Source organism: Acipenser ruthenus, chromosome 52, assembly GCF_902713425.1.
Source record: "Acipenser ruthenus chromosome 52, fAciRut3.2 maternal haplotype, whole genome shotgun sequence".
NCBI lineage: Eukaryota > Metazoa > Chordata > Actinopteri > Acipenseriformes > Acipenseridae > Acipenser > Acipenser ruthenus.
This window is the reverse complement of record NC_081240.1, coordinates 2,494,786-2,566,617: the sequence shown is the minus strand read 5'-3', so window position 1 is coordinate 2,566,617 and position 71,832 is coordinate 2,494,786. Positions and strand designations below refer to the sequence as shown.

The window sequence follows — 71,832 nt, the reverse complement described above, 5'->3', positions numbered from 1 at the left end:
CAACACTGCACTTGCACCAATCAGCTAATACATCTCAGTAATAACTACTTAAAATGATGCAATGTTTGATCACCATTAATAATAAAAATATTAAGCAAATATAATTTCCTGACCAGTATTCAAACGACATCTTGCAAACAAATAATTATACAAATCTCACTGTAATGCTATTAAAACAGCATGTTATTCATTTTAATTCCATTAAAACTAGAAAATGTTCTGACAATTACTGCGCAGCAAGCATTCAAGTTAACTAACGCAAGCTCTTCTGTTGTAGAAGCATCTTACTAAGCGCCTGATTCAAAGTGTAGCACGATGTCTAAATATGCATGTTCTAGCTCCAGTGTGTTTAAATGTAAATGAAAAGTTTCTAAATTAAATACATGGCATGACAGCAAACAGAGGGGGAAATAAACTTAAGTGCATATCCACCGTGCCATCTTTGAGAGGCGTGCCGCAGGTACATTTCTTACTGTTGCCAAACAGGTTTTTTTTAAGCCTAAATAAAAGATCTAGGCTCGGTTTCTTCGGCCAACTTCCTGTGACTGAACACTTACTGGTGGCCGCATTGCTAATTTTCCTAACAATACTTAGTTTATCATATGCAAAATATAGACATATGCACTTAAGTTTTTTTCCTGTATTTCTATAATAAAACCAAAGTGTTTCTCATTTTAAAACATACAGCAGCCCCGCTCAGCTTTCCAAGACTTTCTACAATAAACTGGAGACAAACATCTGGTGCTTTGGAAGATTTAAAAAAAAAAAAAAAAAAAAAAATGTTATTGCTCTGACAACAGGTCAAACGTAACAGGTAATCAGTCATATAACATAATACAATACCTAAGCTAAAGTACATTACTAACGTATTTAAGTTAAATTAATACAAAAACTACTTTCACTTTCATGTTCCAATCAAATGCTGCACAATTCCCAGCTAAATCTTACACAATTAAAGCAATTTCCAATACTATTTATCCTAAAATAATATGTAAAACTGTAATATTCCACAATAGGCTGTGAAGGGTTTAATGTAGCTCCACTGAATTAACTATAAAGCAGAGGATGTCAAACTTAAAATTATACACTTTTCACGTGTGTATTTAAGTAGACATTGCTTTTTTCATTTCTTTTTTTCATCCCTGCCATTATAGTTTCTTCGCAATAAACAAAGTGGTAAATGACACATTTTCATGAAGTAATAGCTTTTTTTTAAAGCTGTGCATGCAAGTGAAAACTGTCAAATTTAACTTAAATAAACTCTTCAAAAAATATACAGTATGTGGAAAAGGGAGCGTTGTACAAAGAAAAAAAAACACCATTTTGGTTTTCGTTTATTACTCTCCTCATAACAGAAAATAGGATCACAACAAAACAAAACGTTGATCACTATATGTAGCATGTACCTTGTTAGTTTGGCCGGTGTCTGGAAGGCGTGAAGCACTTTCAAGTGATGTGCATTACCTGCAGCTGTATCCCTCGATTCTGACTCGCTTGCCAAATCTGAAGCATCACTTTGTTGTTGTTGGTTTTTATGTTAATCCCACACTTCACTTGCCATTTTAGACACAGACGTGGATTTTTGGCTTCGTATTAATGTACAGCAATGTTTGTAAGAATATTCAGATAGTTTCACCGCACTGAAGAAAATAATATTACTTCCAATGTTTTCATATTGCACGAAGCCTTCTCTCACTGCTCAACCAATGAGGCACTAAAACTAAGCAAATGGGCAGAGATTTGTGACGCATGCCAAAGTGATAGCTCATTAGAAATAAAGCTTGGCCAATCAGCTGACTTGTTCTTGTATTAGGCTGCCAAAAAACACTTGTTAGGGGAATCATATACCCTGTAGATTACGGTGATTTTATAATCTTGCGTATCAGCAATTTCAGCTTTTGTAATGAAGGACAGCTGACGCTTGATGGGCCAAAAGAAAGGCTCTCGCTGGCTGGATTTGGCCTGCGGGCTGCCTATTGAAGAACCCTGCCCTAGCCCATAAGCCCTGGTGTAAAAATAATAATAAATTGCATTAACTCCTCTGGGGTAACTTCGTTCCAACCGCCTTGACTATTACCTAGTAGCTAGGTTTTTCTACAACTATATGCCATCCCTGAGCATTTCTAAATTTGCAGATATCAGTGATGATAACCTGCATGAAAAAGAGGAGGAACAAATCTATTTTGCGGGGAAACCCTGGTGGATCGAAGAGCGCAGGTAACCATGGGGATGTCAACTCCTACAGGACGACTATGTCTGAAAGGGAGCAGTCTCGGTGCCTCGTGGTCTGCGTCTTCATATGTGGAGAAACCTGGCTCTGTGTCACTCTCTTCATCAACAAAGTGGACTGGAGCAGGTTCCACAGAAGCATCAGGTGTGGAGGCAGTAGTGTGGGCAAGTGTGTAGCACGCGGGTGTATAGCGAGAGGGTGCAGACCTGTCTGATGACCAGTGATTCGGTGCGTTGCAATGATGTGTACTGCGGCGTTTGATGGGCGAGGAGTGTGCATGGTCTGCATCTGTGGTGACCATACTATAAAAGAAAGACAAACAATTAGGAATACATTAAATCATTTACTTGACAGTGGAAGTGCTGGGCTGGGGCTCATATGGAACAGCTTCTTCCTCTTCATCTCTACCCTCTTCCATCATCAGCTCCTCATCCAGCTGGTCCTCCTCCAGTGGATCCATCCCCTCGTGGTCTTCAGGAACTCCATCAGTTTCTTGTAGCTTCTTCCAGCCGTATTTCAAACCTGCAAACTCAATACCTACACAAGAAAATGCATGCACATGGATTAGGGAGTGGTTAACATGTAGAAAACAGAAAGTACTGATTAGAGGAGAAACCTCAAAATGGAGCGAGGTAACCAGTGGAGTACCACAGGGATCAGTATTAGGTCCTCTGCTATTCCTAATCTACATTAATGATTTAGATTCTGGTATAGTAAGCAAACTTGTTAAATTTCCAGACGACACAAAAATAGGAGGAGTGGCAAACACTGTTGCAGCAGCAAAGGTCATTCAAAATGATCTAGACAGCATTCAGAACTGGGCAGACACATGGCAAATGGCATTTAATAGAGAAAAGTGTAAGGTACTGCACGCAGGCAATAAAAATGTCCATTACAAATATAATATGGGAGATACTGAAATTGAAGAAGGAATCTATGAAAAAGACCTAGGCATTTATGTTGACTCAGAAATGTCTTCATCTAGACAATGTGTGGAAGCTATAAAAAAGGCCAACAAGATGCTCGGATATATTGTGAAAAGTGTTGAATTTAAATCAAGGGAAGTAATGTTAAAACTTTACAATGCATTAGTAAGACCTCATCTAGAATACTGTGTTCACTTCTGGTCACCTTGTTACAAAAAGGATATTGCTGCTCTAGAAAGAGTGCAAAGAAAAGCAAGCAGAATTATCCCGGGTTTAAAAGGCATGTCATATGCAGACAGGCTAAAATAATTGAATCTATTCAGTCCTGAACAAAGAAGACTACGCAGTGATCTGATTCAAGCATTCAAAATTGTAAAAGGTGTTGACAATGTCGACCCAGGGGACTTTTTCAACCTGAAAAAAGAAACAAGGACCAGGGGTCACAAATGGAGATTAGATAAAGGGGCATTCAGAACAGGAAATAGGAGGCACTTTTTTACACAGAGAATTGTGAGGGTCTGGAACCAACTCCCCAGTAATGTTGTTGAAGCTGACACCCTGGGATCCTTCAAGAAGCTGCTTGGTGAGATTCTGGGATCAATAAGCTACTAACAACCAAACAAGCAAGATGGGCCGAATGGCCTCCTCTCATTTGTAAACTTTCTTATGTTCTAAATTAGGACACTTATTTCATTTTTGACATATAACTATATGTACTGTATATTACCAGACTTTCAATAATTTGGTATCATGGAGAAAATAATATTTATATACAAGAGTTATAGAAGTCAACAAGTCAAAAGCAGCAGAGAAAAGAATGTCTATAGGAAAATGAATGATATGGTGGTAAAGCAGTGGTATCATGGAGAAAATACCGCTGCTAACACATGTAAGGGGTGTTTTATTGGATGTTATTGTTATTTTTTAATCAATGTCAGACTTATCACATCTTTTGAATGACTTTCTGTTTTTATGACATTTTAAACCGTTTAAAGGCAAAACCTCAACAAAACATTATAGAATACTAGTGTGTACACTGAGCAAAAAAAAAAAAAGTGGAGGGGCAAAATATATAGTTTGCTATGGGGTGTCGTGTAAAATAAAACCATTAATATTTTTTTCCAGATTTAACTTAAATCTTGTATTTTTTCCCCAGATTTCTAAATGTTGTGAAAATAAATACATTTTTTTAAGTGTATACATTCAGATATAATTTATAAATCTAGTTACAAGATTTAACATTTAGCTAAATATTTAACAAAATCTTAAATCTCTTAACAAGATTTAACATTTAGCTAAATATTTAACAAAATCTTAAATCTCTTAACAAGATTTAACATTTAGCTAAATATTTAACTGACCAGCTAAATCTGGAGTTTGTATGCAAATGACCTCCTCCCACTTCGTGCTTCCCGCTTCAATTAGCATAACAAGAGCCAATCAAATTGCGTGAAAGCACAAAGCGGGGAGGGGTCATTTGCATACAAACTCCAGTTTTAGCTGGTCAGTTAAATATTTAGCTAAATGTTAAATTTTGTTGAGATTTAAGATTTAGTTAAATGTTTAGCTAAATGTTAAATCTTGTAACTAGATTTATAAATTATATCTGAATGTACACATTTAAAAATATATATATATATTTATTTATTTTCACAACATTTATAAATCTGGGGAAAAAATATAAGATTTAGGTTAAATCTGGGAAAAAATACAAGATTTATGTCAATTCTGGAAATAAAGACATTTTTTACACATGGCACCCCATTGTTTGCCTCCCCTGTGCCCTCTTGAGTTAGGTGCCTATGGTCTCAATCAAGTTCAACAGCAGAAAAAAAATTCAAAGGTCAGAACAATCAAGTGTATGTGAAAACATTTGACAGTTTTCCACGATGAAAAATATATCCCCCCCCCCCCCCCCCATTTTTTTTGGGCAATTTTACACAATTCATTCGAATGGACCTGAGAGCGGCCATTTTGACGGAATTCCAAATGTTCACCCTAGCATTAGATCCGATTTTAATTGTATATTAAGAGTTATTTAAAGAGCCATAGTTGAATTGCTCTACCTAAACTAAAATGTATTTCATGGTAAGAAGGATTTGTTCAATTATTTTTCGATGTACCTTTTGCTATTTTATAAAATCAAACATCAGTTTCATTGTTTAAGATGTTATAGTTTACTTGGTAAAACTGTGCAGAATTACATTCTCAGCAAAGCCAAACAGGAAAAAAGACCAAAATGAGTAATCAAATCAATATACAAGAGAGGAAGTAACTTCTCTTGTCTAGTTGGCTGACATATTAATATGCAATAAGCTAGATCAGCCAACATTCTGTTACTAGCGAAGTTACTCACTTCTCAAGCTAAATTAAAGCCCTAACACAAAAACAAATGTGTGATAACCACTCCAAATTATTGCAAACAGGGGACAGCACAAAAATAAAAGAAAATATATTTGAACTAAAATTATTCTGTCAGCATACCTAAACAGAGGTGTGTTAGGTGTGACAGGATATCACTCAATGCCCCATCAGAAATGTCACTGTGTCACTGTGTTTCTACACAGAAGCAGCTGGGAGAGACACAGACAGAAATACAACAGAGAATCCAGGAGAGACTGAAAGAAGTGGAGGATCTGAAACAGGCTGTGGAGTCACTGAAAGTGGGTATTGACAAGAGGGTGTTGTTGTTGTTGTTATTGTTGTTTGCAAAATAATTGGAACACGTGTAATTTACAGATAACCCCAAATATACTGTATAACACTGTAACAGAGGAGAACTGGACTGACTGTCTGGCACATCCGTATTACTGCAGGTAGAGGGCAGCAGTCTCGTGGGATCCACCTGTCGGTCATGGCGATGACACGAAGAGGTGGGGAAGAGGGTGTGTGTGCTTTCCCTCTCTCTGAGTGGCTGAGGGGCGGGCTTTGGGAGACTGCACGGCCCATAAGAACTGCGCTTGGTTGTGCACTGGGGTGGCCGTGTTCGGAGAAATACAGTGTCGCTAGCAGAAGAGGCCAGAGTGAAACAAGGAGCAGGCGAGCCTGGCTGAGGGGGCAGCCTTGCATAAAAACTAATTTACAAAGCAATATAAATAAATACGTACCCGAGGGGACGTGTGTAGATATACGGGGAACCCTGGCCAACCCCAGTGTATAGGAACAACTGAGTGTAGGACGGAGACCTGTGCTGACCGGCTTAGCGGCAGTGGGGGCACTGCATAAGCAGAACTTTTGTTTGTAGTTTTATTACTGTGTTTTATTTTCCCTTTTTCTTTCACCTTCTGTTTTCATTATTATTTTTGAGCACTTGAAGGTGTACAGAATGGTATACCTGTGTTGATAACCCCATGGTCCTGTTTAACTGTCTGCAGTATACAGTCCACGGACAACAGCACCCTCTGCAGGCAAAACTAAATAAAAATAAATAAGCAAATAAATAAATCCGGGTACCTGTGCGGTGTTTGCAAATAAAATCTTCTGTCTCCCATGTCAGTGAATACCCCCACCCTTCCACAAACACTGTTTTAGATCAGACTGAAGACACAAACTACAGTAACTTTATTTTATGTTTGTCTTTAGTGTAATCCAACATCCATAAGAGAATATTTCAAAACTGATGAATGGACTTGTGCAAATCTACAGAGGTTTACAGAATATCACTACATGTTTTGACATTAGTTGCAAAGATGTCTCCTCTACTGTGTTCTTTCAATCAGAGATCTGCACGGAGAGAAATGCAGGAAAGTGAGAAGATCTTTTCTGAGCTGATCCGATACATTGAGAAAATCCACACTGAGGTCATTGAGCTGATTGGAGCTAACAAGAAGGTTGCAGTGAATGAAGCTGAAGGACGCATGAAGAAACTGGAGCACGAGATTGCTGAGCTAAGGAGGAGAAACGCTGAGCTGAAACAGCTTTCAGAGACAGAGGATCACATCCATTTTCTACAGGTAACATCACTACCTCTCCAATTGAATGAATCCTTGCTTTTCCCCAGGAATGTTTTGAACCCCATTCTGTTTCACTGAAAACTAATTTCCTCCACTTTCCTGTTTCTCTGTGTAGAATTTCCAGTCTCTCTGTGCCCCTCTTGAAGCTGGAAACTTACCCAGCATTACTGTCAATACAGACATCTCTTTTGGGGCTGTGAGGAAAGCTGTATCTGAACTTAAAAGCCATATTGAGGACTTCTGTAAGGGGGAATTAGTCAAAATAAACAAAACAGGTTGGTGTGAAATAGATTCTTTTGGTAGAGATTTCTCAAATAGACCATGGCTTGAGGAGGGACAGGACTTGCAAGACATTAAAAAAGACCTCTTGTAGATTGTTGACTATATGAATATTGCAGATGCTTTATTTAAAATGATTTCCCCAGGTTGAAATGCCCTGCCTCATTTACATCCCGAGTGACATCCCGAGTGATGACAGCAGGAAGGAAGAGAGTTTCTAAAGACGTTACATGAGAAAACAACACAATAGCATTTAAATAGAGACAGATGAATTTAAACATTAAACAACACATTCATTCAATATAGGATGCTAACTTATAGTCCAGCACTTTCTTATTAAAGATTTACAGTAAAGCACAGTTTTCTGTATTTTATTTAGTGAATGAAACAGCAGTTTATACCCTGGGGTCTAGGAGCAGTGACAGGTGTTTAAAAGGTAAGGCTTTTCTACCAGTAAACATTTCACCTACAGAAATATTCTCAATTTTTAGAAGGACCTGGCTGGAGATGTATTAGATTAGTTCTTGTGTGAAAGATTCCTGATGAGGGTGGAGTAAGCTGGGTCCTTTGCTACACTGATAAACTGAACAGATGCACTTTGTGTTTAAATATTAAGAGCATGGCAGATTGCTGTTTGGAGTCATGTGTGAGTGTTGTGTATTAATCCGCATGTTTCAATTCTATTTTGCTCTCTTTTTTCTGCCCAGTGAATGAAGTTGCAGTTTACAGTCTGCAGGCTCCAGAGCCAAGGAACAGAGCTGAGTTTTTAAAATGTAAGTCTGTTTTCACTGAAGCACTTGATTGAAAGATGTGTCACTCCATTGTGAGAAGAGCTAACACTACAGAACAGGGAGGGGTGGAGCTTGAGGGCAGCAATTATTCTTATTTATTAGTAATTGTGACCCCATCAATCTACACTCCTCTCCCATAAGTATTGGTGCAGATGAATACATGCAGAATGATTGGGGGTGGTGCATTTGTTGCCTGTTTTCCCCACTCAGACCTTTCTCTCCCTAAATATCTTGGTTTCCCTGAGTAGATAATCACCCCATCTTTTAATACATGTACAATACGTGTAAAATCAGTTTTTTGGGAAAATGAAAAGCTATCCCTCACAGTCATCCTGTGCTGGTAGTAAATGTATATTGCAGAATCACTGCACTTGTGGGATGGATTGCTCATTAAAATATTAGGCAGCATTTGAAGAGTGGACAATATTCTTTTCAAGATATTTAGTAAGCAAGAGGTATGAGTGGGTAAATTAGCAACAAATGCCCCACCCCCAGTGGATCTGGATTAATAAATCTGTCCCAATACTTGGAGGGGAGTGTGTAATATTTTACATTGAGTAGTATCATTACTTTGTGCATTGATTACCAGCTGCAAAATGAATACACACAGACTCCCCCCAAAATAATGCAAATTATCATTTGTATTATTATATTGTATTATCAAATTAGCCTCTTCTGTTTTCAAGTTCTTGCCTTATATGAGAAACAGCCATTATAAAAATAACCTATAAGCTGTAATATCTATCTATATCTTTCTTTTTGTTGGTTCTTCCATTCAAACCTAGTGGAGATTCTCAATGATTCGACTTTTCTAACCATCTCTCATCTAACCATCCTCTTCTCTTCAATCAGATTCCTGTCAGCTCACACTGGACCCCAACACAGCGAATAGAAAGCTCTTCCTGTCTGAAGGGAACAGAAAGGTTACACGGAGGAGTGAGACCCAGCCATATCCCGATCACCCAGAGAGATTTGACAGCAAGGCCCAAGTGCTATGCAGAGAGTGTTTGTCTGGGACTCGCTGTTATTGGGAGATTGAGTGGAATAAGGAATGGGTTTCTATAGGAGTCACATATAAAGGAATCAGCAGGAAAGGAGATCGTTCCTGTCTCTTTGGATACAATGACAAGTCCTGGAGTTTGCACTGCTCTGGTTCCAGATACTCTGCCTGGCACAATAGCAATGAAAGTTTAGTAGCTGCCCCCCACTCCCCCAGAATAGGAGTGTATCTGGACTTTAATGCCGGTACTCTGTCATTTTATGGCGTCTCTGACACAATGACCCTCCTGCACAGATTCCAAACCACATTCACTGAGCCTCTCTATCCTGGGTTTAGACTTCACTGGCATTCTGATTCCACTGTAGCAATCTGCCAGCTGAACTAGACTGTTTTGTGTTTTAAGAAAACCTTTGTATTGAACCTTTGTATTGTCTGTCCTCTCCACTCTTCGGGTGCAGGGAATGTTCAATCTGACATTGTCTGTGTGGATCCATTGTGTAAAATCAAGCAGTCAATCTGGAAGATCAATACAGTGTGTTGTTATCTCCACAAGCCCTCTTTCTGTATCTCTCCTCCTCTTCTCTCCTCTCTTTCTTTCTTTCTAGAGTTGTAAACATAATTGGACATTATGGGTGTTGGGCAACCATGGATGCAGTCAGAGGGCATAGTTTACGAAAGGTCACTACATTTGGAGTTAGCGCTCATGTAAAGTAGTGAGCCTAACCTGTGTGATAAATCTAAATATAGTGCCCCATTTATTAACAGCGAATGCATTAATTTATGTGGACAGTATTTGGCTCATTTATATAACATACCATGCATGCTACATGGATTGTGAGCGATAATTTAATGTGCATGATAATGTCAGAGACTTACCCATGACCACTGTCATATCAAAAGCCCTAGCAGTCCAGGCGTATCTTTTGATCAGTAGCTTATTGTGAAGGTGGTGGTGGCTTACATTGATAAAAAATGAGCGATCAACAGACACAGCACTCAGCAGCAGGACAGGCAGAGGTGGCATAATGTGAAACTGCACTGCACACCTTTTAATTTGAACATGTATTCATTGTCTGATGTAAAGAAAAAGCCTGTTTCCTTTCTCCTTTAATGCATATACAATAAAAGTTGTGTTGTGAAATGGCATATTTATATTTTTGTTCTGCGTACTCAAGAAATATTGATTGATCAGTTTTCTTCTTTGTCGGCATTGCCACACTGCAGAGCAGGCTCCATGGATCGGGGTGACAATGCTATATGAGTACAGTCAATAGCACATGTCCTGTAAATCTGACCTTTCTAGGAAATTTAATATAATTCCCTTTGAGCTTTAGCAGGCCTTTTTTGTGTAAATATCAGTTTATTAAATAGGTTGCAGATAAAGCTGAATGACATTGACATTGTTTAAGATAAATAGTTAATGCTCTAAAGCAGGGGTGTTGTTATAATAATGTGATAACAACAAACATAGGGCCTGCGGGGCAATTTTTGGCAGCCCGCCCATTACTTTATAAAATTGCATTATAAAACAACCCGCCTCTTTAATATAACACGCATTTGCATTCTGCATTGTATGAGTGGCATTCCCATTAAGCCAATCACAGCTCACAGAGGTAGTAAAATAGCCAATCAAATAGCACACAGGATCAATTTCCTCACGCACATAATTTTGATTAGAACAGCAAAGTGAACTCTTGTTTAAACTACTTATTTTACTTTGTGTAAAATTTTAAATCCGTAGTGAAAAAGTAATTGGAGACGCGGTGATCTGATTCAAGCATTCAAAATCCTAAAAGGTATAGACAATGTCGACCCAGGGGACTTTTTTGACCTGAAAAAAGAAGCAAGGACCAGGGGTCACAAATGGAGATTAGATAAAGGGGCATTCAGAATAGAAAATAGGAGGCACTTTTTTACACACAGAATTGTGAGGGTCTGGAACCAACTGCCCAGTAATGTTGTTGAAGCCGACACCCTGGGATCCTTCAAGAAGCTGCTTGATGAGATTCTGGGATCAATAAGCTACTAACAACCAAACAAGCAAGATGGGCTGAATGGCCTCCTCTCATTTGTAAACTTTCTTATGTTCTTATGTTCTTATGTCACGGAAGTGAAAGGTGGAGGCAGAACACAGAAGATTCCAAATCGTTAGCCAGATGATTATTTTTTCACTGAATAATTTGACAACAAAACAACATGTTTGATTTGCAGTTCAAGGGTTCAGTTATGAAAGATTATACCACAGAACGTCACTATGATACACTGCACAAAGCAACATATTTTGAGTTTACTGGAAATTAAAGCTATGGAGTCTCAACGAAAGGAAATAACTTTTTTCAACTTCAAGAAACCATGGAAAGTGCAGAATTACCTTGGAAGAAACTAACTGGTGGGATTACAACAGAGGGTGCACCATATATGACTGAGCAAAAGAGTGGATTGGCTAACAGCAGAGTGCTGGAAAAATTAAAGAAAGAAATGGAGCACATAATGAGCACTGTTATCAAGTATGAGAGAAAATAAGTTAAATACTGAGATTTAGCATTATAAACTCTGACATCTTTTTTTCTGTCTGAGATTTCCATTTAAAGTAAAATACTCTTCTATTCCTCCATTATATTTAGGGCTTCTGTTTTGGGGGGTTTATTAATTGTATTTTGTGGTGCTTATTTTTAGCTATTTTCGAGTTTTATGTAAATCGTTTTTTATCAAAATATGTATAGTAGTAACGCGACAGTACTTGCACACTTAAGTTGTCCCTTCTTCCCACAATGAAATCCTTCTGGTCACGGGCACATTCTTCTGGGTTTTTTGTGTGTAGGCATTTTTGTACATTTCGCCACAATTCTGTTTTAAATCCTCTGTATCTTAACTGTAATACAGCTTGAAATGCCGCTAACAAGCCTCCATCCTGATTGTAATCTCATTTTAAATCTCGCAAGCGGAGTCTCCGATAGAAATGTAGGAATGTGCTGCCACTCAGTAGCTGGGACGGGTTTAAAGTATTCAGAATGAATCAATGATAGATACAAGTCAGGAAGGCGGGACATTGCCCAGGAGCACTGGGAAATGTATTTATTATTATTTTTGTAGTAGTTTTTATTTTTGAATTGGAAAAGGGTAAAGTCAAAATGAATTGCTTAACCATTTTCACAGTTTTTCCAGTATTGTCTGGTGCTTATTGGCTATCAACCGATTTCATTTTTTTTGTATCAGGGGTGTTTTATTGGGTTTTATTGGTTAAAACCTAAAATCAGAAGCCCTAATTATATTACATTTGTGATATTGAGTTTTTTTGTCAGTGTTCTAGGAAAGCTGCTTCTAGTTAATGTGTTTTGTGTAAAGTAGTATATTGGCTTACATACAGTTTATATAGACATTTTCACGTACATTACGATGTATATAGATGCATATATTTTTTTTATGGTACGCCCCACCAAGTGAACAGTCTTAAATGGCCCTTGCTGCCAGATTTTGCCATTCAAAGAAATTTTCATAACCAAGTAATTCAGCAAGATGTATTTATTTTGGTTAGTGAATCAGTGAATCAAATAAACAAATCTGTTGAATTGATTCACTAAACTGAATGAATCAAATGAATCGAGTCAGTAAAAAGAATCAAACTGCACATCACTAGTTTTCAGGCCAGAAAAATAGGTTTAAATAGCTCGTCTATCAGTGGTTAAAGCCTGATATCCAAACAAATGAATTATCGCTCCCTTTAATGTGCACACTACAATTATCGTCCTTTAGCAAATGCAGTGTGAATGAAGCTCACCTCATTATTCAGAGTGGGGTGCCTCATTTAAATACATTATCATGCATCACCATACAAATCACATATTCATTCTGATTACCATAGTATGGCACAATAAAATGAGTGCACCATAATATGCCCACTATTTCGTGAGATAATGAATAAAATTGCAATAGTAAATACATAAATCATTAACGCGCACAGTAATTGCAATTATCGTGCACCATAAAGTTTAGCACCATTTCGTAAATGAGGCCCAGAGTCTGCAATGTGTTAAAATTGTTCTGATGGTCCCTTCCTCAATGCCTATCAGCTTATTTTGTTGGTGTCTGTGTCTGTTTTCCATAATGGCCCACATATAAAGAGAGCCCTGCCACTGGAGTAAACCTCAGCTGCAGTGTGCATTCTCTATCAGAGTCCAGCATCATCTGACAACCTACTGGAACTGAAACTCACTTGCAACAGGCACCTCTGATATATTACACAATACATGGGTCTGGAGCACAACTGAATCAGTGGTGTGTGGGTCTTCACTATGATGTCATGGCGTGATGTCATCATGCAGCACTCCCCCTCGCTGTGAAGTCACACAGGTGCTCACGGCTCTCAGGACAGTGTCCAACCTCCTGTCCAGAGCAGAGAGGTGTGGTTCAGACAGAACTGGAGAGAGGGGGTCCCGGGACAGTGACTCCCGGAGAACATCGCTCAGCCTGTACTCTTCTTGAGAGAGCAGCTGGAGACGCAGGTATGTGGAGCGCTTGATCCTGAGAGGCAAGGAGCAGGAAGAGATGCTCAGTAGACTGTAGAGAGTGCTCAACTAGAGCTGGTGATGTCATTTCCTGAATACAGGCAAGTTCTCTTTAAACCAATGAAGTGAGTGTTTCCTTCAAGCTGTCACTCATTCTGAACTGGACTTCACACACAATAACAGTGTGTTACTGAACAACAACAAAAAAGGACTAACAAGAAAAAAAACTTTTATCAGGGCCACTCTGACCTAGAGTGGGTGAAAACCAGCTTGTATATCTTTGACAGCACCTGAATAAGACTCCCATTACAGAGTAGTCTGATTCATTCCTGGTTTTACTATGAGTCTAATAAGACACACCTGGGCTTGTTACCCTTACACACTGGGGCTAGCAATAGGAGTCTTATTTCCATCCCTGCGCTCAGTTCATAATGAAATAGGCATGGGCTTCTCGAACCCGGTCCTCGGGACCCCAGTGTCTTCTGGTTTTCATTCCGACTGAATGAATTACTTAACTAAACCCTTAATCGAATTAATAATTTGCTTAATTAGACCTTTTTAATTGTTTTCGGCTCCTAAAAAGCTGCAGATTTCAAGTTACTTTTACAATTTTATAGTTAACTTAAAATCTGTTTAAAACAATTAGAAAGGGTCTAATTAAGCAAATGATTACACTGAAGACACTGGGGTCCCGAGGACCTGGTTTGGGAAACCTTATCTAATATCTCCTACAAATCACACTGACAAAGAATTTGCCAAAGCGTTTGTCCGCTTGACTGTACTCTGATCCAGCTGTTCTATTTTCCCTCTTATCCAAAGCACTGGTGAGCTCCACTGTTGTGGATGATCTACCTGCAGCACTGCCTGAGCGGAGCCAGGATAGAGATCTCATCATGGGAGTGTCGTCCAAACCTGCACAGGCAAACAGAGCAGGTGTTAAGAGTGCCACGGCATAGCGTTGAATTCCCAATCTAATTCAATAATGAAACATAATATATATCCTTATACAATTTTACCATCGTTTTGCCCCATGCAGTTTTCCCCCCATGCTTTTCCTATGGTTACACTCTGCATATATCATAGCTTACCCTGGTTTGCCATGTTATTTTTTTAACATACTTTACCTTCCCTCCCTCTCTTTGCTTCACAATGCTTCCTTATTCTTTAGCTTTCACTGTGCTTCATTACACCTTGCTGTGCTTTTACTAAGGGACACTTTTAAAAGGGTTAGTTACCATGTTTTTTTTTAATATGCTTTACCAGACCTCTCTGTGCTTTACAATGCTTCCCTATGCTTCGCCAGACCTCTCTGTGCTTTACAATGCTTCCCTATGCTTTACCAGACCTCTCTGTGCTTTACAATGCTTCCCTATGCTTTACCAGACCTCTCTGTGCTTTACAATGCTTCCCTATGCTTTACCAGACCTCTCTGTGCTTCACAATGCTTCCCTATGCTTTACCAGACCTCTCTGTGCTTTACAATGCTTCCCTATGCTTCGCCAGACCTCTCTGTGCTTTACAATGCTTCCCTATGCTTTGCCAGACCTCTCTGTGCTTTACAATGCTTCCCTATGCTTTACCAGACCTCTCTGTGCTTTACAATGCTTCCCTATGCTTTACCAGACCTCTCTGTGCTTTACAATGCTTCCCTATGATTTAGATTTCACTGTGATTCATTACACTTTGCTGTGCTTTTACTATGGGACACTTTTATAAGGGTTAGCTGTTTCATTATGACAGATAATGTTTAATATAGATATATTTTACTTGCATGTAATCTGATAGTTTGAAAATATTTGTTTGCATGTAATTGGTAGTTAGCCTAAGTGAGTGTGACAGAAAGAATGAACCTTGGTTACAAATCTCCCTGTGAGGGTGCTGTAAAGGGAACAGTGTGTCCCGGGACTAGATGGTTTGGCAATTCATTCCAGGGAAAGTTGGAAGTCGGCCATCTAGAAAGGGGGCAGAGTCATCGCCCCAGACGAGAGGCGATGTGGCAATCGCAGATTGGAGGAAAAGCGATTGCACTCGCAATCCCAGGTGGGGGACACTGCTGTTGTACCCTTGAGCAAGGTACTTTACTCCAGTAAAAACCCAACTGTATAAATGGGGAATTGTATGTAAGAATAATGTGATATCTGTATAATGTGATTCTTGTAACATTGTCTTGTAACAATTGTAAGTCGCCCTGGATAAGGGCGTCTGCTAAGAAATAAATAATAATAATAATAAATAATAACCAAGGGGGCATGGCTGACAGTATAAAAGGGGATGTGACGAAGCTAACTGTCCCTTTGTTATGGTTACCAATGAACTGCTGAAGGACTGTGAGTGTTTGTACTGTTTTCGTCTGTCGAGTAATTGTCTTGTTTGTTATTATTAGAGAAGTAAACTATCCAGGAGCTGTTGCTTGAAGCCAGCACCAAACCTGGACTGCACTTCACCTCTGTTCACTGTTAACTGTATTTCACCACTCACACAAAGAGCACTCACTCTGGACTTGTGACCGTGTTTGTTATACGTGTTATTATTATTTCGGGACTGAACCCCGTGGTTTTAACTGAGCACTACACATAGTTGTGTATTGCCAGTTATTATTATTTACAGTTGTCAAGTGACTTTGGATTATAAATAAACCATCATTTCGCCAGAAACTCTGTTGTCTGTCATTGTATTGAGCACTGCATCACCTCTACACCTGCGCACTGCAAACCACTTTGCCGCAGTGAGTTATTTAAGATTTAAACTGAGTTTTGAATTGCTGCTTGTGGTGTTGTATGGGTTATGAGGGGTCACACACAGCTCATTTTAATTTGAACGTTTCATAGAAACGGGAGGCAGGGATACCTAAAAATGAAGGGTTTTCTTTTTAATCAGTGGTGCTGAGGATGGGTTAAAAAGCGTCCAGTGCTTTTCAATCAAATAAAGGGGGGAGATGTGTGAATGAATTTCAAGATGTATTTGTCTATTTGATTCAATCAAACGATTGATTAGTTGTGTTTTTTGACTCAGTATAACAAAGTAACATGTAAAATGTGGGTAAAGAAAGAGGCTTGTTACCAGCAGGTTTCCGGTTCAATCTCAGCTCAGCCACTGCCTCACTGTGATTGACTCTGAGCAAGTCACATAACTTCCTTGTGCTCCGTCCTTCGGCGTAAAACCAAGGTCCTATTGTAAGTGACTCTGCAGCAGCAGTTGTTGATGATTCTTAGTTCACCCCCTAGTTTCTGTAAGTTGCTTTGAATAAAAGCATCTGCTAAATGAGTAATTAATAATAATGTAAGCACCTTAAAATGTGAGATGTGATTTTAGAAATTACCACTTGGGGGGGTGTGTCTGTAATTCCCGTACCATGCAGTTGTGATTTTGTACAACAATTATACATATACTACCTACCAGCCACAACCTGAACGAACCACGATTGACTTTCTCTTAGGGGGTGATGGAAGGAGGGAGAAAGCAGTTCAGTCTCCATGCCTCAAGCCTGCCCTGGACTGGAGGGAGCCCCCTTTGTCTTAGTGGGATGAGGGAGGGAGGGAGCAGTTCAGTCTCCATGCCTCAAGCCTGCCCTGGACTGGAGAAAGACCCATTTCTCTTAGTGGGGAGAGGGAGAGAGTGAGCAGTTTAGGCTCTATGACTCAAACCTGCCCTGGACTGGAGGGAGCCCCATTTCTCTTAGTGGGGAGAGGGAGGGAGTGAGCAGTTCAGGCTCTATGACTCAAACCTGCCCTGGACTGGAAGGAGCCCCATTTCTCTTAGTGGGGTGAGAGAGGGAGGGAGCAGTTCAGTCCGTGCCCAATACGCTGGGCTCTATATTTGAGGTGTACTCACCCCCTGCCATTATCCAAGTGAATCAGAAACGTGTTGTTGCCAAACCTCTCAAAGGTTTCATAGTGATGACGGTCTAGGTTACCTGTGTGACAAGAGGAGGGAGTTCATTACAGAACACTTTTCTCATTCAATTCATGGAACAGGAAAGCTTTTTTTTTCTATGGATGGATTACTGAAGTAATAAACGAAGGTTTGTACCCATGAGGAAGTCCAGTATGCACAGGTCAATCAGGTCCAGCAGTCTGGTGCCCTTGTTGTAGGGGGGAGTCTGTTTGACCGTCGCACAGTAGTCTGGGTTTGTCTCCCACCTGGAAGAGGAATGTGCGCTGGTGAAATGGATCTCCCGGATCCCTTACATGCATTCAGAATGGAAGTTCCATTATCTCAATACCCACCTTGAATATCATCCCCAGTGCTACTCCTAACACAACGTCCTTTCCCTAAATCTCCTCTCTACACTGTCTGGAGCTTCTTGTTGTAGGATCTCCCTTCCCCTCCCTCATCTCGCTCCTCTCCTCTGTCTCTCTTCCCCTCCAGCACCTTATCCCCTCTCCGTCCTTTCTCATTGTGTTTTAGGACCCTTTCTCCCCTCCCCCGATTCTGTCAGTTCAAGCTCAAGTCACTCCTTTCCTCTCTTTCTCTCCCCTATCCTCTCCTCTCCTCTTCTCTCTCCTCCCTCCTCTTTCCCCTCCCCACCTCCCCGCCCTCTGCCTTCTCCCTCTCCCCTCTCCATCATCTCTTGTGCTTGTAGTAGGATCTCCCCTCCCCTCCTCTCCCCTCCTCTCACTGTGCTGTCTTGCTCCTGCTATAGGATCTCCTCCAGGGGCTCCTCCAGCTCCTCCTCTTGGCCAGGCTAGGGTCGGGTAGGAAGGCAGCCATCGAGCCCTCGAGCTGGTGGGGCCGGCCGCACACAGCGTGCTCCGTGGAGCAGTAATACGAGCACTCGCCGTAGAAACACACATTGCTCGCTGACACACAGAGACACAGAGAGAGATGAGAGAGAGAGAGAGAGTCACTCACCATAGAAACACACGCTGCTCGTTGACACACAGAGACACACAGAGAAAGAGAGAGTGGCTCACCATAGAAACACACATTGCTCGCTGACACACAGAGACACAGAGAGAGAGAGGGAGTCACTCGCCATAGGAACACACGCTGCTCGTTGACACACAGAGACACAGAGAGAGAGAGAGAGAGAGTCACTCACCATAGAAACACACATTGCTCGCTGACACGCAGAGACACACAGACACAGAGAGAGAGAAAGAGAGTCACTCACCATAAAAACACACGTTGCTCGTTGACACACAGAGACACACAGAGACACAGAGAGAGAGAGAGAGTCACTCGCCATAGAAACACACGTTGCTCGCTGACACACAGACACACAGAGAGATGAGGGTCACTCACCATAGAAACACATGCTGCTCGTTGACACACAGAGACACAGAGAGAGAGAGAGAGAGAGTCACTCACCATAGAAACACACATTGCTCGCTGACACACAGAGACACACAGAGATGAAAGAGAGAGTCACTCGCCATAGAAACACACGCTGCTAGTTGACACACAGAGACACAGAGAGAAAGAGAGAGTCAATCGCCATAGAAACACACGCTGCTCGTTGACACACAGAGACACACAGAGAGACAGAGAGAGAGATAGAGATAGAGTGAGAGACAGAGACAGACCCAGAGTTTAATTTTACATTCCTCCCTCTATTTAATTATTCCTTTTCATTTATTAACTTTTATTGATGTTCCTAATGCTTATATTGTACTTTGTAAATGCTTTTGCAATAACAAGAATGCTGCCATGCCAATAAAGCAAATTTGAATTTGAAAGAGACAGAGTAAGAGAGAGAGAGACAGAGACAGGGACAGTGAGAGAGAGACCCGTGTAAAAGTTTACCATGGTATTCTTGCAGTTTCCCCCCATGCTTTTCCTGTGGTTATACTTTACATATAGTTGACCCTATTTTGCCATGTTTATCAATATGCTTTACAATACCACTGTGCTTTGCTTACCTATGCTTTAGCTTTCACTCTGCTTTATTACAGGACACTTTTTAAGGGTTAGTTTACCATGGTTTGTTTTTTTAATATTCTTTACCGTACCTCTCTGTGCTCTGCAGTGCTTACCTATGCTTTAGCTTTTGCTGTGCTTCATTACACCTATCTTGTAAGATAATTAATTTTAAAGATGGTCAGCACTACTTTAAAGGGAGGGACCAGTGATACTGTTAATAAAGCTAATAAGAGGTGAGGAATGGATTTTAAAGATGGTCAGTGCTTCTTTAAAGGGACGGTCAGTGATACTGTTAATAAAGCTAATAAGAGGTAAGAGAATGGTTTTTAAAGATAGTCAGCGCTCCTTTAAAGAGATGGACCAGTGATACTGTTAATAAAGCTAATAAGAGGTAAGAGAATGGATTTTAAAGATGGTCAGCGCTTCTTTAAAGGGAGGGCCAGTGATACAGTTAATAAAGCTAATAAGAGGTGAGAGAATGGATTTTAAAGATGGTCAGCTCTTCTTTAAAGGGAGGGCCAGTGATACTGTTAATGAAGCTCATAAGAGGTAAGAGAATGGTTTTTAAAGATAGTCAGCGCTCCTTTAAAGGAATGGACCAGCGATACTGTAAATAAAGCTAATAAGAGGTGAGGAATGGATTTTAAAGATGGTCAGCGCTTCTTTAAAGGGAGGGCCAGTGATACTGTTAATAAAGCTAATAAGAGGTGAGAGAATGGATTTTAAAGATGGTCAGCACTCCTGCAGAAGTGCAGTTGCAATGGAAGTTAAAGCCATGGCTAGCAGGTGAAGGTGTAGAGTACAGTGTTTCACTAACTGCCCAGTCCTGTAGTTCTGGCTTGTCTTCCTCTCACCTGGTGATCTATAGAAAGTCCGGGCTAGTTTCCGGTCTGTTGTAATTTCCCAGATTTCCGATGTGACGTTGATCAAGCGGCCCACAGCTGGCGGGATCCTCCGGAAATCCAAAATCCTGCCCCAAGAGAGACGGAGCTCATCACATTGACTTTCCATTCAATTCAATGGGTTGAGATGCCGATTCATTACTGTGGCGCCCTATAGGAAGTATCCTGATCCCTGTGGTTGAAACTTTCTTTTAAAAACGGCATCATAAAATGTGCATGAAGTTCACCACCTAGCCATGTTAATATACTGGTACGGTATGAAGAGTGGTTACTGTAGTGGGCATCACTGTACTGTAGCTCTCGTTCAAGCGTGCCACAGTAATTGACATGAGCTAATGTAAATTGGTCCCCGAACTGAAAAGTTGCCCCCCCTCCCCACCCCAAATTTGAACTTTTATTTAGGTCAAAAAAGTGCGACTTGAATTTGAAAAAATCCGGCTATGTGTGATTTAGAGGTGAGTTAAAAAAACTTGCCCTGTTTTAAAGTGTCCTGAGATTACCACCATTTTCTCTGAAGTCCCCACCCCTTTCTCTGAAGTCCCCACCCTTTAATCTGAAGTCCCCACCCCTTTCTCTGAAGTCCCCATCCTTTAATCTGAAGTCCCCACCCCTTTCTCTGAAGTCCCCACCCATTTCCCTGATGTCCCCTCCCCTTTCTCTGATGTCACCACCCCGTTTCAGTCCCCTGGTTGCAGCTACGTCTCTAGTGTAGATTTGCCACCTCATTGCACTTCTCGGCCAGTGTATTAAGGAGAGAGTGGCAAGCTGAGGTGAGCTGTTTACCTGTCCAGGTGAAAGGCAGCGATCTCAGCGTTGTGTCTCTCAAAATCAGAGAAGTAGAAAAAGTCAGGCGAGGTTTCCTGGTCACGCGCTTGCCTGCCAATCAAAAGACAGGAAGGGAAATATCAGGAAATGCCTTTAAGAAGTATTCATCGGCAGTGTAAGATCTGGTACTTTTAATTATTTTAGTGTTTTAATACACTTTGAATAATCATTTGAATAGTCTTTCTTGCTGAGACGCATTTAATGTATGTAACGTGCTGAGACCTTTCTAAGATTGACTGTACTCAAGATAGGCTGGCAGCTACTCAAAGTAATGTTAGGGTACATTGAATGCTATGGAAATGTGAATCAGGAGGAGATAATTGCTATCTATTCTCTTTGCCTCGTATGGATTAATATAGTGTTGCTACTGGAGAGCAGCAGTGTGGAGTAGTGGTTAGGGCTCTGGACTTCTGACTGGAGGGTCGTGGGTTCAATCCCTTGTGGGGGACACTGCTGCTGTACCCTTGAGCAAGGTACTTTACCTAGATTGCTCCAGTAAAAACCCAACTGTATAAATGGGTAATTGTATGTAAAAATAATGTGATATCTTGTAACAATTGTAAGTCGCCCTGGATAAGGGCGTCTGCTAAGAAATAAATAAATAATAATAATAATATTAGAAGTTAAGTAATGCAACTTGTATTGTTGACTGCGATTGTATTGGTGTCTGATTATCCTAATACATTCCGGGTGTATTTTTAAAACACATTGGTGAGGACTGATCTAACAGCAGGTATTCAAGAAATCCATTCATTACAGAGTAAGTAGCGGGGTTCTGAAAAATATAGCGTTACACGTCCCCACGTGTTGCTACAACTGTTTAAATAATGGACCGGTCATTTATATTTTCATTTTACACTTATAGCTTTAAAGTTTATTTCAAAGCTTTTTTCAAAATGTCAGCTCTAGTGCACTGATAGTGTAAGGATTATTACCCACATTGTCAAACAGGTAACACAGCATGAACGATTAATGATGTGGTACGGAATAGAAAAGCCAGAGCACGTGTTATGTTTTTTTTTTTTTTTTAATTGCTCTTCCTGCAGTGATTTATAAATTAACCAAAACGTTTGTCTATTTGACTTTCTCATAAGTTTGTGAGTTTGGGAAATGACTGAATTTCCTTGTAACTTATTATTATAAAATATTTAGGATGTGTAATTAAGAAATTCAATTTTAAGAAGTTGTTAGGTATTAAATAAATTGAATAAAATGTGTTAATTACTCAACGCAAAACAATGCGGTCCCTTGAATTCCCTTGTTTACACAATTATTGAGTTTCAATCAATAATAATCTGACAGTGTTATGATAAAACTCACTAAAACTCATTTAGATTTTATAAATGATTGTTTGTCTTACCTTTCTTTTCTGCTTTTGATATGCAATAGTATTTTTGAAACTTTCTTTAGTTTCCTTAGAAATGTGTCATCTCTGCAGTGCATTGTGGGATTGCAGTCCTGCCAAAGATGTTATCTCTGATTAAACTCAACAAAGAACTACATCTCCTAGTTTCCACTGTCATTATCACTGGTGCTATGTTCTGTTCTAAAGCTGAATGATGTGTCAGTACCAGTGTTTAGCAACTCATTTTCATTGTCAGTTTATGGACTTGGTACAGGAGTAAAAATGTCAGTGCCTTGGATGAGAGGAAAATTCACTTCCAATCGGCTTTTAAAACACTGCGAAAGTTAATTGCCATCGATTGGTGCTCAGTTGTAATGGCGAGGGAAGGACTGCTCTTCTTGTTTTGAAATGAACATGTTAATGAATGGATTTATTTAATCCCTGCTGATAAATATTTCCTAAAGGTAAATACCAGGCACTCCCCTATTTTATAGCACTAGACCCTAATATCAATGTGATACCTGGAATGTATTTGCATCACATGGCAATGGCGTCCCATTCATATCAGCTAAACTGTTGAATTATTCGTATTTATTATATAACAAATCCAGTATAGGGTGTAGTCTAAGATATAAGCGGATTTTGACCCACTCAAGGTCAGAGTGGCCCTGTAGACAGGACAGTGTCACCAGCCAGGAAGAGAGACACAGAAGCTGCAGGTGAAACACTAATACCCATGTTTACTTGCCAAATAATCAAAAGTAACAAGGACAGAAACATTAAACAAAACAAAAGACACAAGCGCCAAAACAAAAGGTTTACACAAAACTCACAAATGTAAACAAACACAGAAATGGACATGCTGTAAATACAGCATATCATGAAACACACTCCATCGAACACAGCCCTCCCACCTATATCACCAACATCAACTCTAATCCCTCTAATTAACACCCTTGAATACCTATTTTACACACCCGTGGCTGGAACCTAATTAATCACTTAAACATTTATTCACTTGTCGGCTCCAGCCACATTCCCACGTGTTTTGACAGGAAGAAACTTACCCCCCTCCCTGCCAACCCAATATTCCCCACACCAACACACACACACACGTGCACCACAGGCCCTTATAAAAGTTTTTGTCTGAACAGTTAGTCCAGTTCAGAAAGATTGACAGCTTGAAGGAAACACTTACTTCATTGGTTTAAAGAGAGCTTGTCCGTAGTTTGGAAATGACATCACCAGCTTCAGTTGAGTCCCGCCCGGCTTCTGAACTGAAATGCAAAACAGCAAATTAAATTTCAATTTCAACTGATTTTATGTATATAGCGCCTTTATCTAACCACTGAGCTACTCAAACCCACTGCCTTCCACACTGCAGCCCAGTGCTTTCTTTATCTAACCACTGAGCTCCTCAAACCCCACTGCCTTCCACACTGCAGCCCAGCGCTTTCTTTATCTAACCACTGAGCTCCTCAAACCCGCTGCCTTCCACACTGCAGACCAGCGCTTTCTTTATCTAACCACTGAGCTACTCAAACCCACTGCCTTCCACACTGCAGCCCAGTGCTTTCTTTATCTAACCACTGAGCTCCTTAAACCCCACTGCCTTCCCCACTGCAGCCCAGCGCTTTCTTTATCTGACCACTGAGCTCCTCAAACCCCACTGCCTTCCACACTACAGCCCAGCGCTTTCTTTATCTAACCACTGAGCTCCTCAAACCCCACTGCTTTCCACACTGCAGCCCAGCGCTTTCTTTATCTAACCACTGAGCTCCTCAAACCCCACTGCCTTCCACACTGCAGCCCAGCGCTTTCTTTATCTAACCACTGAGCTCCTCAAACCCGCTGCCTTCCACACTGCAGACCAGCGCTTTCTTTATCTAACCACTGAGCTCCTCAAACCCCACTGCCTTCCACACTACAGCCCAGCGCTTTCTTTATCTAACCACTAAGCTCCTCAAACTCCGCTGCCTTCCACACTGCAGCCCAGCGCTTTCTTTATCTAACCACTGAGCTCCTCAAACCCCACTGCTTTCCACACTGCAGTACAGCATTCTCTTTCTTTGTTTCTTTCTTCCTTTCAAGACGGCTAACCAATGCTTTTAAAATTGATCATCTTTCCTCTTATCTATTCTGTTCTAAAGCTGAATGTGTCAGTACCAGTGTTAACCACCAGAGAGCAGTGTCGTCAATGGAATGAAACTGCTCTCATTATTATGAACAAATAAAACAAAAGGACAGTTGTAATTGTAATCAGAATTGCTGCCAGTTCTGTTGTCATTTCAACGCTTGTCTTCTTTCTATTCCTTAAGGATATTATCTTCAAGTATTGCTCATCCTTGTTAGACAGCTTTTTGGGTCTTCCAGTCCTGGGTTTATCAATTACAGATTATGTTTCTCTGTACTTGTTGATTATGCTTCGGATACCACACATTGAAAATAGTGATGCGAGCTATTTCACTCAATGTTTTTCCTTCTTTATGCAAGCCAAGGTTGTTATAATAGTAGAAAACACTAGTGGAGGCTTTGAGTAAATTGTTGATTCTCATAATGCAGCAGAGTAGAAAAATGCAACATGTTTAAGACTTTTGCACAGCAGTGTACTCTGTGTGTGTGTGTGTGTGTGTGTGAGTGTGCAGCTCTGTACTCTGTGTGTGTGTGCGTGTGTGTGTGTGCAGCTCTGTGCTCTGTGTGTGTGTGTGTGAGTCTGAGTCTGAGTGTGCAGCTCTGTGCTCTGTGTGTGTGTGTGTGTGTGTGTGAGAGAGAGAGTGTGAGTGTGTAGCTCTGTGCTCTGTACTCTGTGTTTGTGTGTCTGTGTGTGTGTGTGTGTGTGTGTGAGTGTGCAGCTCTGTGTGTGTGTGTCAGTGTGAGTTTGCAGCTCTGTGCTCTGTGTGTGTGTGTGTGTGTGTGAGTGTGCAGCTCTGTGATCTGTGTGTGTGTGTGAGTCTGAGTCTGAGTGTGCAGCTCTGTGCTCTGTGTGATCCCTGCTGTCACAGCGAGTCTCACCGGCGCTCTTGATCTTGTGTGTAGCGAGTTGCTCCAGCAGCAGCTCCAGGGCTGGCTCGTGTCGGGGGTACAGCTCATAGCGGTTTATCCCCAGGTGAAAGCGCAGCCAGGGGGGGTACGACTCCACACTGCTGTTCCACTGAGAGGGGGGAAAGCCCCCATCCTCATCACTCACCCTGGAGGATGGGGTGGAAGAGAAATACAAGACACAGAAGATTCTCAGAGCTCACGGAATTCCCAACATTATCAAAGCTTTCTGCACCAAGCCATCTTTATTATTGTTTTAATTAAGAGCATGAGAACGTAAGAAAAGTTTTGGAATGACAAAAGGCCCACATCTTTCTCCCCTACTGATTTAAAAGCACAGAATCTAGTCAGTGTTTTAGATCCAACTACTTCATCTGGTAGGCTATTCCATGCATTTATAACTAATAATTTAGTTATAAACTTTACTCAGCTTCCAGTTATGCCCTCTTGTTCTTCTCTCTGTGCTAAATTTGCAGTGGTGTCTTGGACTTCATCTAGATTTTAAAGACTTCAATCAAGTCCCCTCGTTTTGGTTACTGATTAGCCAAAAGGTGTGCCTCCTTTAATGAGTTTCTTCTAGTTTTCAGTACCGCTGATGTAGGCATCGGCCAAAACTACTTTCTTTCTTAATTTTTATGTTAATAACACTGATGAAGACGTTAGTCGAAACGTTTGTCTGTTTGCTTTCAATAAATATTTAAACTATTCTCAGGAGATAATGAACCACTTAATCCCCTGGTTTATTGGTACTTGAACAGTTTATTTGAGTACATTCTCGATTGTCTCTTTGGCATAGTAATGTAATGACACAATTCCTGAATGCTAATTTGACTCGGGTGAGTTGTTAGGTGTCCAAACTTGGTCTTTGTTCCAGTCCTGAACCAATTAAACCTCCATACAGAACCTAAAGGAGTTCATTATCTCATGTTAGGTGTTAAATCTGGGGCTTGCATAAAACACCTTAAGTATTCAGTTTAAACATAACACTTAAGGATACCTGTTCCCTTAACTAGAGTATTGACTTAAATGTGCAAAGCTGGTTTTGCTACACCGTTAAACTCAAGGAACAGGAGGGGAAAACTAAGGGGAATTTAATTTAGTGTTTTATGCAACTGGTCACTTTGGCCCTCCAGTGATTGGACACCCCTGTAGCATCAGTACTCACCATTCTTGACTTCCACTGTCTTTCGTGTTCAATTCAGCTCCAGACCTCACTCGAAAGAGCCAGTCTTCCTCTCTCAGTTCAGGCCTCTCTCTGTTGTAGAGTGGGTGTCTGAAAAGGGCCTCCATCTTAGATGTAGCAAGTTTGGCGGGGCCGGCGGACATCTTGTGTGTGGCAGCACGGGTGGCGGCCATGTTGGATGGGGCGCTTTCCAAAGAGGATCTGTTTGAAGAGCCGCTGAAGTCCTGCAGGGCTCTGACCAGCACTGGAGAGTGGCCCCCTCTCGATTTCGGGCCCGCTGAATTGTGGGGGCCCTGCCTAGGGCAGGCTGCTCTGTCTCGGGGCTCGAAGACGGGGTTTAGAGAGATGAGGAGGTGGAGGAGGAGAGAGAGGGAGAGGAGAGCCAGGAAGAGGGGCCTGAACTTGTGGCGCAGGGAAAGCTGCATGAAGCGTAACTTCATCGCACTGCAAATGAAAATAACATGCAATCGATATGAAAGATATCCAGAGTATTGTCATTTTAGACTGTAATATCCTAGTATGTGTTTTCTCTGTTATTCTTCAGGGATGGAAATAAGACTCCTGTTGCATAGCAGTCTGCCCATTCAAGGCTTTACTACGGTCTTATTATTATTATTATTATTATTATTATTATTATTATTATTATTATTATTATTGTTATTATTATTTATTTCTTAGCAGACGCCTTTATCCAGGGCAACTTACAATTGTTACAAGATATCACATTATTTTTTACATGCAATTACATTATTTTTACATACAATTCCCCATTTATACAGTTGGGTTTTTACTGGAGCAATCTAGGTAAAGTGTCCTCCACCTGGGATTGAACCCACGACCCTCCGGTCAAGAGTCTTATTTCCATCCCTGATTCTACGTGGTTGTTTCTGCTTACTAACTATTCCAGAAGCTGCATTTCTAAAGCAAGGTTATTTGAAAAGTTATTGCCCCCTGTGATTTCTAACAGAGATTTGTCATTTTTCACAGAGAAAGCAGAAGTGGAGCCAGTGATTGAAAATATGGAATAGTGGGTTGATAGCCTAGTTGATAAGTCAGGGGTGTCCAAGCAATCCCGGTCCTGGAGGCCCATTCCACTCCAGGTTTAACAGGTGACGTTCTACAGTGAAGTACTTCAGGGTGTGGATGGAGAGTTAATTGATTCCATTTAGAACAGTGTTGGAACAATGACCAGGAGTAGAAGAGCCAGCGTTGGACACCCCTGATCTAAGCAGAAAGAGCATAGAGAAATATGCAAAGTACACATGCTATGATACTAAACATGAAATTAAGGTAGCACTTGCATGAAGCGTCTCTAATTGCTGTATATTTAGTTCCTTAGTAAAAACATGCATGCTTACATATCATTACAATATTATTATGCATAGTTACAATGGACTCAGTGCAGGGTTTCCCAACCCTGGTCCTGGGGACCCCAGTGTCTTCTGATTTTCATTTCAACTGAGCTCACAATTACTCAACTAGACCCTTAATTGAACTGATAATTTGCTTAATTAGACCTTTTAAATTGTTTTCAGCTCTGAAACAGCTGCAGATTTCAAGTTAGCTGTAACATGTTATAAATAACTTGAACTGCAACTGTTTAAGAGCTGAAAACAATTATAAAGGTCTAATTAAGCAAATTATAGGTTAAATGAAGGGTCTAGTTAAGTAATTGAGAGCTCAGCTGCAATGAAAACCAGCAGACACATGGAGTCCCCTGGACCAGGGTTGGGAACCACTGACTTAATGTGTAAAAATGCTTGCATGATATAACCCTAACCCTAACTCTAACCCTAACCCCCCTATCCATAACGCTATCCCTAACCCTAACCCTAAGTCTTTTCTGATACAACTGTGTACTTACATATATCATGCAAAAAGTAAGTACATAGTAACTATGCATAATAACATTGTAATGATGTGTAAGTACACATGTATTTACTAAGTAATTAGAGACATTAATGCAAAATGTTACCAACATTAAATATTCAAAAAATGTACTTTAACTTTTATTATGTAAAATAATGAATATCAAATGATGTAAAATTAAAATATTCTCAAAACAACATGATCTTCTCCCAACAGCCCTCAATTCAGCAGGATTCCCCCCTTCTGTGGGGTAACTAATCTAAAAGCACAGAATCTAGTCTTTTTTTTTTAATGTTCCCAGTGTTTTAACAACTTCACCTGGTATGCTCTTCCATGCATTTATAACTGTGTAAAAAACTGCTTTCCATCTTCTGTTCTAAACGCTACTCAGCTTCCATTTCTGCCCTCTTGTTCTGCTCTCTGAGCTAAACTAGTGTCTTGGACTTTATCTAGACCATTTATGATTTTAAAAACAATCAAGTCCCCGCTTTCTCTTTTTTTTCTAGTTTGAAGAGATTTCATTATTTTTAACCTGTCCTCGTAGCTCATGTCATTAAGTCCTGGGATCAGCCTAGTTTCCTTTCTCTGTACCTTCTCAAGTACAATACAATACAGCTTGCAAGCAGCACTCTTCATGCAGAGAATCCCACTGCGCTTTACAATAAAAATCCTGCTCAACAATAAGCAAATCTGCTTTAAAATTGAATTTAAAAGGTCTGACTGTGTCAGCATTGCTGATATGACTCGGGAGTTCCAAAGGTAGGGAGCAGAGCAACTAAAGATCCGTGCCTTTAGATACAGGTTCGTACAGCTGTTCTGTGACAAAGCAGGTAAAGACAGTAACTACAGCACAGTCTGATCATCACAGTATTCACGTAACAACTGCAAGAGGCTGTAAACTCCTGTACAGTTTACACAGGTGTAAATGTTTACAAGCAATTGTAACAATTACAAAAAAGTATATTAACAGTGTTACCTGGTTGTTCTCTTCACTCTCTCCTGAGAAGTTCTCTCTGGGTTGATTCCTCCCAGCTCTGCGACCACAGACACTAAGCCAGCTTCTTTATCTCAGTTTTCCTGTATTTTGTTTTGTACAGAGCGGTTTTTCTTATCATCATGTAAACAAAGCCCACTGTTTCCATGCCAGGTCAGTATGAACACTGGTGGGAGGTTTGTTAAACAAAGCAAACAGAATCACCTGAGATATGTAGCACATACTCTAGTTTGTGCAAATGCTTGTGATCCCTGAATGTCTTGTATGTGTCTAAGTGTTCCATGGTTACCTCTAAGCAAGTTGAGAGTGTATTTAATCCCCACATAGTCTGTGCTGTGTCTTACAAAGAGAGCCAGAGAAAGTACACTCTCAGCTTGATTAGAGGTAGCCACTGAACATTTAAAAAAGTAAGTTATTAAATCTAATAACAAAAATAATAAAAGTATTAACAACTTAATCAGTTTATATACAGCTCTGGATACAAGTTTTGCCTATAGAATGACCTAATTTTTCTTCATAAAGTGGAATGAAACCTGCTGAATAATGTCACATTTACATATTGAATTACACACCACTTTGTAGTTTTCCATATACTTAAAAAAACACTGACAAAATTCAAACATGAAATAGTGTACTGCTACTATGGCTTCTGGTAGAGTTTTTCAATATAATTTTGTAGTTTCTTTGATTACATGATGTTAAATAAATGATCAAAATTATGTTCATAGAGTTTTATTTTCTTATTATGTCTCAATCCTAAAATTCTAGGTGATGATAAACTTTTAGGCACAGCTGTAGAATCTGTTTTTGGTTTAAACATTTTGAATGCTGTGTCTTTGACACTGAGTGTGGGATCTACACTCTCTGTGATATTGCAAGTATAGCTGATGCCAGTAGGTTCCAATAGGGGTGTGACTTATAATAGGTATTACATGACAAGAACACCATTGCCTTTGCTGTCATCTGGTGATCAAACAGCACAGTACAGTTTGGATAAAGGGTGAACTTTAAAAGTCTGTTTCAAAGCTCTTTTCAAAATGTCTGCTCTAGTACACTGATAGTGTAAGGATTATTGCCCACATTGTCAAACAGGTAACACAGTTCTTCCTGCAGTGATTTAGAAGACAGATCTCAAACCCGAGTGCACTGGAGTGGACATTTTGAAAGTACACAATTGCATCAGAAAAGGGTTAGGGATAGGGGTAGGTTTCGATTTAGGGTTAGGGTTAAGTTTACAGTTATGGTTGGGGTTAGGGTTAGGGTCAGGGTTATGGTTTGGGTTAGGGGTAGGGATAGGGATAGGGTAAGGGTTATATTATGCAAAAATATGTACACATTAAGTACATTGTAACTATGCATAACAACATTATAATTATGTGTAAGTACACATGTATTTGCTAAGTAACTGCTATGTAAATACACAATAATTAGAGACACATAATGTAAAGTGTTGCCCAGATTTCATCTGCTCAGAAGACCATTACCTGCTTGCACACTCGATCACTTATATAATATCTAGATAAGCCTTAGAACTGAATCCCACACTGTAAAACTAAATGCTTAAGAATTCAGTCTTATGGACCACATTAATACACGCCTTGGCATTGGTTTAGCCGGTAAGGGGTTAACAGTGTGATCCACTAATCTTGTGCTTATTCAATTGCATAATCTGCTATTCCCAAATGTTAGAGGAAAACATTCTGCCTTGATAAATATGAATTAGTGTTCCCTGCCAAAGCGACTGTGTTCTTTCCATCTGTGTTTGTGTTGGGAAAATAAACTGCAGTGTGCCACAAATAGGCTGAAACAGGACTCTCTGAAGTGTGATTACTGTGCTGTGCAAGAGAGAGAGAGAGAAAGAGAGAAAGAAAAAAGAAAGAAGCGTCCCTATGCTTCACCACACCTCTCTGTGCTTTACAATGCTTCCCTATGCTTTACCAGACCTCTCTGTGCTTTACAATGCTTCCCTATGCTTTACCAGACCTCTCTGTGCTTTACAATACTTCCCTATGCTTTACCAGACATCTCTGTGCTTTACAATGCTTCCCTATGCTTTACCACACCTCTTTACCACACCTCTCTATGCTTTACCAGACCTCTCTGTGCTTTACAATACTTCCCTATGCTTTACCAGACATCTCTGTGCTTTACAATGCTTCCCTATGCTTTACCAGACCTCTCTGTGCTTTACAATGCTTCCCTATGCTTTACCAGACCTCTCTGTGCTTTACAATGCTTCCCTATGCTTTACCAGACCTCTCTGTGCTTTACAATGCTTCCCTATGCTTAACCATGCTTTCACTGTGCTTTATTACAGCGATTACCTAAGCAACAGCTCAGAACTGGAGATCAGTGGGCGTTCTCTGATCCCAGTGTTGGGTGTTGCAGAGGTGGGGAAACATTCGAATTGTGCATTTCAATTTGGGTAAAAAATTGAGGGTTAATAATTGATTTCTCAAAAATAAAAAGTGTACCTTGTACCTTGAACTGAGAACTCTGAAGCTTGAGGTTCCAACTAAAATCTTGATCATGAACCAGAAAAGATTCCTACATCGGATTAGAGTTTTAGAGTTTCGGATTCGACAGTCCTATGGTGGATGAATCAGTCACGTGGTGTACACCCTTTTGACAGTGTTGTGGCAGGTGAATTAGTCCCAGTTTGTTTCTACACCCTATTGACAGTCCTATGGTGGATGAATCAGTCACATGGTGTACACCCTATTGACAGCGGTATGGCAAGTGTTTTTAATTTGATGCCCATGCCTGTGTAGATAATACACACAGATTTATCTTCTCGAACTCCCTCTCTTTCACACACATAGACGTGTTCTATTATAAATCCCCTCCACACTCACGCACACACATTGCGCATCATCCTTCTGCTTCTCTCCCCCCCAGTGCACTGGTTGCCTAGCAACCACCTCCGACAGCGATGGGACTGGCTGCTTATCAGCTCTCTCCCAGCAACCCCTCCTCCTGCTGTTACCTTGGCTTTGCTGTTGTTTTCTTTAAAGAGGAAAGCATCCAATAAAACCTGATTTTCTTTCTTTTTAAACTGCTCCCATACTCTCCAACAAGCCCGATACTTAACAGCACGCTGTGACACTTGATTGAGAGGCGAGACATCTCATTGAAGGTTGTGAATTAAGTGTGCAAGGACAGTCTTTGGTAGAATCAGATGCAGTACAGTTAAAATGCTGAACAAACTGACATGAAGCAGCCATTGATGGAAATTGCTTGCTGTTCATTCTGTGTGTGTTAAAGTATCTAATCAAATAATTCCATGCATTTTGCCTGTTTTGCACTTAGCTACACAGGACTCAAATGTGCAGTTTTGAAAGAAACACGTGTTATAGCAAACATGGATTCTTATTTTAAAACATGGTATCTGGTACTACACTAGGTTAAAGAAATCTTTGTTTGCAAGCCGTCCTTTCCAGGAAGTGTATTACTGCTTACTTCCTTGGTCGTTCACGGAAGTAGGACCCAGAACCAAAACTCAGCACCCTACATCGCTACACAAGCCACAGCATGTGTTGATTTGCATCAAATCAAGCGACTTGGAATTGGTAACTGATCTCATTGCTTCATTTCTGTGAATAACTAGTGGCCTCATTCTTGTATATTATTATTTGTTTATTTAGCAGATGCCTTTATCCACGGCGACTTACAGAGACTAGGGTGTGTGAACTATGCATCAGCTGCAGAGTCACTTACAACCCGAAAGACGGAGCACAAGGAGGTTAAGTGACTTGCTCAGGGTCACTCAATGAGCCAGTGGCTGAGCCGGGATTTGAACCGGGGACCTCCTGGTTACAAGCCCTTTTCTTTAACCACTGGACCACACAGCCTCCTATAAGGATAATGATTTTGCTGTAAAAGTTGGACTTTTTAAAATCCTGTTGTGTGCTGCTCCATACAGAGAAATACATACATAAATAATTTTGTTTCCTTACATAATTGTTAGAGAATCATCTGTCAATTCAAAATCATTAAAATGCACACACATAAAAGAAAAGGGAGATCAGTGATAAAGACAAAAGTGATAACAATTTGATCGTCAAACCTTGGTAAGCAATGCTCTTTCAAAGCAGTGTTGCTACTGAAATTGACAGATGGCTGAATGCAGAAACATTGTAACATCGTTATTGTTGTTCAAACCGTCACATTTTCTTAGTTTTATATATATATATATATATATATATATATATATATATATATTACCGACCCTTTCTGCAAATATGTATTACACAAGCAACTTAACAAATCCAATTAAATAAGTTACTAATTATCGTTGAATTTATTTCTATTAGTATTTCTAACTGTAGCGCTGGTGTTTAATGTGTATCATATATGAGGAGTGAGTCCGGGAGGCTATGGGGTGCTGTGAAATGATCCACATGAGAATTGTGGGAGGCCACGACATCAGATCCACGCATAGTGAGAGAGGGGGGAGCATTTGAACACCACTGCACCCTGTAGCTGCCTTTGAAGCCTGTTCTTCTGCGCCACTGACCAGTTTGAATATTTCATATTCTACATTTAATCTGCAGAGAGAGAATACAGAGACATCCTCTTCTAATCCCACTGCATCACCCTGAAGAAACCCCAGTTAGCAGAACACAGCATTACCAGCACACTGCACAATGGATTGGGAGAAGTACAACACAGCCTCTTCACACTGTCGTTTAGATTATCAGTTCATTCACTTTGTGCCCACAGGGCCAGCACAGGTACATCTCAATAGTGCAGCACCAACTAACACAAAGAGAGGCCTAAGTAGACCATAACAATACAATTATAAAATGTTGCTGCCCAATACTTGTGTTGCCATTTGTGCAGTGCCACTGTCTGTCTGTCTGCCATTGAAGATCATTTAGGGTATAGTTAGCACACTGTGGTCCCATTCTCAGTCTCACCATTGTAGCTGCCCTATACTTGTGCTACAATTGTCCCTTAGTGTAATACAGAACCATTGCAGTGCCGCTGTCTGTCTGTCTGCCATTGAAGATCAGTTAGGGTGTAGTTAGCACACTGTGGTCCCATTCTACTTGTGCTTCCATTGCCTCTGTAGTGTCACCGTCTGTCTGCATTGCCATCGCAGCTCATTTGGGCAGGGCAGTTAGCATACCGTGGTACTATTCTATCAATTGTGTTACAATTGTCATTGTCAGTCTGCATTCCCAAAGGTCAGAGATTCTGGTACTAAAAAGCTTCTGATGAGTGAGTCCCTTGCATCTGTTGGTCTTGGCAGAATGCGTGTCTGCGTTACAGCTTGTGTCAGTGTTATCTGTGAGCAGGGCAGTTTGTCCTGACACTGTGTGTGTGTGTGTACTTGTGTGTAAACATGCATCGAGCCAAAAGACTAATAAGCATCATTGTGTTATATCACTGTACAAGAATAGGGGGTCATTATAACCTAGATAATATCATTACACAACTCAACAAAGCTGCTCACTACACCAGAAAATCCATAGTTTTATCAAACACGTTGGCACCAGAAAATATTCAGGCAGTTCACCTTTGTTCAACTAGTCTTCATTTTGCATTACAAAAGTGCTACCAAAGGTCTAACTTTATTAGTAAGTATATGTAATTTTATGTAAAGTTACATATGTTAGCTAATAATAATAATAATAATAATTATGATTATTATTATTATTATTATTATTATTAATTAGTCATTTAGCAGACTCTTTTATCCAAAGCGTCTTACAGAGACTAGGGGGTTAGTTATGCATCAACAACTGCTGCTGCAGAGTCACATTAAATAGGACCTCATTTGGATGGAGCACAAGGAGCTCAAGTGACTTGCTCAGGGTCACACACAGTGAGTCAGTGGCTGAGCCCGTATTTGACCCTCCTGGTATCAAGCCCTTTTCTTGAACCGCTGGACTACTGTTTAACAATTACTTGAGCTGCTATTCAGCTCTAGTTACTTGCCATGTAATGTAGGCTTCAGCAGCATGTTAGTTAGTGTCACCACTATCTAAAGCCCTGACTCCTGGACACTTCTTGTATGTTATATCCATGGCAGGCAAGTGGAACTGCAGACCAGCTCCTAAACTGAGGTTGAAGAGTTAGAATACACTTCAAAAGCACAGTATCTGAGTAAATCGCAAAAAAAAAAAAAAAAACATAAAATGATTATAAACAAATACAAAGGTAATGGAACAACACAAAAATAAGAAAATGTCATTTGACTTACAATTCAATCATTTTTGCCAATATCTGTAAACATCAACAGCTGCACACACAACACACAAGAGACTTGATTCACAGTAGCTTCACTAGGTGGTGCAGGATCTTACTGTTAAACAATAATGCTAGCTTGTCTAGCCTGCGTATAAAGTACAGCCATTGCCAAAAGTCTTGCATCACCTACAATTTTAGGCTTGAGACGCAATTAAAAATAAATATGAACATAATTTATATATTTTATTTAACATCAAAGAAACTATAAAATTATATCACAAAAGCCATATTGGAATTATATCAAAAGCCATAGCAGCAGTACAGTATTTCATGTTCGATTTTGTCAGTTTCACGAAAAGTATATGGAAAACTACAAAGCGGTGTGCAATTCAATATGTTAACGTAATGTTATTCAGCAAGTTGCATTCGACTTTATTAAGTAAAATTAGTTAATATAGGGTGATGCAAAACCTTTGGCCACAGCTGAACATGTCTATGGATTGCAAACAGAACTGAATCATCAGAATCATCTCGAACATCATAAAAATAATTCCACACTAACTTTTCTATCAGATGGTGGCTGTACAAAATCAACCTGATGTGTGTTTTTTTTTAAATAAGTTTATTAAAAGATACATGAAATACATAAATCATGTTTATTAATACATTTATATTGCGAACAGCAATATACAAAATCATTTAATTTATTTACAAAGCATTTTTTTGTAATTTAAAACAAAAAAATAACCGTTAAAATTCAAGTAAAAATCCATACAAAACAATTAAAAGGAAAAAAGCTAAAGCATGCTAAATATATATATATATAAAATGAAATTTTACAAGGTAAATTCTCTTTGCATGGTGGTGCGTGGCTGCACATCTGTTACTGTAGATAGGTAAAGTCTGGGTTGCTTCAAGGATTGAAACTGGCCCTGAATGAAATGTTTGTTTAAAAAAAAATAACAGTCTGTGAGCATTGTCTTTCAAAGAAACAATCCCAAATCACATTGGACTAACATACCGTTTCCTTGTCGCGTTGAAAAAAATCATACAGGGTTAGATTTAGGTTCCTGCTCCCAGTCCAGGGTTTCAGAACGCAATTGAATTTATTATTATTATTATTATTATTATTATTTGGTCATTTAGCAGATGCTTTTATCCATAGCGACTTAGAGAGACTTGGGGGTAAACCATGCATCACAACTGCTGCTGCAGTGCCACAAAGAGGATCACAAGGAGGTTAAGTGACTTGCTCAGGGTCAGACACAACGGCTGAGCTGGGATTGAACTGGGAACCTCCTGCTAACAAGCTACTGGACTACCAAGCCTCCAATGCATTAGACTAGACAGACCTGATCAATCTTATTGAACAAATCTTTTCACCTTGCTTTTCTTGCTTAATAAACAATCTACAGACATGCTGTGATGATAGGTGTAATCGGTTCAGAGTACCTTTAGCAAGGGCCTGATTGATCAAATCCTTGCAACTACCTACCTGGTCATTTGAATAACATAGCTAAACCCGATGCAGGACTCCTGTGAGTTTATAATCCTGTAATAAAATAATGCAATAGCAGACACAAATACACTACCAGAACCTGAAATACTGAGATACTGGGCGGACTGCATTCCGGAGATTTTATGTGCAAGGTTATGGACGGTCTCTCATACACAAAGTATACAATTAAAACAAACAATAAAAAACATGCAAACAAATCCCATAATATAGAAGAATAGTCCAGAGCAGAGATATCCAACATTTCAGTCTAAAAGTCATACTAGTGATCAGAAAGACCAGGAAGCTAAACTCCCTTACAAATAATTATACACAGCTCATAACCCCTGTTGACATTTTTGGTAATGCTGTTTGTTTTTATAGTGCATTGCATGGGCCAAAGCAAAGGTGAAGTGAAACAGATTTTTTATTTTTTTTTCTTCACTTCTGCATTGAGATTTATAATCAACCTGGGTTACTACGTTCATTGTGATTTATATAGTTTGTTTGGTCTTGACTTCCATATCATCACGAAGACTCTGGTGTATAATTGTTTATAAGGCTATCCCTGACAACATCCCAAATCATCTTAATAAATTGCCAATGAACTCTGGTAGTATTTATAATCTTAGATCTCAGACTAAGTTTCTATGCAGTTGAGACATGTTTTTGTTTTGGGCGAAGCCCCTAAATTGCTTTGTATAATTTGATTAACTTGTTTGTCTTCATTTTGTAAATTATATATATAAATATAAATTTTGTATTACATGCAACCTTCTTGACCAGTTCTCCCATGAAAAAGAGATTTTAATCTCAATGGGATTTTCCTGGTTAAATAAAGGTCACCATTGTTGCTCCTGCAAACAAAACATCATTCACAGTATATAAATTACGCAAGAGAGCAAAGAAAAGTTCAGCTGAGGTGGTGCTGCCAGCATTTTGATGTTTTTTTTGTTCTTTGCTTCGAACTCAGTAAGACAATAAGGCATTTTAGCATTACATTTTAACTAAAAAAAACAATGCAAGGTAAAACTTATAAGAAAGGGGCTGATTTGATCAACCCATTTCCCAGAAGGATGAGTCAGATTTTACAGAACTGAGGAGTCGCTATGGATTGTATCAACTACCTATAAAACAGGATTCTCCCTAAAAGTTAGTGGTTGATACAATCCAGTTTTGTCAACAGACAAACGTTTTGGCTAGTGTCTTCATTAGTGTTGACTACAATAGACAAAATTAACATGCATACCCCCCCCCCCCTCTCTAAAAACACATATTCTGAAGCTTTTAACCATCAGTTGGATATCCCTGGTCTAAATCATCTTACCTGTACAAACCTACTTTCACCCTATAGTGTCCAAAGTTTATAAGTTAGCCCTATGAGTTGATCCAACAAAAGGTTGGAAAAAAGTTTTTTTCTACACAAGTCTGGACCAATAAAAAAATGACTTTTTTTGCAGCTTTTTTTTACATTAATAAAACAGTAAAAATGTGTCATTTTAGTGCAGTTGAAATTGACAGAGAGAGATGATATTCAATTCAGTTCTCCCTAAACCCCTCTCCTTACAAGAGAGACACAGAGAGAGATGCTCCAATGCAAAGTTTGCACCATTTTTTATTTTCCTTTAAAGGAATAACAGCTTTTGTAAGTTCTAGTCTAGCACTTCCAAAATTTGAAACCAGACTTTGTTGGCTTGCCTGCCTGAGGCAGATTTAGCTGCAGGCAGGCCCACAATATTTTCCATCTGCTCCATTGTGAACTAAACAGCCATCCTCCTGCTGCTACCTTCAGCAGTAGGGGGTTATCGACGCCATATGTTAGCTCAGGGAACCAAAACACAAATGTGAACAGCAGCAACTTTCATACAGGGCAAAGCACCGTATAATCAGGTTTGGTGATCTTTCTGGTTTCTATAAAATAGTTTGGAAAGCGTTCCTGTGTTTTTCATTCTCAAGTCTCTTTGTTGATCCTGCCACAACATATTTTCAAATCAATTACTCTATTCCATAAAAGGAGAAAAGTAACAGAGCACGTTTCACAAAACAACTCACTGATATAATTAAATGTCTCTATAAGTGTTTGCAGCTAATAAAAGAATCCTGTGAATCTTACCTGTTGTGTACTTCTATTCGTTATAGAGGTCTCAAATTTGCAGTTTTGAAAAATATTACATTATATTAAACATGAAAATCTATTGGGGTAAAAAAATCTATTTTTGCAAGCAATGCTTTCAGATATTGTTGCATGTTCTTGTTCACCTGGAGGGTTAATAACCAGCCAGCAGCTTCCCCTACCGGCTGACACTGCTGAGGTAACCCAGGTAGTGCTCCAGATTTCTTGAGAGCAAAGCCTGGAAACTATTTCAGAGGAGACGAAAAACCGAGGTCCTGTTGTAATAAAAGCATATGCTAATTGACTAATTAATAGTACATAAAAAGGAAAATACATGTTACACTATGTGTTTCTTTCAAACCTGCATGCTTGAGACTTACAGCTCTGGCCAAAAGTGTTGCATCCCCCTACAGAATTAACTAATTTTGCTTTATAAAGTCGAATGAAACCTGCTGAATAATGTTACGTTAACACATTGAATTACACACCGCTTTGTAGTTTTGTGAAATTTTGAAATCTAACATGAAATACTAATGTACTACTATTATGGCTTCCAGGAGACTTTCGCGATATCATTTTATAGTTTCTTTGATTACATGATGTTAAATAAAAGATACAAAATGATGCTCATATATATTTTTTAAATGATGTCTCAATCCCAAAATTCGAGGTGATGCAAAACTTTTGGCCATACCTGTATGTAGCCAATGGAAACCAAACAAACCAGGTAAGATATATAATTATGTGATTAGCTACAAGCACTTTAAAGCCATTTTGTAATGTGAATGTTTCTCAGGAGTAAACGCTTCATTTCCTACAGTTTAACTTTAGAACAATAAAGTAGTGTGAGCTTAGCATGGATCTACAGCTCATGAATAAACCTGATCCAGAGAGAGAGAGATTGCGAGTCCCTGTGCTTTGCTGAGTGTGGCTCTGCTAGGAGCACTTCCACACGCACACGGCCAGGCTCCCTCCGAAGAACATGTAGAGCAGGTTCTTCACCTCGTGGGTCACCTCAAACCCGAAGCCCTCCCCAATCACTACGTGCCACGAAGAGCCGAACTTCTTATCCATGGACTCCTTGATCATCTTAGCGGCGTTCTGAGGAGACACCCACACACAGAGTTTACAATACAGAGGACAGACTCCTTCAAAGTTTACAATACAGAGGACAAACACAGACATACACAGACAGGATCCTTCAGAGTTTACAATACTAACTACATTATTTCAGCAAACATAAAGACAGACAGACAGACAGAGAGAGACACACCACACCACACAACACAGACAGGCTCCTTCACAGTTTACAATACAGAGGCTAACAAAATACTTTCAGCAAATCCTAATCTTTAGAAAGCTAGCAGCTCCGAATTCAAATGTACAAGAGTGAAAAAAATTATACGTTTCCGGCAACTCTGATAAGTGACTGGGCTTTTTTAAAAGCACTAAGCATCCTAGGTTATACAAGAAAAAACAACACCCCAATAATATTCAATATTCGAGCAACGGCACTTGGAACTACTCAGAACACTGACTGCAGATATTATAAAAAGGGAAGGGGGGGTATATAAGGTACTGAGATAAAGAAGGGAGAGGGACAGATAGGGGAAGAAAAGAAAGCTACTGACCTCATTGTTTGTGGCGTATTTCTCACAAGCAGTGACACAGAGCTCCATAGTCTCTACTCTCATCTCCTCTGGCATGTCTGTGTGCTGCAAGAGGAGCACGGGGCATTACACTTCAAGCATCAAATCACTGTTTTGCAGGCTGGGACACTTTTATACCACCAATGCATGAGGCTTGGGGGTCCAGGGGTTAAAGAAAAGGGCTTGATACCAGGAGGTTCAAATCCCGGCTCAGTCACGGACTCACTGTGTGTGACCCTGAGCAAGTCACTTAACCTCCTTGTGCTCCGTCCTTCAGATGAGATGTATAGGTTACCATGGATTACCATGTTTTACAATGCTTACCTGTTCTTTACCAAGCTTTCATTATGCTTTCATTATGCTATTCTTACCCGGACGAGAGGGAAGCTGTGCACTCTCTTGTAGTCGGCCTCCTCCTTCTTGCTTTCTGCTGGTTCAGCCATTTTAAAGCTTTCTGTGGAAACAATAAATATAAATGAATATAATGATGTGTCTGTATCTATTGTTTAATCAATTGCTCAATGACTGGATTAATCGATATCTATATTATTATGAATTAGTCATTTAGTAGACACTTTTATTCAAAGCGACTTAAAGAGACTAGGGGGTGAACTATGAATCATCAACAACTGCTGCTGCTGCTGCAGAGTCACTTACAATAGGATCTCGGTTTTACGTTTCATCCGAAGGACGGAGCACAAGGAGATTATGTGAATTGTACAGGGTCACACACAGTGACTCAGTGGCTGAGCCGGGATTTAAACCTGGTATCAGCCCTTCTCTTTTACCACTGGACCACCAAACCTACCTACTATAAAACTGTTCTCCAATTAGCTACACCTGATGAAGTCACGCTATGTGTCAAACCGCATTGTGTTTGAATCAAAATGAAGCAAATAAAAAGTAAGAAGATTTTGCTGCACAACATCAGTGGTCATGTCTTAAAGAATATAGAAGAGGTTTTTTCAGTGTGCGACCTGTGCCGATTCCACAAATATCAACAATTAAAAGATATGCATGGATGGCTAGCTTACCATTACTAGAACTGTTTTGTTACTTTAAGGAGACATTCTTAGTGTAGAAATGTGTATGTATTTTTATATATACAGGCATTACCATTTCAATTACTAGAGATTATCCCTTTAAAATCAACAACAATAGTTACCCATGTGACCCTTAAACTTGACATTTCTATCACAGTGTTCTATATAAAGTATGCAGATTTTATTTTTAGTCAAGTGAAATGCATTTATCCTGCCAGTTTAAAAGAACTCAAACAACAGGGACAGAAATAAGACTCCCGCTGTAATAGGGTAGTTACTAAAGTATATTTTTATCATTTGAGAAATATAGCCAAACTTAGATCAATTATTTCCGTATCTAATGCCGAGAGACTAATGCATGCCTTTGTTTCATCTAGAATTGATAATTGTAATGCATTTTTTTCTGGTATCCCAAAACGTGTGGTGTCTCGCTTACAGCTCATCCAGAACACTGCCGCTAGAATTTTGACTAAAACCAGGAAAAGTGAACATATTACCCCTGTTTTGACCTCTTTACACTGGCTCCTGTGCAGTATAGAATTGATTTTTAGATTTTGCTGTTAACTTACAAAGCCCTGAATGGATTAGCACCCAGCAGGAGTTACTGACCCTGTATCTTCCAAACCGCACTCTGAGCAACACGGGAGGCAGGGCTTTTTCTTGTAGAGCTCCTAAATTATGGGATGCTCTGCCTTCGTTTGTCAGGGAAACTGGGACCATTACAATTTTCAAGTCAAGACTTATATTATTATGTGTATACTGTTATTTAAATCTGTTATTTAAATGGTCTGATTGTGGCAGTTGTATGTGTGACATGCTATACAAATGTATTGTGGTTGGTTCTTTTTTCTGCTATGTACTGTACAGTGCTTTGCGATACTTTTGTATAAAAAGCGCTATATAAATGCAATAAACAAATCAAATTAATACAATAGCAGTTTGATCCATTCCTGGTTATGAGTTTAATAAGACTTTTTACCTACACACACTGTTAATCAAGCTCGTAGTAAAACCTGGAATGGATGAAACTGCTTTGCAATAGGAGTCTTATTTCGGTGTACTTCTCCAATGCCAAACGATATGAATGGAATTTAAACCCCAAGTCGAGCCATTATACAGTACAATATGAGCGAATATCGATTTATTTTATACTTACACACTTACTACACTGTTTGCGGTTCTGATAAGTTTGATGCTAATACTAATACTATTAGTGCAACAGCTTTAAGAGACGTGCTTCGAGTAAAAACTGGTCGGGTAATTTTTGGTCGTATTTATTTATGTGTGAAACGCAGCTAACCCATTAAAATCAAATTGTCACCATTATACACAACCGTCTTACCTGTGTATATACGTAGCTGAATACCCAATTAATTCAAACATAAATTTAAAGCAATGCAATGTATTTAATGTAAAGACCAACCATTGCTTTACATCACTTGACCGAACTAAATCAATGCATTGTCAAAAGCACAACACTTACAAAAGGCATCACATGCATCTAAAATGTTTGGTGACGTTAAAATATATAACGTGTACATTATTTCGGTTCTATTGAATGTACTGTACCTGCTCTCGCTGTTTGGAGAAGTTTGTTTAGGAGTCTCGTCTCCGTTCGGGTAGCCCTGGTTGTCAGGGAGACATTCCGCCCCTAGCAACTACTAGCGCCCGGAACTGCCCATCTACTCCCAAGCCTGATTGGCCCAGACGAGAACAGCTTAAGCAATTGAATCATATGATTGGATGAAACTGCTATCATTCTATTTAAAGCAAGGCTGGTTACGCCCTGGGAGGAAGAAGGTCCTTGGGTTGTATTTTAATTGATAAAAAGCAAGCGCCTGAGCAAATTAACTCGTTATGTTTGCTGTTAAAAATATAAATATCTTTCAATATGCTTTTTAAATGATAATTTAATGAAACACACTCACGAGTATGTAAAATACCAGGTTTAAGAGTGTAATAGCGCTGGAATCAAATCCACATAGACAGGCAAAAGACGCGGCATTCCTCCTTGGGAAAAGAGGGGCGTGTCAATCAATGTTATTCAAGTCTGCAGTTTAAGTCTTATTAACTTTTTCTGCAGTATAATTTGGAAAGGTAAGATGGTAAAGAGAAAGTTATGACAGTTTGAATTGGGACCCCAACTGAAAACTGAGGAAAAGGTAACTCGCAAACAATAAATAAATTAAACGTGTATGTATAGCCTATGTATTTTCTGTACAATTATAATAAGGCATTGGGTTAGCAGATTTCCAGATTGAAAAACCGTTTTTTTTTTCTTCAATTCATTGAAGCTGGTAGCAACTGAAGCAGTTAAAATAGATATATAATACCACAAACATAATTTAGAAATTAAACATTGGGTCAATATCTTATAACAATTGTAAGTCGCCCTGGATAAGGGCGTCTGCTAAGAAATAAATAAATAAATAAATAAATAATATAGGAGGCTTGGTGGTCCAGTGGTTAAAGAAAGGGGCTTGTTACCAGGAGGATCCCAGTTACAAAAAGGATGTTGCTGCTCTAGAAAGAGTGCAAAGAAGAGCAACCAGAATTATCCCGGGTTGAAAAGGCATGTCGTATGCAGACAGGCTAAAAGAATTGAATCTATTCAGTCTTGAACAAAGAAGACTACGCGGTGATCTGATTCAAGCATTCAAAATCCTAAAAGGTATAGACAATGTCGGCCCAGGGGACTTTTTTTTTTACCTAAAAAAAAGAAACAAGGACCAGGGGTCACAAATGGAGATTAGATAAAGGGGCATTCGAGAACAGAAAATAGGAGGCACTTTTTTACACAGAGAATTATGAGGGTCTGGAACCAACTCCCCAGTAATGCTGTTGAAGCTGACACCTTGGGATCCTTCAAGAAGCTGCTTGATGAGATTTTGGGATCAATAAGCTACTAACAATCAAACAAGCAAGATGGGCTGAATGGCCTCCTCTCGTTTGTAAACTTTCTTATGTTCTTATGTTCACTGTGTGTGACCCTGGGCAAGTCACTTAACCTCCATATGCTCTGTCCTTCGGCTGAGACGTACAGTAGCGGTTCTATTGTAAGTGACTCTGCAGCAGAGACGTCTGCTAAATGACCTCTATATATATATATATATATATATATATATATATATATATATATATATATATATATATATAATATGTGTGTGTGTGTGTATATATATATATATATGTGTATATATATATATATATATATATATATATATATATATATATATATATATATATATATATATATATGTATGTATACAGTGCCTTACATAAGTATTCACCCCCCTTGGACTTTTCCACATTTTGTAGTGTTACAACCAGGAATTTAAATGGATTTAATTAGGTTTTTTTGTCACTGATCTACACAAAAATGTCCATAATGTCGAAGTGGGGAAAAAAATCTACATATTTTTCAAAATTATTTACAAATAAAAAACTGAAAAGTCTTGATTGCATAAGCATTCACCCCCTTTGCTGTGACACCCCTAAATAAGCTCTGGTGCAACCAATTGCCTTCAGAAGTCACATAATTAGTTGAATGGAGTCCACCTGTGTGCAATTAAAGTGTCACATGATCTCAGATTAAATACACCTGTTTCTGGAAGGCCCCAGAGTTTGTTAGAGAGCATATCTAAACAAACAGCATCATGAAGACCAAGTAGGTATCAAAACAAGTCCGGGATAAAGTTCTGGAGAAGCACCAATCAGGGTTGGGTTATAAAAAAATATCCCAAACTTTGAACATCCCTCGGAGCACCGTTAAATCCATTATTAAAAAATGGAAAGAATATGGCACAACCGCGACTCTGCCTGGAGAAGGCCGTCCACCAAAACTCAGTCCAGTACAGCACAGATTTAACCTAGCAATTGTTGATCACAATGAAATAGGAGGGTTATTTTGCTAGTGCTCTGGTAAGCACTTCTTTAAAGGGGGGCAGTGATCAAGTTGCCTGTGCTTATAAGAAACATGAATTAAAAGAAAATAGAACAAAAAATGCAGCAGAAAGAGGCCTGCAAGTTTAAAGACTGTATTAGGAAGCTGATCAATTTGAGGCAGTATTAAGATGTTTGGATAATTCAAATAAACCAATGTAGGAATTGAAAATAAAATAATTATTAAATTATCCATGTCGCTTTCATTCCTTCCATGCATCTCTCTCTCTCAGACAGCTGGCTCCCACACAGGCTGCAACAGGCACATAATCTGGGTCACTCTCTGCTGACGGGATTAATGACAACCAATCAGCCAGACAGAGACAGCACAGCACAACAGCACAGTCATAGTTCTATCCATCCAACTGACACACAACACAACAGGTGTGCTATTGACAGTTCTTGTGATTGAAGGAGCTCATTACCCATAAAATAACCCCTATGAAAACTCAAAGTCTGTAAAGACTGTTTGTTTTAAATAGAAAACTGGACTCTGAAACGTCATTTAAAGTGCTGTGTAGATGTTAGTTTACATATCTATAACATTACATACTTGCTGACAAAAAGTTAAAAGAACACAATGTACTTACCCGAGTATGGAACCATAGCTGTGGGAGCTTGGAGATATCCTGGTGTGTAGCTGAAAAATCAAAATAAACCAAAAAGAAAAGTTATTATTTTGATATCAAAGAACAAAAGGCCCATTGTTTAAATAAACAGGAACAACGATAAGCTTAGTGAGGTAAAGCTAAAAGTAAAAATGTATTTATTTATTGGTCAAGTTGTAAGGGAGGTTTGTGCAATGGGGGCGGCATTCTTGGGTAGGGCGCGACTGGGAGTCCCAGATTATTAAAGGTCCAGGCAAGCACACCTTCAGAAATAGAGGGGGACATTTTTATCTTGGGAAAATACAAAAGGGAAAATGTGTTTTTTTTAACTTTGCTATCGGAATAAATAGCTTTTGGATATGTTTGTTTGTAAAATGTATTATACAAAGTAAGTCTAATGAAAACTGTTTATTCCAAAAGATTACAATTATTAGTTTAGATTGTTCCAGGGGGGGAGGAGCCTAGCTGGGTAGACTCCAATAAATGCCTCCTGGGAGTTCATTTGAGAGAGACTCGGTAGCTCTGATCTAAGAGAAGGGTGTTCAGTTATTGCACCACTAGTCAGTAGAACATTGCTGGTATCCTGTTCATGTTTTTAATTTATTTTGCAGTATATAGTTTTGTTTTGGTTTCTCCATTTTGGCATCTCATTAATAAATTGCTGTTCTTCACTGCAACATACAGTCTGTTGTTCTGCTTGCCTCAGCAGTCCTTTTGACCTCTGGTCATATGGCTCTCCTTTACAGTGCTATAGCAAGTGAATCAGTCCCATGGTGTACTGTTGACAGTGCTGTAGCAGGTGAATCAGCCCCATGGTGTACAGGGTGTTGATAGTGCTATGGAAGGTGAATCAGTCTTGTGGTGTATACCCTATTGACAGTGCTATGGCAGGTGAATTAGTCCCATGGTGTGCTATTGACAGTGCTGTGGAAGGTGAATCAGTCCCATAGTGCTATAATTCTTTGGTCAAGTCCTGTATATTATGCTTACATAATGTTGAACACTAAACATACAAACAGCATTGTAGCTGCACTTTCAAAGGCTTAAAGGATTAGTCCGTCCCAATATTGTTGATCAGTGAAGTACATTAATGCACAATATTAATATGTTAAAGCCTCATATGTGATTAGAAACAAACCCATTGCATTTGACAATAATGGAGGAGGATAAATACTCTGAGGAAGAAGAACAACACATGATTTCAATTGACCTCTTCGGGTTAAACATCTGGATGCCTAGGCTCCAATCCTTCTAGCCCCAGACATTTAGTCGAATCCACAACACAAACTCCACAATCCTGCTTAGGAGAGCTGAAGGTCTTCCGATCCCCAAGCCATTCCTTTCCACCACAGTGGATGTGAGCTACCGTCCCCTGGAGGACAAAGGCCAGCCGTGCAGGTGTCTGTCTGAGCTCACCAGGCGCCTGGCCAGTAGGGGCCATTGTAGTGCTATGAGGGGAAACAGTCCCTGCTGGTTTTGCCTCCCTAAACAAGTGCCAGAGCCAGTGCTCCCTGTGGATTCCCCAGTGAAGACAGCCAAGTTGAAAATCTCTCTTTCCTGGCTGTCAGTCTGAGTTACATCACATCCTGTCACACTGTCTCCTCTGTTCTGAGTGACTCGTCAGGGGTATGCTACCATTGCACCAAGGTGATTTGTCTTCGATTGTATAACTATGGCAGTATATATTTAATATTGTGTGGTAGTAAAATGTTAAACCAAGGTGACATTTTTACCACATAGGTCTTATTTTATTTAGCTCAGCAGTGAAACCTTTTTTAGTAGTTTCTCTCCAACCCCACTTCAAATTCAAAAGTCCCTCATTACTGCAACCCAGAACCGATCCGGAGGATAACGATCAACAGCTCCTCGCTGTCAAGCCACTCTGTTCTTTTTCTCCCGCTGAACCTAAGCATAACTAAGCAAGTGTAATGGATTGGCATCTCAGCCCATTGAAGTGAACGGCAAGGTCAGGGCTGGATGTGAACCACAAACCATAACAATTCAACTGAAGAGCAAGCTCTGTAGTCAAGAGGTAAGTATGGGTCTTACGCTGATGTCAGCATTGTTAACTTCTCAGTCGCTAGGAGAAGATCCATCACATTCTCCTCCTGCTTAATCAAAGCTCGCCATCGAGCGGAAAAACAACTGCAATTTTCTCTGTGCTGTTTGTAAATTGGCATATTTTCTTTGCTCACTGTGAGGACGTTTTAGACATGTGCTGTTTAACAACTGCACCATTTAAAATGGCGCTGGTGGGTCATGTGAGTATATACACATCGTCTTGTTTTCTATTTTGGAGTTTTGTTTTTTCATCTAGTTTTAAACTTAAAAGAAAAAATCACATGACCTGGTGCCGGATTGCGCAGTCAGGTTTGCAGAAGAGACTTAAAAATCATGCCGGATTCCAGAACAAATAGATTCCAGATTGTAGAGGGGATCACACCATTCATGTCAATAGGGATTTGGTTGGGACCCAAAACTCATGCCGGATTATACAGAATGCTGGTATGTAGAGGGGCTGGATTAGACAGGTTTTACTGTATAGAAGCTATACAGGCGATTTTGAAGACAAAAGATTGTAGACTGCAGATGGGACCTGTGGTTAGCTGCCGCATTTTAATTGTGGGAAAACAAAAAGTTTTACAGACAGATGGGAATGTGACTTGTGCAAGAGAGCGGGGGGATAGAGGCAGGGAGGTGTTAATCTTTGCTTGCAGCAGCAGATTATCCAAGAAACATCAACTCTAATCCAAATACTCTAAATGGATTGTGAAGCGTATCAGAGCCCAAATACAGCCTACTTCATCATCGCATTAGGTAAGGGGGTCGTCATGCAGGGCAAACAAGTTAATTCCACAGGGAGCTGAAGTGAGTCCCATGTGAACTGATCATGAACTAGAAATGAGGATCTGAGGAGGGTTGCCTTAGTTTCTTAAATGGGTCTCAAACGGGGTCAATGTGTATCGCTGGTTCATCAGAAAAATCACATCTCAAGAACCAGGAATAACCAGGAAACAACGCAGAACAAGAAAATTTACGAACGAGGGGAGGCCATTCAGAACATCAGTGCCCATCCGGTTCTAGCAGCTTATTGATCTTAGGGCTCTTGAAGGATCCCAGTGATTCTGCCTCAACAACATGACTAGGTAGTCCATTCCATACGCTAACCACTGTGTGTGAAGAAGTGTGCAAAATTACAGTGGTAAACTTTTATAAAGGCTGTAGAGTACACAATTATGAACCCGCTTGCATCAGTGTAAATAGACAGTTGCTAAGAGGAAAGTCAACGGGAGTGGGATCGTTGCGTTCGTTTGGGGGTCAGTTGTCGGATCACAGCTGAGGGGGTGTCTCCTCTGCTCTGAGCAACTCAGAGGTATTTATATCTGCGCCACTGGCCATTGTTCTGCCGTCCATGTTGAAAACAAACAGAAGAATGAAGTGTTTAGGATGTTTACAACCTTTCTGAGTGGTTCTAAGGAGTTTGGTTGCTCCAATATTTAATCAGAATCATGTTTTCCCTGTATCATACCCCTCCTGACATTATCTGAACCTGTAGAATCTTAGTTGCTGGCTCATTTTGAGTTATTCCAAACAAATAAATTCAATCAATTGTCCTTTTTCCTTGGATCTAAATTTTTGTAAATTCTCCCTCATGCGTTTATAACGGGCAGTGTTGCCTAAGGCACTGATTACGGATTCTGACCCCTGTCAGTGAGATGACATGAGGTTGAAAGCTCTAACACCACAAATGCAGATGAGCCCGTCTCTTTTGCATAGCAGTTAAGACTCTCGCTTGTGGTGTGCGGGGTCGCCAGTTCACACCCTACCTCCACCCTGTTACATTGGTGCTGTGACTCTAATCTCATAAAATGGCTGCAGCCGATCAGTGAAATTAAAGGAAGGAAGAGTGTAACAGGCAGTGTTGTGTAATACACTGCTGTTACATATTCTGTCTCCTGTCAGTGAGATGAGGTTAAAAGCTCCACGACTATAGATGGCACTTTTGCATACCAGTTAAACCCAGCCTCCATCCCTGTGTAACGCTCGATTAACACTAGAACCGCCATGCAGGTCAATTTGACCCATTTTGGATTTAAAATGTTCGTTTTTGACTTTTCCTAAATATATGAATTAAATAGCATGACGCCGTTTGATAGCCAGAATTGCAATGATAAAGTTATAAACAGTTCTACCTAGAATCGCCACCTGGGTCAATTTGACCCATGCATTACAATACATGTCTCTTTTTTAATATAATGTAAGATATTCTATTTTTTGGCAAATGCAGCAAACAAAACACACCTCCTCCTAGCACACATGTTTTTATTTTATTTTATTTTATTTCAAGCCTTTGTAGACTGAGACAGAAATTGATATGACTGTGGATTTGTACAATTGCAGCAAGATGCCAACTCAGTGAAAGCCTAGTTGCTTTATTTCTCAATGTACCTGGGATACAACAATCCTTCGTTTTGTTCCAGAAATGCTACTGGGAATATATCAGAAGGAAATATTTAATCTTGAAAAGTAGTCATTTTTATTGGAATATGGCAAGCTGCACTCAGATGCATACATCAAACTGAAGTGACAGGTAAGAGAACAACTTATGTGCCTAATATGATACGTATGTTATATATTCTTTATATATATATATATTAGAAAAAAAAATTGGTTTTACAGGTTTGTATGTACCAGTTTACACAATAGTGTTCAATGGCACAGAGCCAGCAGGCAAACGTGTAGGTTCCATAGAGTACGAAGCAGCCGTCATACCGGAAGTAGTGTTATATTTTCTTTTTATGTAGTATTAGAAACAATGATTTAGTTTTTTCAGTTTTGTATGTACATATACCCGTTACAACTGTAAGCAGGTATATGTACATACCTGTTTCTTTTGAAATGTATATTTTTTCATTTTTTGTAGTCGTGCTATATATGCTCTCATTATGAAAATAAAGCCTTTTATGTTTCATTTTCCATATAAGTACAGTATTTCAGCAATGTAAATGTTAGATATGATGTTCATGAATAAAACTTTTGAGTTGTATCAATAGTTGTAAAACCATTGAGTTGTATGTCTTTCATTTTCACAGCAAAGCAGTTTAAAAATGTATGGGTCAAAATAACCCATGTGGTGGTTCTAGGCAATTTGAAAATCTGGCGTTTCTAGTGTTAACAGGTTTTTCTGCTTCTGTTTCTAAAAATACACTTCCCTTCAATACAGCTCATCTTTACACATTGCTGATAGCTACTTCTATTAGGTAGTACCATACTAGCTCATACCAATTAGAAAATGTTCCATTACAATGGACTGAAAGACCAGATTGCTATTCAGAACCCCCATGCCGTTCACAGACCTGAAGCAAAGAGAGAGAGAGATAAAACTGAATATTAATAGTCTCCATGCTGTGCCTCTCCTCCTTTTTTGTCTTATAGAGAGAATGATGTAGTGGAGCAGATGAAGGATGAAATATTAATACTCTCATCTCTCTCTCTCTCTCTCTGCCCTCTCGCTCTGTGTTTTTCATCTCTGAGCTCCTGCGCTGTGAGAGTGAGATGCTCTTGAACACAGAACTGTAAAGGGATAGAGGAATGTAATATTAATGGTGTCTGCTCTCTCTCTCATCTTGAGCGTCTCCCCATTGCCGTCATCACGAGACACACAGTGCCATGACGCAACCTGTCTGTCTGTCTGTGATATTGTGCTAAAGCCTTTTAACACAGACTTCAGCGAAAGGAAATGTTTTCCACAGAATTATGATATTAAAGGGATGGCGGCTGCTAACAATATCATTCCATAAATCATACTTGTTGTGTATGTCTCAAATGTTCAGTTTTTTTAAAGAAACACTTTATACATGTTCATGTCAGGTACTACACTAGGATAAAGACTCTAACCCCTAACCTCTATCCCCTAAAACTGACCCTAACCCCAACCCCTAACCTTAACTTTAAACCTAAACCTAATCCTAACTTCTAACGTTAGCTCCATCCCTAACCCCTAACTCTAAACCTAAAACTAACCCTTACATCTAACCCTAACCCTAAACCCTAACCTTATCACCACTGATATACAGACGTGCTCAAATTTGTTGGTACCCTTACAGCTCATTGAAATAATGCTTCATTCCTCCTGAAAAGTGATGAAATTAAAAGCTATTTTATCATGTATACTTGCATGCCTTTGGTATGTCATAGAATAAAGCAAAGAAGCTGTGAAAAGAGATGAATTATTGCTTATTCTACAAAGATATTCTAAAATGGCCTAGACACATTTGTTGGTACCCCTTAGAAAAGATAATAAATAATTGGATTATAGTGATATTTCAAACTAATTAGTTTCTTTAATTAGTATCACACATGTCTCCAATCTTGTAATCAGTCATTCAGCCTATTTAAATGGAGAAAAGTAGTCACTGTGCTGTTTGGTATCATTGTGTGCACCACACTGAACATGGACCAGAGAAAGCAAAGGAGAGAGTTGTCTGAGGAGATCAGAAAGAAAATAATAGACAAGCATGGTAAAGGTAAAGGCTACAAGACCATCCCCAAGCAGCTTGATGTTCCTGTGACAACAGTTGCAAATATTATAAGAGGTTTAAGGTCCATGGAACTGTAGCCAACCTCCCTGGGCGCAGCCGCAAGAGGAAAATCGACCCCAGATTGAACAGAAGGATAGTGCGAATGGTAGAAAAAGATCCAAGGATAACTGCCAAAGAGATACAAGCTGAACTCCAAGATGAAGGTACGTCAGTTTCTGATCGCACCATCCGTCGCTTTTTGAGTGAAAGTGGGCTCCATGGAAGAAGACCCAGGAGGACTCCACTTTTGAAAGTAAAACATAAAAAAGCGAGACTGAAATTTGCTAAAATGCATGTTGACAAGCCACAATCCTTCTGGGAGAATGTCCTTTGGACAGATGAGTCAAAACTGGAGCTTTTTGGCAAGTCACATCAACTCTATGTTCACAGATGAAAAAATGAAGCTTTCAAAGAAAAGAACACCATACCTACAGTGAAACATGGAGGAGGCTCGGTTATGTTTTGGGGCTGCTTTGCTGCACCTGGCACAGGGTGCCTTGAATCTGTGCAGGGCACAATGAAACCTCAAGACTATCAAGGCATTCTGGAGCAAAACGTACTGCCAAGTGTCAGAAAGCTCTGTCTCAGTCGCAGGTCATGGGTCCTCCAACAGGATAATGACCCAAAACACACAGCTAAAAGCACCCAAGAATGGATAAGAACAAAACATTGGACTATTCTGAAGTGGCCTTCTATGAGTCCTGATCTGAATCCTGTCGAACATCTATGGAAAGAGCTGAAACTTGCAGTCTGGAGAAGGCACCCATCAAACCTGAGACAGCTGGAGCAGTTTGCTCAGGAAGAGTGGGCCAAACTACCTGTTAGCAGGTGCAGAAGTCTCATTGAGAGCTACAGAAAATGTTTGATTGCAGTGATTGCCTCTAAAGGTTGTGCAACAAAATATTAGGTTAGCGGTCCCATCATTTTTGTCCATGCCATTTTCATTTGTTTTATTATTTACAATATTATGTTGAATAAAAAATCAAAAGCAAAGTCTGATTTCTATTAAATATGGAATAAACAATGGTGGATGCCAATTACTTTTGTCAGTTTCAAGTTATTTCAGAGAAAATCGTGCATTCTTTGTTTTTTGTGGAGGGGTACCAGCAAATTTGAGCACGTCTGTATATTCTAGCAGTATCCAACCACTGTCTGCCTATACTGTTTCATACCTTTGGGATGTTACAAATTGCTTTCAAAGCTGTTCTGCTATCCATTTAGCTAGTTAGGATTTCTGCAGGGTAATTTTGCAGAGTTTATGGATGATTTAAAAGGGTTCAGAAGAAGAGATGTGTGACAGGATTGACCGAGGTTTGAGACTCAGAGACAGTTTTAAGTTCAAAAATAAAGTTTTTAATAAACACAAATACAAAATAAACCAGCACGAGGGCCAAACAAAAAGGTTTAAACATAAAACAAACACAAAGCAAAAAGCAAAACTTACAAAAATAAAGGTTTCCAGGCTGGGCGTTGCCTTCACTGGAACAGAAAAACACAGCACAAACAAAACACTCCTTCTCCTTCTCCTTCTCCTTCTCCTTCTCCTTCTCCTTCTCCTTCTCCTTCTCCTTCTCCTTCTCCTTCTCCTTCTCCTTCTCCTTCTCCTTCTCCTTCTCCTTCTCCTTCTCCTTCTCCTTCTCCTTCTCCTTCTCCTTCTCCTTCTCCTTCTCTCTACAATTCTCTCTCTCCCTAGCCAGGGCCTCTCCCCTGGCTTTTATCCCCTGTGGCTGGAGCCCAATTAATCAATAATTGCTAATTAGTCAATTAGGGCTCCAGCCACATTCTCACATGTTTTCCTGGCCGGGAGGAATTTTAACCCCCTCCCTGCCAGTCCCAACCATGATCATAAAGACGGGGCAGTCCCCCGTCACAAGATGATATAAGACATGTTCCTGTTTTGATGAGGAAACAGTACTAGGTATTGCATGGATGTAACATTCAGACATGCTAAAAGAAAGTCGTAGACACACTTCAACTGGAAGTTTTTTGTGGTGCCTTCTTACATCTAATATAACGATTAACGGAAACCCAACTGTACAAAATAATGATTGTTGACGGCACATACATTTTCGGTTTTCTATTATTAATAGTGTTAGAATTATTAGTATTACTTTCTTGAATTTGAATACAATTCGTCTTTTTTCATAAAACAATAATTTCAAATCTGGACATCATATTGGTAAAAGGTTGGTAAAGTACAGGTGGCACAGTGTCTTCCCAAAGCATACTTGTCTGCGCCTGTGATGACGCCTCTCCCATTCCCTGTCTGTCTTTCTCTCTGTAGTAGTGCTTGCAAGGATAACCAAGAACACTTCAGTCTGTGTTGAGCACTTTCCTTAGCACATGTGTCTCAGCATCTTTATTCTGGTTACAACCCAGGTGATGAGGGAATGAGCATTTCAATGTAAAGTGGAGCGATGAAAAAAAGAAGCCAATTTAGAAGGAAAAATTGTGTGAATCTTGGGCCCCAGTACCTTTCCAATTGTGCCCATTTGCTTGATGCTAGACAAGGTTGACCCAATTGCTTCTCCTAACTTGGGCTTTTGTGTTTGATATCACCACTTTAAACAGTTGTTGGGTTTTTCTAACTTGTTTTTTACATTTGTTATAGATACATTTATAATATAAACATGTATTCATTTCTACATTTATTTATTTAAAAATATGTATTTCTAAATGTATTTATTCCTCTATGCATTTATTTAAATCATTTATTTATTTCTACCTAATAAATGATTCCTTTATTTTTAATTAAATGAGGAACTACAATTTAGAAGAGATCAGAGATTTAGACAAGGAAGCTACATGCCACTCTTGTGTACAATTCCATTCTAGGGTATCTACCAAACAAACAGGAAACTGGATATTTTCAAACAGGAAATGGAAAATTTCTAGAATCGAGCAGAACCTTCAGTCTGGTCAGGCATGGATGTAAGTCGCTGCACACTATTAAAAAGTAAGAAACAGAACAGGAAGAAGGAGAATAACAATTTTTCCTTAGTTTGACGACTTATATCTCATTGTGTATAAGAGGTATTTACATTTGTTTTTCACATTTGAGGTAAGAAAGTTTCAGACTTTTGATACTGGTACAGATGGTAATTCTAAGTGATTTAGTTTTGCTGCTGCAACATGGTGAAAACAGCAAAACTCTTGGAGCTGTATAGAGAGTCTCGGCAGTTTCCGAGAAGTTTTTCTAACTTGTATAATTAAATCACTCATTTAAAAAAAACTAAAAAAACATGGTAAACTTACCTTTAAAAAGTGTCCTATAGTAAAATCTCAGTAAAGTGTAATAAACCACAGTGAAAGCTAAAGCATAGGTATGCAAAGAATTGTGAAGTGTAAAGCATATTAATAAACATGGCAAACCGGGTAAACTATGGGAAAAACATAGCAAAAATGCAAAAATACTGTGGTAAACTTTCAAAGGGTTTATGCAGATGTATAGTAAATGTTTAATTATAAATAAGAAATAATAAGCACAATTATAACAGAACTACAGATAGAGGTCATGTGTCAAGATTTTATTTGTATTCAAGACTTCACACAATTGTGTTTTTACAGAAAGAAAAAACAGCAAATATACCTGAACAGGTACAGAGGTACAGTAGGAAATATTATCTAATCTAAAAAGAGCCAGTGCAACTCAGCACAGCTACACAGTCTCTCTCTCTCTCTCTCTCTCTCTCTCTCTCTCTCTCTCTCTCTCTCTCTCTCTCTCTCTCTCTCTCTCTCTCTCTCTCTCTCCTTTTTAGCACCATAGGTTTCATGTATTTGCTGTATCTGCAGTACCATTTTCACTTCCCCTCTAATAATTGTTTATTTCAAGCACTTGAGACACTCCACAAACCACTAAGCTCCTCAAAGCCTTCCACACTGCAGCCCAGCACTTTTTTTTATCTAACCACTGAGCTACTCAAACCCACTGCCTTCCACAATGCAGCCCAGCACTTTCTTTATCTAACCACTGAGCTACTCAAACCCACTGCCTTCCACAATGCAGCCCAGCACTATCTTTATCTAACCGCTGAGCTCCTCAAACCCACTGCCTTCCACACTGCAGCCCAGCGCTTTCTTTATCTAACCGCTGAGCTCCTCAAACCCACTGCCTTCCACACTGCAGCCCAGCGCTTTCTTTATCTAACCACTGAGCTCCTCAAACCCCACTGCCTTCCACACTGCAGCCCAGCTCTTTCGTTATCTAACCAATGAGCAGCTCAAACCCACTGCCTTCCACAATGCAGCCCAGCGCTTTCTTTATCTAACCACTGAGCTACTCAAACCTACTGCCTTCCACACTGCAGCCCAGCACTATCTTTATCTAACCGCTGAGCTCCTCAAACCCACTGCCTTCCACACTGCAGCCCAGCGCTTTCTTTATCTAACCACTGAGCTACTCAAACCTACTGCCTTCCACACTGCAGCCCAGCGCTTTCTTTATCTAACCACTGAGCTACTCAAACCTACTGCCTTCCACACTGCAGCCCAGCGCTTTCTTTATCTAACCACTGAGCTACTCAAACCTACTGCCTTCCACACTGCAGCCCAGCAATTTCTTTTTAAATATTGAACTCCATAAAAGCCAACTGACAAATAAGTGAAACAGTGAAAATGATACCCCCCGCCTTAAAATGTTAACCATGGTCATGCTTTCTCTTTTTATTATTATAGATAAAGGACCAAGTCACAGATTTTAGAGAGAGAGAGAGAATGGCATAGCATCCATAAATCTGCTGTTTGTCTTTTGTACACGGTGACAGTAAACAGTGACGTCGGCTCACTCACTGACTGAAAAACAGAACCACATTTTTACCAGAACACGAACAGAATATCTTTGATTTGAATCGACACGTTTCAGCTGCTAATCTCAAAACAACACCATGCATGTCATTCATAAAGATCACTGATAGGAGTAAACTCATAATGCAAACATTTTTTTTACAACAGACAGATAAAGACTAGCTAGATAGAGTGAGTAGTGGAGGGCTGATGCTCATACTTGTACTCGGCTTTTAAGAAGTATCTATGTAAGGGGTAAACCATTGTCATTGTACAGCCTCACTAAGGAAGTAAAAATGTCAGCACCCCAGATAAGAGGAAGATTCACGTCCTATAGACAGATAGACAGATAGACAGATAGACAGATAGACAGATAGATAGATACAAAATGTCTATATGTTGAATATTTGAAGTGGTACTTTTTTGTCCTAATAATATCCACAAATACCATATTTAACATTTAATGTTGAAATAAAAAGTCAGTTATAAAATAAGACGGTTATTTAATCGGTCAGGCACTTCACAGACTGGGTGTGTGTCTGTGTGTATATATGTATAATAATAATAATAATAATAATAATAATAATAATAATAATAATAATAATAATAATAATAATAATAATAATACAAAACCACAGTTTAAGAAGAATGTATGTGTCTTCAAATCTCTGTTTATTTATTGATTCACATTTCCGTTACCCTTTTGTGATGTATCAAGCATTCTGAGTGGTTCTGATAAGCGCTGTCACTCCAATATTAACTTTAAATGAGCCTGTAGAATACTAGTTTCTGGCTCCTTTTGAGTACTTCCTGATTCAAATCACATGACCCCTCGGATGAGACGTAAAACCGAGGTCATATTGTAAGTGACTCTGCTGCAGCAGTTGTTGATGAAGCATAGTTCACCACCCAGTCCCTATAAGTTGTTTTGGATAAAAGCGTCTTCTAAATGACTAATTAATTACCTATCAGCTCCACTGACCCCAATCGTAATTATGAGTAAGGTCAGGCCAGCAGAGTTAAAAGGTCACTGGTTTACTTGATTTCTTTGGGATCAGGAATTCTACAGGTGGAAAATGATCAAAATTGAATACTGGAGGAGCAACAGACCTGAGAATCAATCACAAACAGTAAATACAATGACATGTAAAGCCATTTCAAACACACACACCAACACAGAACAAAATTCAAGACACAAAACCTGTTGAGTTTTTTTTTTTTTTTAACTCAGATAGGGCTCGATTAATATACTCGATAACGAAGGAGCCAATTAGGACTGTTTTTGGTCAATCAACCTAAAGTGCAATGAAAGCAATAAGCAGTTCCTGCAGGCCCTGTCTCTCTACTACACACCAGACCTGCTTTCAATTACAATTACAGTGCTATTTTGTTCAATTACAAATACAGGTACAATTATGCTGCAGTAATTACAATTATACTGAAAAGTAACAATGCACACATTAACATGTTTACTCGGATTCTCATATTCTTAATAACCCAAGCATTAATCACAGGCACAAATACATCATTTATAATATTTTTTGTCATTTTGCAAAATAATGGTGATAATCAGTGGATCACAAATGATGAAATTCTAAGTAGGACAAATAAATATGTAATTAAACTGTAATTGATCATTTTTATGGTACAATTACAATTACGCGGGTGTGCCAAGGTTGAACCACAATTACATTGCAGTTACGTTGTAACTGGAGTCAATTATGAATAACACAATTACAAGTGGAATTGACCAAGATCAGCTACACATCTGTAGAAGTGCCTGTGTATCATTTTTATATTTACGTGCCCTTGAGTGACATGTTTAAAAAACCCAAATAATAATTGAATGTACACTTGATTGACAAGTAAACTAAAGAGATCCTTGGTTGGCTTGGCTCACCCTAATGGTCAGTAACATATGTTTTCAAATGTCACCCGTCAGTACAAAATCAGCTTTGTGTAGAAATGCAATAACAGGGTTCTCTAAAGTGTAAGGCAGAGTCAATTGCCAGGTTTAAAATTATTCCTCATTTATAAAAGCTGGATAATATTAACTACAGCTATGACCAAAAGTTTTGCATCTCCCAATACTAATTTTGCTTCATAAAGTCGAGTGAAACCTGTTGAATAATGTAACGTTTTCCAGTACTTCACAAAAAACTGATTTAAAATATGTGACATTAAGAAATTTAACATGAAATACTACTGTACTACTATTATGACTTCTGGTAGACTTTTGCAATATTATTTTACAGTTTCTTTGATTACATAATGTTAAATATAATATCTAAATTCTGTTCATATATATATAAAATAATGTCTCAATCCTAAAATTCTGGGTGATGGAAAACTTTTCGCCATAGCTGTAGAAAAGCTTTGCGGTTTCATAAAGGCTGTCTCCCAAGTCAAATGAATCTCCAGACTGCTGTCTAACTGACTAGAAAGCAACACCTTCCATGCTAGATCAGTTTTTCCAGACCTCTACTATTCCATTTTAGGACATGTTATAATCTATAGACAAGAAAACAGAGAGTTCTTATAACTGGGTTCTGTATTGACCTAGAGATTTGGAAATTTCATGTAAGGATTCTTTGAATAAAGCTAAAGCAACCTACTTTTCTTATTGAAAAAAATAGGCCTGCTACTCTGTTTAGTACAATTGATAAATTGCTAAATCCAAAATTGGTAACTATGCAGAATGTAAACACCACTACTCAGTGTAACAAATTACTGTTTTTTTTCAGTGATACAATTCAGGCAGTTCGAGCACAGTTACTACCTGCTGATTTGGCTTCGCCTCCCATCGTGCATCTACTACTGGCTATTTTAAATCTGGACAATTATTGGTTACTTTCAAAACGGTCTCTAATGACAATATTGAGAAAGTAGTCTCATCTATTCTACTTCACGCAGTTTAGACCCTTGGCTCAATAAGGAGTGCATCTCAGTCCTTGGCCCTGTCTTAACTAACAATGAGTGCATCTCAGTCCTTGGTCCTGTCTTAACTAACTGGGTGTTGTAAAGTTGCTACAGGAGGTTGTGTGGTCCAGTGGTTAAAGAAAAGGGCTTGTAACCAGGAGTTCTCCAGTTCAAATCCCACCTCAGCCACTGACTCATTGTGTGACCCTGAGCAAGTCACTTAACCTCCTTGTGCTCCGTCTTTCGGGTGAGACGTTGTTGTAAGTGACTCTGCAGCTGATGCATAGTTCACACACCCTAGTCTCTGTAAGTCGTCTTGGATAAAGGCGCCTGCTAAATAAACAAATAATAATAATAATAACATAGTGAATTCCTCTTTAACTTTAGATATGGAACTGGTGCAGGTGAGACCTCTTCTTAAGAAACAAGATATCTCCCCTGAGGTGTTAGGAAACTACCGTCCTATTTCCAACATGCCATTTTTGGCAAAAGTAATTGAAAAAGTTGTTGCTGACCAATTTTATGCATCTCAGCAGTAATGATTTGCTGGAAACATTTCAACCTGGTTTTCGTTCTGGTCATAGTACTGAGACTTTAGTACTTTATTGAGAGTTTGCAATGATCTTCATATGGCTACAGACCCTGGAATTCTTTCAATTTTTGTTTCTTTTAGATCTCTCTGCAGCATTTGATACCATTGATCATGAGATTCTGTTAAATCGGCTGCAGTCTCATGTTGGTCTTTCTGGGAAAGTTATTGATTGGTTTGTTTCCTACCTATCTCATTGTCACCAATTTATCTCACTGGGCAACAGTACCTCTGAAATAGGTACTGCACAGTGTGGCGTTCCTCAGGGCTCTGTTGTGGACCCTTTGTGTTCAGTGTATACATGTTACCTCTTGGGAACATGATTAGAAAATACAATCTTGACTTTCATTTTTATGCTGATGATACACAAATCTGTGCATCATTTCCTCTGCATGCAGACATGGCAAAATACACTTAGAATGTTTAACTGAGATCCAATTATGGATGGCTACAAACTGGTTGAAAATAAACCCAGACGAAACTGAGGTTTTGTTAATTGATTCTAAAAGGGGTTTTGACGAAACGTAATCCAATCAATATTAATTTTGATGGAAATTCCATTTTACCTTCCACTAGAGCGAATTTTGATTTTCAAATGAATTCTGTTATCAGAAATTAAAATTTGTATTGGATGTGAGTGATTCAGAGATGTTGATACATGCATTTTATAACTTCTCGTCTTGATTATTGCCATTCTTTGTTTGCTGGTATACCTGCTAATAAACTCAGAAGGCTTCAGCTTATTCAGAACGCAGCTGCAAGACTGCTTTCTCATACTCGTCTTTCTCAACACATTACTCCAGTGCTTAGGTCCTTACGTTGGTTACCAGTGAGCTACCGAATTGATTTTTAAGTTGCTGTGATATCTTTATTAGGCCTTTCATGGATTAGGACCATCTATCTCCAAGAACTACTAACTCTGTATCTTCCTAGTTGTTCTTTGAGATCAGAAAATGCAGAACTTTTAATTGTTCCAAAAAGTCATCTTAAAACAGCTGGAGCCGGAGTTTTTTGCTGTTGTGCTCCTCGGTTGTGGAACTCTATTCCAGTTACCATTAGGCAGGCTGAAACACTGGATTATTTTAAACCTAAATGGAAAACATACTTTTTTTAATAATGGGTTATGTATTGTATACATGAGCTATTTTGTTTTGTTTTTAACTTTGTACAGCACTCTGGGATGCCTTGGCATACGACTGCCTTTCCCACTGTGCCTGTGACTATCCTCTAAGATTTTAAAGATCTTGTTTCAAACTTGTTAGGGTCCTCACTAAAAAAATGGGGATTGTGCACTGTCTGTCTGTACCGGGTGAACACGATAACTGCCTCGATTTGGCACCAGTCTTCACCCATCTTTTATCAGACACTCCCAGATGTTTCAGATTGCATTTGGCTATGATCGGATATACTATTTGTTTTTACCTTCCAGATTAAGACGCGATTATGAGAATCCTCTGTGTGTGTGAGCACTAGTTTAAAAATGTGTTCATTCATTTTCAATTCAAACTATTTAAAGCAGTCAAGGTTACACTGCTGTATCACTGAATGATTCCCAATGGCTGATTTTGTAGTGATGGGTAAAAGCTGTGCTTGTGTGTGTGTATGTGTGTGTGTGTGTGTCTCTTTCTCTGTGTGTGTGTGTTTCCTGTGTGTCTCAGTTTCCTCGTCGCTCCTGGCAGGATTCGAATGGCCACTTGGCAGCCCCTCCGTAGACGTCGATGTGCTGGTCGTCCCAGGGCACCACGTTGCCAGCGCTTGTCTCCTGGCACTCGGCCAAGCTGCGAACTTCCGAGGGGGTCAGGACCCGATCCCACAGGTTAAACTGGGCCAGCTCCCCCACCAGAGCCTGGGTGGCATCAAACCGGCCTCCCAACGTGTCCTGCAACACAATGAACAACATCCAATCAACACCCAGCACAACTGATATCATCCAATCAACACCCAGTACAACAGACATCATCCAATCAAGGTCCAGCACAATGATTAACATCCATTCAACACCCAGTACAACGGACATCATCCAATCAACACCCAGCACATCGAACAGCATCCAATCAACCTCCAGCACAACGAACATCATCCAATCAACATCCAGCACAATGGACATCATCCAATCAACACTCAGCACATCGAACAACATCCAATCAACACCCAGCATGACGGACATCATCCAAACAACATCCTGCAATGAACAGCATCCAATCAACATCCAGCACAACAGACATCATCCAATCAACACCCAGTACAACAGACATCATCCAATCAACACCCAGTACAACATATGTCATCCAATCAACACCCAGCACAACGGATATCATCCAATCAACACCCAGTACAACAGACATCATCCAATCAAGGTCCAGCACAATGATTAACATCCATTCAATACCCAGTACAACGGACATCATCCAATCAACACCCAGAACAACGATTAACATCCATTCAACACCCAGTACAACGGACATCATCCAATCAACACCCAGTACAACATACATCATCCAATCAACACCCAGTACAACAGACATCATCCAATCAACACCCAGTACAACATACATCATCCAATCAACACCCAGTACAACAGACGTCATCCAATCAACACCCAGCACAACCAGCATCACCCAATAAAGTGTGCCATATTAAAAGCACAGCAAAGTGTAATAAAGCACAGTGAAAGCTAAAGCAAAGTACAGCATTATAAAACAGAGATAGGTCTGGTAAAGCATAGGGAAGGATTGTAAAGCACAGAGAGGTGTGTTAAAGCACAGGGAAGCATTATAAAGTACAGAGAGGTATGGTAAAGCATAGGGAAGCATTGTAAAGCACAGAGAGGTCTGGTAAAGTATAGGGAAGCATTGTAAAGCACAGAGAGGTCTGGTAAAGCATAGGGAAGGACTGTAAAGCACAGAGAGGTCTGGTAAAGCAAAGTAAAAGACAAACCACAATAAACTAACGCATTATAAATGTGTCCCTGTGGCAGTCTGGCTCGCAGTGGTGAGTGTGATGACGTCACGGACCAGGAAGTTACTGACACAAAAACAGTGGATGGGCGGGTGAAGCTGAATGCTCGTGCACTCAGCGTATTTAATAAACAAAACAAAAACAAGATTTAAACAAAACAACAAAACAAAAGGGCACGAGGGCCAAACGAATGAACAAACAAACAAGTAAGTGCCGTGCTGGATAATCCAGCACGTATTAGCAATTGTTTTTTTAAATGTTATTCCTTCTCTCCGCTCCCCATACTCTCTACTCCAACACCCCAACCCCGAGTGCAGAGTGCTGCTGGTTTATATACTCTGGCCGAGGGATTTAACTAGTTGGTAATTATCTTATTATCCCCCGGCCAGAGTCTGCACGCGTTTGGTAAGGATGCATGACTGTCAGCTATTTAAATAATCAGTAGCTGGTCAGCCATGCATCCTCACGGGGTTTTTAAATAATAATAAAAGACGCGGCGCTTTTACCCGCGCCGCAAACAAAAATACAAATAATAATAAATAGGGGCGGGACACTCCGCCACACATGCCCCCCCTTGTGCGCAGCACACATGGCCCTAACGGCCACCTCCCCCCTCAGTCTTAAAGTCCCGGAAGAGGGGGAAGCAAGTTGCTTCTGGGGGGTGGCCATGGTGGAATCTCCGGCACCCCCCAATTTTTCGTGGCCGGCAGCTCCCTCTTCCGGGGCTCCCTCCACACTCTCTCCTGCCGCGAAAGTGCGGCTGGGGGAGCTGGTCTCCTGACCTTCCCCCTCCTCTTCATGGCCAGCAGTTCCCCTCCGTGGGGCTCTGACCACCCAAACTCCTGCCGCGAAAGTGCGGCTGGGGGAGCTGGTCTCCTGACCTCCCCCCCTTTCTTGATGGCCGGCAGTTCCCCTCCGTGGGGCTCCGGCCATAGTGTGGCGACCCCAGGCGAAGCCAGATCCCTGGCGACCCCAGGCGACGGCAGCGGACCCTCGGGAGGCGACGGCAGCGGCAGCGGACCCTCGGGAGGCGACGGCAGCGGACCCTCGGGAGGCGACGGCAGCGGACCCTCGGGAGGCGACGGCAGCGGACCCTCGGGAGGCGACGGCAGCGGCAGCGGACCCTCGGGAGGCGACGGCAGCGGACCCTCGGGAGGCGACGCAGGACAGGCAGCAACCCTAGGAGATGCAAAGGAGACACAGGCGATCCTAGGCGATGCCGACGGCTGGAGGGGAGCCCCTGGCCATGAAGGCGGCAGCAGGAGCTCCACTTCTCCCAATGGTGGTGGTGGTGGAGGTAGAGGTAGCTCCTGCTCCTCTCCTCCTGACGGTAAAGGCGGCAGGGGCTCCTCCTCTTCTGGCGGCCAAGGCGGCAGGGGCTTCTCCTCTTCTGGCGGCCAAGGCAGCAGGGGCTCCTCCCCTTCTGGCGGCCAAGGCTCCTCCCCTTCAGGCTGCCAAGGCGGCAGGGGCTCCTCCCCTTCTGGCGGCCAAGGCGACAGGGGCTCCTCCCCTTCAGGCTGCCAAGGCGGCAGGGGCTCCTCCCCTTCTGGCGGCCAAGGCGACAGGGGCTCCTCCCCTTCTGGCGGCCAAGGCGGCAGGGCTTCCTCCCCTTCAGGCAGCGAAGGCGGCTCCTCCCCTTCTGGCAGCGAAGGCGGCAGGGCTTCCTCCCCTTCAGGCTGCGAAGGCGGCAGGGCTTCCTCCCCTTCAGGCTGCCAAGGCGGCAGGGCTTCCTCCCCTTCAGGCTGCCAAGGCGGCAGGGCTTCCTCCCCTTCAGGCGGCCAAGGCGGCAGGGCTTCCTCCCCTTCAGGCGGCCAAGGCGGCAGGGCTTCCTCCCCTTCAGGCTGCCAAGGCGGCAGGGCTTCCTCCCCTTCAGGCTGCCAAGGCGGCAGGGCTTCCTCCCCTTCAGGCTGCCAAGGCGGCAGGGCTTCCTCCCCTTCAGGCTGCCAAGGCCGCAGGGCTTCCTCACCTTCAAGCTGCCAAGGCCGCAGGGCTTCCTCCCCTTCAGGCTGCCAAGGCCGCAGGGCTTCCTCCCCTTCAGGCTGCCAAGGCCGCAGGGCTTCCTCCCCTTCAGGCTGCCAAGGCCGCAGGGCTTCCTCCCCTTCAGGCTGCAGTGGGGAAACCAGCAGGCATGCTCCCTCTGCTGGTGGTGGCGAGGGAGGCGGAACCAGCAGGCATATTCCCTCTGCTGGCGGAGGCGGGAGCAACACATAGTCCTCCCACGGGGGTGGAAGTGGCACCAGCAGGAACTCACCCTCTGCTGGCGGAGGCGGGAGCAACACGTCGTCCTCCCACGGCGGTGGAGGCATAACCAGCAGGCATTCACCCTCTGCTGGTGGAGGTGGCGGAGGCAGAGGCAGCTCCCGCTGCTCTGCTCCTGGCGGTGGAGGTGGCGGAGGCAGAGGCAGCTCCCGCTGCTCTGCTCCTGGTGGTGGTGGAGGCAGAGGCGATGGGGCGGATGCTGGCCACTCAGAGGGAGGCTGTGGCGGCTGGGCTGGTGTGTGCCGTGCTCCCTTCAGCAGCATAAATAGAGGCTGCTGGGGAACACCAGCATCCTGCCCTTCTCCCCCCCAGAAAAATTCAGGGGGTTGAGCCTGTAACTCCTCCCCTTCTGGCTCTTGGGACTGCAGCTTGGGTCCTAGGGCTGTGGAAGCCCCGACTTCCCTCTCTTCGGGCCGTGGACGCACCGACTCCTCCCTTTTGGGCTGTGGACGCACCGACTCCTCCCTTTTGGGCTGTGGACGCACCGACTCCCCTCTCTTGGGCTTAGGACGTTCGGGCTCCTCCCACTCAGGCGTAGGACGTTCGGGCTCCTCCCACTCAGGCGCAGGACGTTCGGGCTCCTCCCACTCAGGCGCAGGACGTTCGGGCTCCTCCCACTCAGGCGCAGGACGTTCGGGCTCCTCCCACTCAGGCGCAGGACGTTCGGGCTCCTCCCACTCAGGCGCAGGACGTTCGGGCTCCTCCCACTCAGGCGCAGGACGTTCGGGCTCCTCCCACTCAGGCGCAGGACGTTCGGGCTCCTCCCACTCAGGCGCAGGACGTTCGGGCTCCTCCCACTCAGGCGCAGGACGTGCGGGCTCCTCATCCCCTGGCTCCTGCTCTGGGCAGTCCTCATCCTCATGCCCATAGGCAATGCACATGGTGCACCACCTTGGCTCCCTCTGCTTCCTCCTCACTTTTCCCCCTCTCTGCCTCCTTCTCCTCACCTTCCTCCTTTGGGCTGGTTCCTCCTCCTCTTTGAGGCAGGTGAGGCAGGTTTCCTGATCCACCTGTGGCGATGGTATGGCCTTCAGGTGGATCCACTCCTCTGCAGTCTCCACCTCACCTCGATCAAAGGCCTGCACAAAGAGGGGGTCTTCATATGGGCACACCTCAGGGAGGTGCCCATACTCCAGGCAGGCGAGGCACCATGTAGCCCCTCCTTCCTTTAACTCCCTCTGATGCGCATGCCACCTCTCCATGTAGGCATCCACTTTATCCATTTTTTTTTTTTTTTTTTTTTTCCCAAACACAAAAAAACACTATTTGAAAAAAACGAACAAAAAAACGAGCTTTTCTTTCCTGGTCCGGCTATTGGAGGCGTTTGTTTTGTCCCACGCAGGACACCATATGTGCCAGTCTGGCTCGCAGTGGTGAGTGTGATGACGTCACGGACCAGGAAGTTACTGACACAAAAACAGTGGATGGGCGGGTGAAGCTGAATGCTCGTGCACTCAGCGTATTTAATAAACAAAACAAAAACAAGATTTAAACAAAACAACAAAACAAAAGGGCACGAGGGCCAAACGAATGAACAAACAAACAAGTAAGTGCCGTGCTGGATAATCCAGCACGTATTAGCAATTGTTTTTTTAAATGTTATTCCTTCTCTCCGCTCCCCATACTCTCTACTCCAACACCCCAACCCCGAGTGCAGAGTGCTGCTGGTTTATATACTCTGGCCGAGGGATTTAACTAGTTGGTAATTATCTTATTATCCCCCGGCCAGAGTCTGCACGCGTTTGGTAAGGATGCATGACTGTCAGCTATTTAAATAATCAGTAGCTGATCAGCCATGCATCCTCACGGGGTTTTTAAATAATAATAAAAGACGCGGCGCTTTTACCCGCGCCGCAAACAAAAATACAAATAATAATAAATAGGGGCGGGACACTCCGCCACAGTCCCATAGTAAAAGCACAGCACAGTGAAAGCTTGGTAAAGCAGAAATAACAATGGGAAGCACACAGATCACACATGATGTTACTAAATAGGGAGGGAATTAAATTCTAGGTATACACAGATGATTTCAAGCACTCCTTTCAGAATGGTTTAACACCAGGGCTGATTTCAAACGTGCTGCCTACCTGCTCCTGCCCCAGGATCAGGACACCCCCTGCTCTGATGGGGTGCCAGGCTGCCAGGTTGTCTCCGTGCCCCCTCAACTCCCCGTCCTGGTAGGCACGCCACTCCCCATCCCGCAGTGTCCAGGTGACACACACGTGGTGCCAGCGGGACTCAGTCAGTTGGAGAGGGAGCTGGGCCACCTGCAACAGAACACATCATGTATTATCAGTTACATCACCATTGGATCACAACACTGCACAGCACAGCACTGCACAACACTGCTGTGCCATTTTGAAATCATAGAGAGCCAGACATGATCAAATACATTGTATAATAACATTTATCTTTAAGAACGGCAACTAGTCAATCTCGACTCGGATTAGTTGGTCTTCCCCTAGTAATTACCAAGTGTATCTCTCTATCACCCCACTAGGGGAGAATGGTGTGCTAACAAGGAACGACCCTTGATGTCCCAAAGGCCTTTTCTCGTTACCCAGCGCACCTCACTGATGCGTTTCTACTGCTTTATTCTGACCTTGTCATTAATGAGCAGCTCCACTGGGTTATGGACGCCCTGCAGCAGCACAATCTCGTTGGCCTGTCCCGGGACGGAGTAGGAGAAGGGGGTCCCAATTCCTGAGGAGGAGTGTGAGAGCACCCACAGGCATGCTGAGAAGGAGTAGAGCTCCGGGATGCTGCGTCGAACCCGCGCATACATGTAGTTAGTGCGAACTGGGAAAGAGAGCTTGTATCCTTCTGGGAGGTTGTATTCTGGGAGACCTAGAGAGAGAGAGAGATCCATTCAGTGTTCATTCATTATCTGATGTCTGAATTCTCCGGTATCTTGTTTTCAGACAAAAATTAGAGTCATGCAAATAGGTCTTTTGCAATATCATACCATACCATACTAATCTCATTTTGATTGGTCGGACTGAGGGTCAATGGTTTTGGCTAATTTACCATTCCAGTTCAAACAATGGAAGAAAATTATGATCAGTGTCAATGCTATGTCAGTGCAGGGTCCATACCTTGCTCAAGCTCGGTGACTCTGTGGTGCAGAGAGTTCATTCCCTGGTCGATCTCATGTCTGTTGCGCTCTGTCTCCTTCAGCACTTTGGATCTCTGTTTCTCCAGCTGGCTCATCTTCAGCTGCAGCTGGTCTTCGAGGTCCTCTACCTTCCACTGCAGAGAGTCTCCCTGTACCCAGGGGGTGCCAGAGGGGGGGGTGCTGTTCCCCCGGGACACCAGATCTGTCTGCAGAGAAAGAGAGGGGGGGAGGGATTGTATTGAGATCCCCTTTACTTCCAATGGAGAACGACTGGATGGGATGTTAGTTTGTGATTTTAACTAAACAATGGGGTTCTGCAAAGCAACAGGTAGTGGACAAAAAAATGGAAACCCCAATGTAAAGTCACTTAATAGGGCGTTGGGCCATTATGGTATCTCGCTCTGTGGCGTTCTCGGCGGACCGTTTTTGATGAAACTGGCCACTCGCGCCCCAGGTTGAAATTTGCAGTCAATTGATCTGCAGTTGCTCGCCTGTTTTGCCTTGCACTTCGAATTAATGCATGGACTAAAAGTCTTTCTCAGTGTCTTTAGTGTAAATTATATGGCAAATGTTTCCACTAGAACTCTTTCTCAGTGTCTTTACTTTTTTGCTTGTCATCCTTTGTTAAATTGTTGCATGACATGTTTTTTATTGTTTGTGTTTTGCACTTCAGGGCCACCGTAGGAAACCAAAACTTGAATCAAGGTTTCAACATCGACCTGTGAGACCACTGGCATGAACCTTGCAACAGCAGCAATACACTGTATTGTTTTCTTTATTTCATTGAAGCCTATGCCTTTGTGTTGTTCTAAATGTAACAGCACTTTCCAAACCCATTTCTTAGAGGAATAATCTTCTTACTCAGTCAAGCTGGTTAGGGGAACATAATCCTTTTTATTTCTGAACTACCTTCTCAGTCCGAATCAAGTTCTGACAAGCAAACTGAAGACGCCATTCCTCACCTTCCATTATCTTAGCAACATTATTATTATTGTAATTATTATCATTTATTTATTTCACCTTTATCCAAGGCGACAGGTTTTACAGAACAGTACAGGGTTGCAATGCAAAATCAATATTTAAATACAGTCTAGTTTATATTTGTCTTAATGCTAAAATTCTAGGTGATGCAAAACTTTTGGTCATAGCTGTACTTTGGAAGCAGGAGAGAGACTGTTTAACAGTGTATTCAGAGCTGATGGTCTGTGACTGTAATCTGCTAGGAAATCAATCTGACTCTAATCAGATTGATTTCCTAACTGTAACACCTCCCCGTTATGGGAGCATATCAAAACAGCTTTACATGTGTTAATAATATATCAGAATATAGAGCAACTACGCCAGTTCAGTGTGATAAGGCACAGAACAAATTATTGGATACCTCTAGGTTCTTTTTATTCAGAAAACAGATTACAAATGGCAGGAACAAGGGCACCAAGAAAATCACCCAAATACATTTTAAAAGACATTTATTTCTTGTAAAAAAATGACTTGTTTAAGACAATCATTCAATTTACCTATAGGTAGCGAGATTTTGAACGGTTAAACAAGGTTCACATTAATGGGAATTATTTATTTTGTAAAGTGCAAATGCAACAATGCTGCTACCCAACAAAGAGGGGATATACATTTTCAAATAACAGTAATAGTAAAAACTAAATACCACGGATCTAAAAATTTGACTCCCCCCCCCCCCCCCATGTACAATGTCCGTACAGGGGAGGGACACAACAGAGAGAGGGAGAGCAGCATCACAATATAGCCGATTCTGTTTCACTTCCTAAATTCTGGTTGGCTACCGACAGGCTAAAGACACTCAAGCTGCTCATGTTCATTATTCAACACCGGCATACAATCAGCCCAATACTGAGTCGGGATGCT

General features: G+C 40.9%; 4 protein-coding genes across 5 annotated transcripts in view; 1 reads left to right on the top strand and 3 right to left on the bottom strand.

Annotated features, from left to right (window-relative positions):
• Nucleotides 1–10,319, top strand: part of LOC117433095 (tripartite motif-containing protein 16-like) — a 14,613-nt gene extending 4,294 nt beyond the window's left edge. Inside the window, exons 2-7 of the mRNA XM_059016151.1 lie at nt 5,724–5,819; nt 6,876–7,109; nt 7,225–7,384; nt 7,768–7,824; nt 8,096–8,161; nt 9,032–10,319. Of these exons, the coding sequence (XP_058872134.1) occupies nt 5,724–5,819; nt 6,876–7,109; nt 7,225–7,384; nt 7,768–7,824; nt 8,096–8,161; nt 9,032–9,564 (1,146 nt within the window). The 3' untranslated portion in view covers nt 9,565–10,319. The remainder of the gene's footprint in view (nt 1–5,723; nt 5,820–6,875; nt 7,110–7,224; nt 7,385–7,767; nt 7,825–8,095; nt 8,162–9,031) is intronic.
• A 2,367-nt stretch (nt 10,320–12,686) lies between these two features.
• Nucleotides 12,687–30,144, bottom strand: LOC131722959 (extracellular serine/threonine protein kinase FAM20C-like). 2 transcript variants are annotated; one of them, XM_059016159.1, is made up of 11 exons: nt 29,686–29,927; nt 26,823–27,284; nt 25,631–25,806; nt 23,817–23,895; nt 21,232–21,324; nt 20,401–20,516; nt 18,303–18,483; nt 17,714–17,823; nt 17,516–17,597; nt 14,537–14,596; nt 12,687–13,700 (listed from the first exon to the last, which is right to left on the bottom strand). In XM_059016159.1, the coding sequence occupies exons 2-11, from the start codon at nt 27,278–27,280 to the stop codon at nt 13,478–13,480; spliced, it is 1,578 nt and encodes a 525-aa protein (XP_058872142.1). In that variant the 5' UTR covers nt 27,281–27,284; nt 29,686–29,927; the 3' UTR covers nt 12,687–13,477. The 2 variants fall into 2 exon arrangements, with proteins under 2 accessions (XP_058872142.1, XP_058872143.1); XM_059016160.1 differs by lacking the exons at nt 12,687–13,700; nt 14,537–14,596 and adding an exon at nt 14,604–17,258 and having other exon boundaries at nt 29,686–30,144.
• A 6,366-nt stretch (nt 30,145–36,510) lies between these two features.
• On the bottom strand, nt 36,511–43,854 carry LOC117433085 (dynein axonemal light chain 4). The gene is made up of 4 exons (XM_034055128.3): nt 43,768–43,854; nt 41,527–41,609; nt 41,138–41,221; nt 36,511–40,607 (listed from the first exon to the last, which is right to left on the bottom strand). Exons 2-4 carry the CDS (start codon nt 41,596–41,598, stop codon nt 40,443–40,445), a joined length of 321 nt encoding a protein of 106 aa, XP_033911019.1. The 5' UTR covers nt 41,599–41,609; nt 43,768–43,854; the 3' UTR covers nt 36,511–40,442.
• A 12,987-nt stretch (nt 43,855–56,841) lies between these two features.
• LOC117433084 (neuronal pentraxin-2-like) overlaps nt 56,842–71,832 on the bottom strand; it is a 23,733-nt gene continuing 8,742 nt past the window's right edge. The window contains exons 2-5 of the mRNA XM_034919913.2: nt 69,932–70,157; nt 69,439–69,683; nt 68,924–69,103; nt 56,842–63,498 (exon numbers count right to left, since the gene is read on the bottom strand). Coding sequence (XP_034775804.2) covers nt 63,274–63,498; nt 68,924–69,103; nt 69,439–69,683; nt 69,932–70,157 — 876 coding nt within the window. The 3' untranslated portion in view covers nt 56,842–63,273. The remainder of the gene's footprint in view (nt 63,499–68,923; nt 69,104–69,438; nt 69,684–69,931; nt 70,158–71,832) is intronic.

Coding starts and splice junctions, on each gene's coding strand:
- LOC117433085 (XM_034055128.3), bottom strand. CDS start 41,598: ATGGCTGAACCAGCAGAAAGCAAGAAGGAGGAGGCCGACTACAAGAGA. Junction 41,222..41,526: donor ACAGCTTCCCTCTCGTCCGG/GTAAGAATAGCA, acceptor CTCCTCTTGCAG/CACACAGACATGCCAGAGGA. Junction 40,608..41,137: donor AATACGCCACAAACAATGAG/GTCAGTAGCTTT, acceptor GTGTCTCCTCAG/AACGCCGCTAAGATGATCAA.
- LOC131722959 (XM_059016159.1), bottom strand. CDS start 27,280: ATGAAGTTACGCTTCATGCAGCTTTCCCTGCGCCACAAGTTCAGGCCC. Junction 21,325..23,816: donor GCTCTCTTTAAACCAATGAA/GTAAGTGTTTCC, acceptor TTTGATTGGCAG/GCAAGCGCGTGACCAGGAAA. Junction 17,824..18,302: donor AGCAGGAGCAAGACAGCACA/GTGAGAGGAGGG, acceptor TTCCTCTTCCAG/GTGGGAGACAAACCCAGACT.